This window comes from Hyla sarda, chromosome 4 (genome assembly GCF_029499605.1).
Source record: "Hyla sarda isolate aHylSar1 chromosome 4, aHylSar1.hap1, whole genome shotgun sequence".
In the NCBI taxonomy this organism is placed as follows: Eukaryota; Metazoa; Chordata; class Amphibia; order Anura; family Hylidae; genus Hyla; species Hyla sarda.
The window spans coordinates 99408529-99469476 of NC_079192.1; the positions used below are offsets into that span (position 1 = coordinate 99408529).

Genomic DNA, 60948 nt, shown 5'->3' on the forward strand with positions numbered 1-60948 from the left:
ATTTCCACATGGGTAACTGTCTGAACTATTAAAATAAAATGTTAATGATTTACTAACATTTACTTTTAATAGTTCAGATAGTTAGCCATGCGGCAGTATCAGATATGTAAAAAAAAAAATTTTTTTTTACTTTTTTTGTATAGCAATAGGAAAAGGGGGAGCTAATTTTTATTGGTGGAGAGGTTTATTTACACTTCATATAGCACTCCTACACACATGGGGGTATGTGCAGACTGCAGAGCATTGCACCGACCCATGTCTGTAGTACAGACTCTGTAGTACTACAAACACTAGGATGCAATGCTCTACACATACTACCGTGTGTATAGCAGTGTATATGTACTACATACACACCGCTTTACCCATGGGGGTTTGTGCAGAGCATTGCACCCTTGTGTCTGTACTACAGGCACAAGGGTGCAATGCACTGCACATACCCCCATGGGTAAAGTGGTGTGCACTGCACACACTTTATTAAGAAGGGCTATTATATTATCCCCCTCTGATGCCCCCTGTGCCATTATATTACCCCCCTCTGATGCCCCCTGTGCCATTATATGCCCCACCCCTCTGATACTCCCTGTGCCATTATACCCCTCTAATGACTACTATGTCATTATATTCACCCCCTCTGATGCCCCCTGTGTCATTTTACCCTCCCTCTGATGCCCCCTGTGTCATTATATTACCCCCTCTGATGCCCCCTCTTTCATTATATTCCCACCCCCCTTATTCTCCCTCTTTCATTATATTCCCCCCCTGATGCCCCCTGTGTCATTATACCCTCCCTCTGATGCCCCCTGTGTCATTATATCCCCCCCTCTGATGCCCCCTCTTTCATTATATCCCCCCCGATGCCCTGTGTCATTATACTCCTCCGATGATGTTATATTTCAGCCCAATCCCCTCCCCTCTCCTGTACCACATTATAAACAAACAAACCTCCCCTCTTCTTTGATCCCCTGCTACCTGTACTCTGCCCCATGTGTGCTCTGGCAGGCTCAGGGGCTCTACGTTCATTGTTGGTACTGGACCGTATCCTCAGTCCGGACGGAGGTGCGTGCGATGAGTGACGTCATTGCACGCGCATACGCCGGGATGCTGTCATCCTACACGGCTTGCTATAGGCTGCAGCGCACAGGTGCAGCCTATAGGAGTTTAATTACAGGGCAAAACCGATTGCCCTGTTATATGTGAATTCCTCAGGCATTTGGCCCTGCGTGCCCAAAGCAGGGCTAAATGCCTGAAGAATTCCCCTGCCCGGCACCTGTAACTGCATGTCCCGGGCATCGGGTGATACAATTTCCACAATGACTCACTGTCACTGAGGCTGCTGCGGAATTTTCAGGACTCGCGCCTGACCGCAGCAGCCTCCTGGCTGTGTACAACGAATCGAGCAATTATTCGATAACGGGATTCACCGACAATGAATCCCGTTATCAAATTTAATTGATTTTATCGATTAAATGTTGCAGCTCTAAATTAAATTATAAAAAATGTAATTACATTTAAAAAATAATTGAATAAAAAAATAAAAAATGTGATTAAATTTAAAAACTTAAATAAATAATTAAATAGAAAAACTTGAACTACTGCAAAAATGTCTCCTACAGAAACAATGACAAAGTTACAATGAGGCATTGTAAAATATATACATTACCAGTTTTGCAACCCCATATCTCAAACATCTGAAATCAAAAATTAGAGGCAAACAGCATATTACTTAGTTATGGTTAAATTGAATGCAGATTAATTCATAAATACTGAAACACAAGAGTTTTATTGCAACACCGGAGTAGCAATACAATAGCAGCAGGGCAAAGTTGCAATACACTAATTAATATTACCCATGTAGACAGTAAATCTATTATTTATCACATTGGCCAAAAAACAATTCGTTTTACCCTTTCTCCGGCTCCACAATGATTAATGATCAACTCAAAATGATTTGCTCATCACATCTTAACCTTTACTGAGTTCTAAAAGGAAAATCCACAAACTGCACAATCCCTAGCACAACTTATGCATACTAGCACTAGGTTTTGGGTGCCATCATAATTTTAATTTTAAAACATTAAGCAAAGCCCTGACATTTCCCCACATTAAAGAAAGCCCCGACCTTCCCCCCATCATGTTTTGCTGAGTATTTGGTGTATTCAGGGGTAACAGGATCAATGAAAAAGATGATGCCTATGCTGCCTTTAAATGATCTCCTTCTGATCACTATTGGATTTCCCTTGACTTCATATTCAGCAAATTAAATTCCAACACATATGAACAATCAGCAAATCAGACAATTCAGACCAAATTTGCTTCTGCAGTATTTTCTTTCCACAGTGCAGTGGCTCCAAACGGGTCAAAGACTAAGACTATGCATGATATGTTTCAATCCTTCACTATTGCTCCTGAACCTGACTCATGCAGGAATGTGTCTCTTAACCATATTCATTGAAAAGACCCTCTCACTGCTTTGGAATACGAGTAATACAGGGTAGACATTATTATAGTCTCATGTTTCAATGATAAGGCAAGTATTGTTCCCGCTAACAGGAGTATTTTGGTTAAATGCAAACTATATATACTGATCAATGTATCCATATATATACTGATCAAAGTATCCAACTTTTAACCCCTTCATGACCCAGCAATTTTTTTTCTGGCTCACGTTTTTTTTTCCTCCATACATTCTAAGACCCATAACTTTTTTTTTTTTTTACAAAGCTGTATTAGGGCTTATTTTCAGCGTGACGAGTTGTACTTTACATTTATGCACTTTTTTTTATCATTCAATGTATTACGAAGCCAGAAAAAAATTATATGTAGGGCAAAATTGAAAAATATGGAATTGCACAATGTGGTAGGGCAATAATATTGTCGGAGTTTAAAATAGGTAAATCTGACATGCTTACTTTATTCTATGGGTCAGTACAATTCCAATGATACCAAACTCGAACAATGTTTATTTTGTTTTATGGTTTAAAAAGAAATTGAAAACTTGAAAAAAAAAATGTTTTATTACCATGTTCTCACCCCTATAACTTTTCTATTTTTCCACCTATGGAGCCGTGTTAGGGTTTGTTTTTCAGGGTACCACGTTGTGTAGTTCTTTTTGATACATTTTTATTACATTTCTTTGGGATATAATGTAACCAAAACTCAGCAATTTTGGAGTTTGGATTTTTTTTTGTGTTTACGTCGTTCACTGTGCAAGATCAGAAACATAATAATTTAATAGTTCGGACAATTATGCATGCGGCGATACCAAAGATGTGTATTTTTTTTCTTGTTTGTACAGTGTTTTATTTAAAAAATTAGAAAGGGGGGCTGATTTGAATTTTTCTTAGGGGATGGATTTTTTAAATATTTTTAAAAACTTTTTTTTTTTTTTGTAACTTTTTTTTACATACTTTTAGGCCCCCCTAGGGGCCTTTCATAAGCCATCATTAGGTGTTAACATAGATGAATGTAATGCTATAGCATTACATTGATCCATGAAATCTGTGCTCAATTGCTAAGGGCTGCCAAAGTCAGCCTTAAAGGGGTACTCCGCCCCTATATATCTTATCCCCTATCCAAAGGATAGGTGATAAGATGTCTGATCGCTGGGGTCCCACTGCTGGGGAACACCACAATCTCTCCTGCAGCCCCCTGAGTCATCAGCTCTATGGAGCTAAGGTTGCTCCATGGCTGATGACTCACGATAAAAGGACTGGCGTTTCGTGACATCACAGCCCCACCCCCTTAATGCAAGTCTATGGGAGGGATCGTGGCACCCGTCGTGCCCCCTCCCATAGGCTTGCATAAAGGGGGTGGGGCCATGACATCACAAGGGGGCGGGCCATGATGTCACGAACCACCAGCCCCTGTATCGGGAGTCACCATGGAGAAAACTTAGCTCTGTATAGCTAATGACTCGGGGGGCTGCAGGAGAGATCGCGGGGTCCCCTTTGGATAGGGGATAAGATGTCTAGGGGCGGAGTACCCCTTTAAGCAATCACTAAGCCAGGGAAGATGCAGATGACAAGGTAAGGACTTGGGCTTTTTCTAGCAACGCACAGCGCCCCCCCCCCCTGATAGCAGCGGACATCTCCCAGTTATGGCATGATTTAATTGTTTCATTGCTGTTTTTGTCAATAGAAGAAAACCGAAGTTTATTTGTCATATATATAAACTTTTTATTTTACATTGGTCAGATTTCAGTGCTGATATCATTAGATATAACCAGGTGAAGCACACTGAAGCTCACTTCACTCCCCAGCTTGCCACTAAGTCTGAATAATTGCAGTAGATGAGCTCTATAGACTTACAATAGAGGTCCTCTTTGAAGAGAGAGTTGCACATAGCCACATGATTCACCCAGCTATATTTAATGGTTGGACAGAGTCTCAGGACTGAGACATGTCTATGAGCTAGGAAGAACAGGCAAGTCTATGAGCTAGGGACAAAACAATAGAGCTCCCAATTTAAGAGAAACTGGCATAGCTGGTCTCCTAACATGGATGATATTTGCCCACATTGTAATATAATAGGAATAAAAAGTTGTAAACATGTAAGTTAATGGGTTGGGAATGCTAAGCAGTGGACAATGAAGTAGACAGACATATCTTTAGAACATGTAGACTATTTTGATTCTATAGATTCAGTATGTGTGTCGACTTCATTTTGCACAGTTTACTTACATATAGAACACATGATGTTAGCTAATTTTTGCAATATAATTCAGAAGACCCAGTAAGAAGATCGTGTTGCACATAATCCTAGAAAGGTTGGTGATAAGCTTACTTTTTTACAGGGTGTGAGAAATACTGTGAACAACTCCATTGGTGGGTTATCCAACTTAATGGGACTTTAGTTATTAGGTGTCACACAGTAATAGACATGCTTACAAATGATCTGTGCTTGTGTAGGTGGTAAATGGCCATGTCTTGTGTCCCCCATTACACTGCTGGCTTGTTTTTGGGCACTGGCTACTTTGTGTTTCTGTGGCTTCCCTCACACTAAAATCCCCATGATCCTTTGTTTCAAGGTGGGAGGTGACTCTTTTCCCTCCAACACATCGGACGCCCCACCTATTGGAGCACAACACAATCTGACACACAAGCTGTGGATCTATGTGATGAAGAATGCACGCATCTGTGGGCCAGTAACATCACAAAACAGACAAACCAGCCAAGCTCCCTTTCATCACCTGACTTGATGTACTGTCTCGGGCTGTACAGTAAGCTGGGAAAGGTCCGAGACAACTCATTTTGTAGGCTGCAGAAAATGAACTTTCTGGGAAAAGAAAAACAAGGAATTTCATTACCAGCAAGCAAACACATGTAAGTGTTACACATATTAGTAACTAGACTAACTTTGCTGCCACTGTCTCAAATTCAGAAAAACAAAAATCCTGATATACCCCATTGCTAGCTTTGGGTTCTTCTCTGCGGCTGGAGAGAGGGGGCCCTGTCACTATTGGTGACAAACTGTGCATAAGTCTTCTCTCCAGTTATCTGCATCGTGAAGAAATTAATAGATGGAGGAATTGGCCAATGGGTCATGGAAAGCATAGGGGGCCCTTTTTAACCTTTGCTATGGGGCTCCCTCTCTTCTCTGTACCCCACGGTCTGTATGCAAACTACCTGAAACTAAACCGGACATAGGCAGAGCATATATGACAAAAAAAAAAAAAAAAAAAAAAAGAACCCTTAACAACTGCTATATGATAACATCATTCTACACTATTTAACACTCTACAAAATGTATGTAAAATAAAAAGTACAACATTTTCATTTTTTGAGGAATCAAAGGGTTGTGTGTCAGAAACTCAGCTTGATATTTACTTTTGCAATAAAAACAAGCAAAGGTACATTTAAAGGTTAAACTTGAACATCACCTGCAAAGTAAATATCCAATATGCTTCTCAATTCAGCAATGTTTGTCTAAGAACTTAAAAGCTTTTCTGAATCAACATGCATGTATGTGTATGCATATAATATCCTGAAAGTAGAAGATTCTGTATCTGTAAGTCCCATTCATTTAGATAGATAGAACTGTGAAGATGTCAGGCAGAATAGGGGTCAAGGAACTCCTTCTTCCGATAGGTGACATGCCATATATGTAGGATGAATAAAGGACATGCCCTTATGTAAATTTTAAATCTGCAAATTATGATTACATTTACAGTGTAGGCAGCCAAACAATATTTAAAGGGGTTGTCCAGCACAAGAAACAACCTTGGAAGAAAGAAGAGACAGAGGGGATATGATAGAGACTTGTAAATACATAAAGGGAATCAACACAGTAAAGGAGGAGAGCATATTTAAAAGAAGGAAAACTACCACAAGAGGACATAGTTTTAAATTAGAGGGGCAAAGGTTTAAAAGTAATATCAGGAAGTATTACTTTACTGAGAGAGTAGTGGATGCATGGAATAGCCTTCCTGCAGAAGTGGTCACTGCAAATACAGTGAAGGAGTTTAAACATGCATGGGATAAGCATAAGGCTATCCTTCATATAAGATAGGGCCAGGGACTATTCATAGTATTCAGATTATTGGGCAGACTAGATGGGCCAAATGGTTCTTATCTGCCGACACATTCTATGTTTCTATGTTTAACCTGTGTATGGTGCCAAAAAGTATAATAAAGCTACTTACTAATATATTGTTATTAGTCATAGTACAGATTCTCCATTATCAGGTATCAGGCTTTTAGCTATGACATCCCATCACACTTTCTGAAAGCAGAGCTGCCATCGCACTTCCCCCTCCCTCCTGTCTGCTCAGAAGTAAACCACTGATGTGAAGAGGGGAGCTTTTATTACTGCTCATTAAATTTTCGACCGCTCATATAAGTGAGCTTGTTCTGAGGGATACTACTATAACTGAAAAGGCGTCTTTAGTAAACATAGGCTTGGGATAACATTTCTTTAAAAGAATATTATCTTCTGATGTGTACATGTAGTGACATGATGTCTTGGTTCCTAGTCTTGTATAGTTTGTATATATTCCTTTGCTGTAAGAATCTCCCTTTTAGTTCATAAATTTTTGTGTATATAACTCATTTTTGGGGCCTACAGCAATAGGTGTGTTTAAAAGTCACATGTGCAGGGAAGACATGGGGGAACTACGAACCGTGGTTTCTGACCAACAGTAATAGCAGTGTATGTTTTGAGGTGTGTCACTGGCTCAGAAGGGAGTAGAGCATGCTCAAGGGAGCTGAGTGTAAACGTGCCAAATAAACAGCACAGTGATAGGATATTAAAGAGGTATCTTTTATCGTTTTAGGTTGTGTGCTATCGTTTTGCGAGCAAAAGATGCTGTACAAGACAGCTTCCTTCTGCCTTAAAATTTAATGATCACAACTATGATCTTCCCTCTTCAAATTACTAGTCTCCCTGAGCAGACAGAGGAGGGGAGAACAGACTGCAATCAGAGAGTGTGACAGGGCGTCACAGCTAGAGATGAGCGAACTTTAGAAAAAATCGATTTGCTGAATTAAAAATTTTTTTTATTCGGACCAAATTTATTTGCTGTGAATCGCTATTAAAATGGCTATTTCTGGCCTACAGAGAGCCTCAATAGGAGTGTAGAGCACTTTGCCTTGTCCTAACACGCATAGGAAGTGTGCTGTGTTAGTGAAATAATACTGTTATTTAGTATGACATGCAGATTACAGGCATTAATATTAGAATCACTGCTACAGAATGTCGATGTGGCAGCAGTGAGACCACATGGTGTAAAAATCAAAATTATAGAGAATAAAGAGATTTTTTATGTAATTTTAATTTATTTTAATTTTAATATATAAAACTTTTTGGAGTACCCAATCTTGTGAGCATCGAGCTGGTGGTCCTCCGCCAGGCGAGATACCCCCTGTTCTAGCCCCTGCCTCTCAACGCCCCCCTGAATATGAAAGTGCGAATGTTTCATTTAATCAGTTATGGTTAATTCTTATCGCTCCAAGCTGTTTCATTGGATTCTTGTGATAATTTCACAGGTAATATGATGTAGGGACCATAGGGCCTCAGTCTTGAAAAGATTACGAATCGATTTTTTAAATAAAAATTTAAGATTTATGTTAGATTCCCAAGTTTAATGTCCCGGTGTTTACTTTGAACTAATACTGAATAACCACAAAACCCAATCTAACAAGGAGTCACATAGTGGCACAATGACAGAGCCTAGAGGTGGCAGCAGCATGAGGATACCATATTCTGTCAGAATTACACAGCCTGGAATTGGCAGCAGCATGAGGAGACCATATTGTTGCAGAATGACCTAGTCTGGAGGTGGCAACAGCCTGACAAGACCATAGGGCCTCACAATAGAGCAGATTAAAGATATTTTTGAAAATTTTAATTGAAGATTTTAGATATATTAAAATTTTAAAAGTTTAACTTAAAGGACAACTGTAGTGGTCAAAAATCCCTGCCCAAATGTTCCCCAAACAAAAGTTATACAATTCAGTCAATTAGTCCTATTTACCTATATGCAGCCGTTTCTGAGATATTAGAGTTGCCAGCATAGCCCAGTAGTCCTGCGTCCGTCCCCTATTCATTACATTGCAGCCGCCATCTTGGGGACGGAGATCTCTTCCTCCCAGCAGTGTTTGTGCTCCCCCCCTAGCCTCTGTCAGGTCCTCCCTGCTTATGCATATGCATGAGCGGGTGCTTTCTGAGGCAGCCATAGGCTCATCCTCAGAAACGCCCCTATCTGTAAGATTGAAGCAGGGGGAGAATGAGGACGTCCACAGCTCCTCCCCCCTCCCCTGCTCTGTCTACATAGGACCTCACTTATCACGGGGAGGATTCAAGTTTTCATGGGGGAAACACAGAGCAAACCACAGAGCAGGGAGGGGGGAGGACGTGTGTGTGAAGGAGACATATTACACTGCACGGGCTGGTGGTGTATACAGGGAATAAATATCATACTGGGGGGGGGGACTACTGAATGACACATGCTGGGAGTTGTAGTCCCTGTTATGTGTGTGTGTGTATGCCAGTGTTTCCCAACCAGGGAATGCTGGGAGTAGTAGTTTTGCAACATCTGGAGGCACCCTGGTTGGGAAACACTGGTGTATGAACTACAACTCCCAGGAGATTACAGAGATACAATATAGGTGTTGGTGAACTACAACTCCCAGGAGATTACAGAGATACAATAGAGGTGTTGGTGAACTACAACCCCCAGGAAACTACAGAGATACAATATAGGTGTTGTGAACTACAACTCCCAGGAGATTACAGAGATACAATAGAGGTGTTGGTGAACTACAACTCCCAGGAGATTACAGAGATACAATATAGGTGTTGGTGAACTACAACCCCCAGGAAACTACAGAGATACAATATAGGTGTTGGTGAACTACAACTCCCAGCCAGGAGACTACAGAGATACAATATAGGTGTTGGTGAACTACAACTCCCAGGAGTCTCCTGATACAGTAGAGGTGTTGATGAACTACAACTCCTTTATACACTCAAACATAGTCTTACAACAGCTGGAGTCACTTCTGCAACTCCAAGCATGCACATACAGCAGAAAGCTGACAGGGCATGCTGGGATTTGTAGTCTTGCAACAGCTGGAGGCACCACTGGAATTCCCAGCATGCCCGAACAGCATATAAAATAACTGGGCATGCTTGGAGTTGTAGTTGTGAAAAAGATGGAGGGACCCCTATCAGGACAGATTTATAGACAAACAATTATGTTTTTTACCATTTTTACTTTCACTCTCCACTCTCCAGGTCCCACACTACAGTGAGCACGGAGGCAGCTGCTTCATCACTGGACAGGAGCAGCATGGGGAGGGGGAGATGAGCAGAAGGGGAGGGAGATGGGGGCGTTACAATATAATAATTTGCTCGGGGGGATAGAACAGGGGGAGGGCAGCAGCTTACAGGAAGTAAGCACAAGGCATGATGGGAGATGTAGTTTTATTTTCACTTCTCCTCCGTAATTCATGTGCTGATAACGGGAGAAAGACTGGGCCAATTTTGATGGGGGAGACATCGTTGGAAAGATCTTTCAAAGACCTATTAAATGAGGTAAAAAAAGTTTTTTTGCCCAGCACTGCAGATGTCCTTTAAGGTGCAAACAGCATAAGGAGACCATATGGTGGCACAATGACACAGCCTGGAGCTGGTGGCAGCATGAGTAGACAATAGGGCTTCACAATCCCTAATATTAAAAGTTGAATTTTAAAATTGAAATTGAAGATTTATGGTAGCTAGTGCTACCATAAAATATTTTTAGGTAATGTCCCAGGCCCAGTAGCATCAGTAAACCATATAGTGGCTAAATGGCACAGCCTGGAGCTGGAGGCAGCATGAGTAGATAATAGGGCTTCACAATCCCTAAGATTAAAAGATGAATTTTAAAATTGAAATGGAAGATTTTGAAATTGAAATTTAAGATTGCATTCCCAAGCTTTATTGTCCTGGGCCCTGGCGTGTGGTTACAAAGGATCGAATCTAACAAGGAGTCACATGTCATATGACAGGACAATGACAGAGCCTGGAGGTGGCATCAGAATGAGGAGACCATATAGTGGCTGAATGACCGCCTGGAGTTTGTGGCAGCATGAGGAGACCGTGTAGTGTCTGAATGACACAGCCTGGAGGTGGCTGAAGCATGAGGAGACCATATAGTGGCTGAATTGAACAGCCTGGAGGTGGCTAAAGCATGAGGAAACCATATAGTGGCTGAATTACAGAGTCTGGAGGTGGCTGAAGAATGAGGAGACCATAAGGTGGCTGAATGACAGCCTGGAGTTTGTGGCAGCATGAGGAGATCATATAGTGTCTGAATGACACAGCCTGGAGGTGGCTGAAGCATGAGGAGACCATATAGTGTCTGATGGAACAGCCTGGAGTTGGCTGAAGCATGAGGAGACCATACAGTGTCTTAATTGCACAGCCTGGAGGTGGCTGAAGCATGAGGAGACCATCTAGTGGCTGAATGGCACAGTCTGGAGTTGGCTGAAGCACGGGGAGACCATATAGTGGCTGAATGGGACAGCCTGAAGTTGATGGCAGCATGAGTAGAACATATAGTGTCTGAATGGCACAGCCTGGAGTTTGTGGCAGCATGAGCCGACCATAAAGTATCTGAATGGCACAGTCTGGAGGTGGCTGAAGCATGAGGAGATCATATAGATGCTGAATGGCACAGCCTGGAGTTGGATGAAGCACGAGGAGACCATATAGTGGCAGAATGGCAAAGCCTGGATTTGGAGGCAGCATGAGTAGAACATATAATGGCTGAATGGCACAGCCTGTGTCACGATGCCGGCTGGCAGGTAGTGGATCCTCTGTGCCAGAGAGGGATTGGCGTGGACCGTGCTAGTGGACCGGTTCTAAGCCACTACTGGTTTTCACCAGAGCCCGCCGCAAAGCGGGATGGTCTTGCTGCGGCGGTAGTGACCAGGTCGTATCCACTAGCAACGGCTCACCTCTCTGGCTGCTGAAGATAGGCGCGGTACAAGGGAGTAGGCAAAAGCAAGGTCGGACGTAGCAGAAGGTCGGGGCAGGCAGCAAGGATCGTAGTCAGGGGCAACGGCAGAAGGTCTGGAAACACAGGCAAGGAACACACAAGGAACGCTTTCACTGGCACTAAGGCAACAAGATCCGGCAAGGGAGTGCAGGGGAAGTGAGGTGATATAGGGAAGTGCACAGGTGAACACACTAATTGGAACCACTGCGCCAATCAGCGGCGCAGTGGCCCTTTAAATCGCAGAGACCCGGCGCGCGCGCCCTAGGGAGCGGGGCCGCGCGCGCCGGGACAGAACAGACGGAGAGCGAGTCAGGTAGGGGAGCCGGGGTGCGCATCGCGAGCGGGCGCTACCCGCATCGCGAATCGCATCCCGGCTGGCAGCGGAATCGCAGCGCCCCGGGTCAGAGGACGTGACCGGAGCGCTGCCGCGGGGAGAGTGAAGCGAGCGCTCCGGGGAGGAGCGGGGACCCGGAGCGCTCGGCGTAACAGTACCCCCCCCCCTTGGGTCTCCCCCTCTTCTTAGAGCCTGAGAACCTGAGGAGCAGACTTTTGTCTAGGATGTTGTCCTCAGGTTCCCAGGATCTCTCTTCAGGACCACAACCCTCCCAGTCCACTAAAAAAAAATTTTTCCCTCTGACCTTTTTGGCAGCTAAAATTTCTTTGACCGAGAAGATGTCCGAGGAGCCGGAAACAGGAGTGGGAGGAACAGATTTGGGAGAAAAACGGTTGAGGATGAGTGGTTTGAGAAGAGAGACGTGAAAGGCATTAGGGATACGAAGAGAGGGAGGAAGAAGAAGTTTATAAGAGACAGGATTAATTTGACACAAAATTTTGAAAGGACCAAGATAGCGTGGTCCCAACTTGTAGCTAGGGACACGGAAGCGGACATATTTAGCGGAGAGCCATACCTTGTCTCCAGGGGAAAAAACGGGGGGAGCTCTTCTTTTCTTATCCGCGAACTTCTTCATGCGTGATGAAGCCTGTAAGAGAGAATTTTGGGTCTCTCTCCATATGATGGAAAGGTCACGAGAAATTTCATCCACAGCGGGCAGACCAGAGGGCAAGGGAGTAGGGAGGGGGGGAAGAGGGTGACGGCCGTACACCACGAAAAATGGGGATTTGGAGGAAGACTCAGAGACCCTGAAGTTATACGAGAATTCGGCCCATGGGAGGAGATCTGCCCAGTCATCCTGGCGGGAGGAAACAAAATGTCGCAAATAATCACCCAAGATCTGGTTAATCCTTTCTACTTGTCCATTGGACTGGGGATGATATGCAGAAGAAAAATTTAATTTAATCTTGAGTTGTTTACAGAGAGCCCTCCAGAATTTAGACACGAATTGGACGCCTCTATCCGAGACAATCTGCGTAGGTAACCCGTGAAGACGAAAAATGTGTACAAAAAATTGTTTAGCCAACTGAGGCGCAGAAGGAAGACCAGGAAGAGGGATGAAATGTGCCATTTTGGAGAATCGATCAACGACCACCCAAATAACAGTGTTGCCACGGGAAGGGGGTAAATCAGTAATAAAATCCATACCAATCAGAGACCAAGGCTGTTCGGGGACAGGCAGAGGATGAAGAAAACCAGCGGGCTTCTGGCGAGGAGTCTTATCCCGGGCACAGATAGTGCAGGCTCGCACAAAGTCCACAACATCCGTCTCCAGAGTCGGCCACCAATAGAAGCGGGAGATGAGTTGCACAGATTTCTTGATACCCGCATGACCTGCGAGATGGGAGGAGTGACCCCATTTGAGGATTCCGAGGCGTTGGCGAGGAGAAACAAAGGTCTTTCCTGGAGGAGTCTGCCTGATGGAGGCAGGAGAAGTGGAGATCAGGCAGTCAGGTGGAATGATGTGTTGCGGAGAGAGTTCAACTTCTGAGGCATCCGAGGAACGAGAGAGAGCATCGGCCCTAATGTTCTTATCGGCAGGACGAAAGTGAATCTCAAAATTAAATCGGGCAAAGAACAGAGACCACCGGGCCTGGCGAGGATTCAGCCGTTGGGCAGACTGGAGGTAGGAGAGGTTCTTGTGGTCGGTGTAGATAATAACAGGAGAACTTGATCCCTCCAGCAGATGCCTCCATTCCTCAAGTGCTAATTTAATGGCTAGAAGCTCTCGATCCCCGATGGAGTAGTTCCTCTCCGCTGGAGAGAAGGTCCTAGAGAAAAAACCACAAGTGACAGCATGCCCGGAAGAATTTTTTTGTAGAAGAACAGCTCCAGCTCCCACTGAGGAGGCATCAACCTCCAATAGGAAGGGTTTGGAAGGGTCAGGTCTGGAGAGGACGGGAGCCGAAGAAAAGGCAGACTTGAGTCGTTTAAAGGCGTCTTCTGCTTGAGGAGGCCAGGACTTGGGATCAGCATTTTTTTTGGTTAAAGCCACGATAGGAGCCACAATGGTAGAAAAATGTGGAATAAATTGCCTGTAATAATTGGCGAACCCCAAAAAGCGTTGGATAGCACGGAGTCCGGAGGGGCGTGGCCAATCTAAGACGGCAGAGAGTTTGTCTGGATCCATCTGTAGTCCCTGGCCAGAGACCAAATATCCTAGAAAAGGAAGAGATTGGCATTCAAACAGACATTTCTCAATTTTGGCATAGAGTTGGTTGTCACGAAGTCTCTGAAGAACCATACGGACATGCTGGCGGTGTTCTTCTAGATTGGCAGAAAAAATTAGGATATCGTCCAGATATACAACAACACAGGAGTATAACAGATCACGAAAAATTTCATTGACAAAGTCTTGGAAGACGGCAGGGGCGTTGCACAGTCCAAAGGGCATGACCAGATACTCAAAGTGTCCATCTCTGGTGTTAAATGCCGTTTTCCACTCGTCCCCCTCTCTGATGCGGATGAGGTTATAGGCGCCTCTTAAGTCCAATTTAGTGAAGATGTGGGCACCTTGGAGGCGATCAAAGAGTTCAGAGATGAGGGGTAAGGGGTAGCGGTTCTTAACCGTGATTTTATTAAGACCGCGGTAGTCAATGCAAGGACGTAGGGAGCCATCTTTTTTGGACACAAAGAAAAATCCGGCTCCGGCAGGAGAGGAGGATTTACGGATAAAGCCCTTTTTTAGATTCTCCTGGACGTATTCGGACATGGCAAGAGTCTCTGGGGCAGAGAGAGGATAAATTCTGCCCCGGGGTGGAGTAGTGCCCGGGAGGAGGTCGATAGGGCAATCATAAGGCCTGTGAGGAGGAAGAGTCTCAGCTTGTTTTTTGCAGAAAACATCCGCGAAGTCCATATAGGCCTTAGGGAGACCGGTTACTGGAGGAACCACAGAGTTACGGCAAGGGTTACTGGGAACCGGTTTTAGACAGTTCTTGGAACAAGAGGACCCCCAACTCTTGATCTCCCCAGAGGACCAATCCAGGGTAGGGGAATGAAGTTGAAGCCAGGGAAGTCCAAGGAGAATTTCCGAGGTGCAATTGGGGAGGACCAAAAGTTCAATCCTCTCATGATGAGATCCGATGCTCATAAGAAGGGGCTCCGTGCGGAAACGTATGGTACAGTCCAATCTTTCATTATTTACACAATTGATGTAGAGGGGTCTGGCGAGACTGGTCACCGGGATGTTGAACCTGTTGACGAGAGAGGCCAAAATAAAATTTCCTGCAGATCCAGAGTCCAAGAAGGCCACTGTAGAGAAGGAGAAGGCAGAGGCAGACATCTGCACAGGCACAGTAAGACGTGGAGAAGCAGAGTAGACATCAAGGACTGTCTCACTTTTGTGCGGAGTCAGCGTACGTCTTTCCAGGCGGGGAGGACGGATAGGACAATCTCTCAGGAAGTGTTCGGTACTAGCACAGTACAGGCAGAGGTTCTCCATACGGCGTCGTGTCCTCTCTTGAGGTGTCAGGCGAGACCGGTCGACCTGCATAGCCTCCACGGCGGGAGGCACAGGAACAGATTGCAGGGGACCAGAGGAGAGAGGAGCCGAGGAGAAGAAACGCCTCGTGCGAACAGAGTCCATATCTTGGCGGAGTTCCTGACGCCTTTCGGAAAAACGCATGTCAATGCGAGTGGCTAGGTGAATAAGTTCACGTAGATTAGCAGGAATTTCTCGTGCGGCCAGAACATCTTTAATGTTGCTGGATAGGCCTTTTTTGAAGGTCGCGCAGAGGGCCTCATTATTCCAGGACAATTCTGAAGCAAGAGTACGGAATTGTACGGCATACTCGCCAACGGAAGAATTACCCTGGACCAGGTTCAACAGGGCAGTCTCAGCAGAAGAGGCTCGGGCAGGTTCCTCAAAGACACTTCGGATTTCCGAGAAGAAGGAGTGTACAGAGGCAGTGACGGGGTCATTGCGGTCCCAGAGCGGTGTGGCCCATGACAGGGCTTTTCCGGACAGAAGGCTGACTACGAAAGCCACCTTAGACCTTTCAGTGGGAAATAGGTCCGACATCATCTCCAGATGCAGGGAACATTGGGAAAGAAAGCCACGGCAAAACTTAGAGTCCCCATCAAATTTATCCGGCAAGGATAAGCGTATGCCAGGAGCGGCCACTCGCTGCGGAGGAGGTGCAGGAGCTGGCGGAGGAGATGACTGCTGAAGCTGTGGTAGTAACTGTTGTAGCATAACGGTCAGTTGAGACAGCTGTTGGCCTTGTTGCGCTATCTGTTGTGACTGCTGGGCGACCACCGTGGTGAGGTCAGCGACAACTGGCAGAGGAACTTCAGCGGGATCCATCGCCGGATCTACTGTCACGATGCCGGCTGGCAGGTAGTGGATCCTCTGTGCCAGAGAGGGATTGGCGTGGACCGTGCTAGTGGACCGGTTCTAAGCCACTACTGGTTTTCACCAGAGCCCGCCGCAAAGCGGGATGGTCTTGCTGCGGCGGTAGTGACCAGGTCGTATCCACTAGCAACGGCTCACCTCTCTGGCTGCTGAAGATAGGCGCGGTACAAGGGAGTAGGCAAAAGCAAGGTCGGACGTAGCAGAAGGTCGGGGCAGGCAGCAAGGATCGTAGTCAGGGGCAACGGCAGAAGGTCTGGAAACACAGGCAAGGAACACACAAGGAACGCTTTCACTGGCACTAAGGCAACAAGATCCGGCAAGGGAGTGCAGGGGAAGTGAGGTGATATAGGGAAGTGCACAGGTGAACACACTAATTGGAACCACTGCGCCAATCAGCGGCGCAGTGGCCCTTTAAATCGCAGAGACCCGGCGCGCGCGCGCCCTAGGGAGCGGGGCCGCGCGCGCCGGGACAGAACAGATGGAGAGCGAGTCAGGTAGGGGAGCCGGGGTGCGCATCGCGAGCGGGCGCTACCCGCATCGCGAATCGCATCCCGGCTGGCAGCGGAATCGCAGCGCCCCGGGTCAGAGGACGTGACCGGAGCGCTGCCGCGGGGAGAGTGAAGCGAGCGCTCCGGGGAGGAGCGGGGACCCGGAGCGCTCGGCGTAACAGCCTGGAGTTTGTGGCAGCATCAGGAGCTCATATAGTGGCTGAATGGCACAGCCTGGAGTTGGATGAAGCATGAGGAAGCCATATGGTGGCTGAATGGCACAGCCTGGAGGGGGTGAAGCATAAGGAGACCATATAGTGTCTGAATGGCACAGCCTGGATTTGGCTGAAGCATGAGGAGACCACATAGTCACTGAATGGCACAGGCTGGAGTTTGTGGCAGCATGAGGAGACCATATATTGTCTGAATGGCACAGCCTGGAGGTGGCTGAAGCATGAGTAGACCATATAGTGTCTGAATGGAACAGCCTGGAGGTGGCTAAAGCATGAGGAAACCATATAGTGGCTGAATTGCACAGTCTGGAGGTGGCTGAAGCAGGAGGACACCATATAGTGGCTGTATGGCACAGCCTGGAGTTGGATGAAGCATGAGGAGACCATATAGTGGCTGAATCGCACAGCCTGGAATTGGCTGAAGCATGAGGAGACCATATAGTCGCTGAATGGCACAGGCTGGAGTTTGTGGCAGCAAAAGGAGACCATATAGTGTCTGAATGGCACAGCCTGGAGGTGGCTGAAGCATGAGGAGACCATATAGTGTCTGAATAGAACAGCCTGGAGGTGACTCAAGCATGAGGAAACCATATAGTGGCTGAATTGCACAGTCTGGAGGTGGCTGAAGAATGAGGAGACCATCTAGTGGCTGAATGGCACAGCCTGGAGTTGGCTGAAGCATGAGGAGACCATGTAATGGCTGAATGGCACAGCCTGGAGTTGGCGACTGACTGATAATGTGGCTACCTCAAAGGGCCTGAGCAAATGGCAGGTGTCACCTATGAGTTGCCACTTGTTGACATTAATGTTACACAGGGGAGTACCCCTATCTGCTTGGATCATCAAGAAATCGGTGATGGCTTTTCTCTGTTCGGTCCAACATATGGAGGGTAGAATTCCAACGTGTGTCAATGTCGCAAATCAGACTATGTTGGGGATACCGTTCTGATGCTGCAGCTCAAGGAGGATGTGCTTTGCGGTGTACGAGTGGCTGAAGTGCATGCAAAGTTTCCTTCCCATTGTTAGGATATCTTGCAAATGGGTGGATCACTTCAGGAACCGCTTGACAACCAGATTGAACACATGTGCCATGCAGGGCACATGGCTCAGCCTTCCCAGTCGCAGCGCAGACAAGATGTTCTTCCAGTTGTCAGTCCCCCTGGTTCCTATTTCCAGTTTTTATGGAGTAAGCCATGCTCCGATTTCTTTACGAATGACTTTTAACAGTTCCTCCCCTGTGTAACTCCGTTCGTCAATGCAAACCATGTGAAGAACAGCTTGATACCAACGTGCCCCGCACACATGGTATGCTGAAGGAGCACTGAGACTTGTCTGGGCAGTGGAGGCTGAGGACATGGTGATGAGGAGTCGCACACTGTCACAGGACCAACGGCCTAAGAGCGTGGAGGAGGAAGCGGCGTGACCTGTCCAAGTTGGTGTTATGGCTGTGCAGAAACCACATTCACCCAGTGAGCCGTAAAGGACATGTATTGTCCCTGACCATAGTTGCAGCTCCAGACGTCAGCACTTTGGTACACACCGACAGGCTCAAGGACTGGCCCAAAATTGTGCAGGGCTGGTACTGCCTTCTTTGCAAAGAAATGACGGCTTGGCACTCTCCACCTCGGCTCGGTACAAGCCATCAGTTCTCTGAAAGGTGCAGAGTTCACCACTTGAAAAGGGAAGGACTGCAGAACAAGCAACTTGGACAGGAGCACATTCAGCTTCTGTGCTGTTAGATGAGTGAACGCATACTGTTGTCTCTTGGACAGGGTTTCGCCGATGGCTTGTTGGCGGACTGACTGACTAAAAGTAGGAGGAGCAGGAGCATCTAGAACGACAGAAGTAGGGCATGACACACAGCTCCCTTTGGCTGAGGTGGTGGAGCCTTGGCTGGCTGAAAGAGGGAGTGGCGTGCCACTGGGTGATGCAGCACGCTGGACCACTACACAGTTCTCCCAGGCTGCTTTATGGTGGTGCAACATATGTTGACGCAGGGCCCTGGTGCCAACTTTGGGACCCTGACCACACTTCACCTTCTGATGACACATCTTGCATGTGGCTATGTTAACCTCCTCATGATGCTTGATGAAAAACTGCCACACCGCTGAGTAGCTGATTTTCCCACCAACAGTCCACACTAATTGACTGCTAGTGCCACCGTCACCAGGAACCCCTGTTCCACTACCTCCCGGGAAGGTAGGCTGCCGCGAAGCAGGTGGTCTTCCCCGGGCACGTTTGGCTCCAGAATTTCCACTTCTGCCACCATGCTGATGGCCAACCATGCTACCACCTTGCTGGCTCAGCTGCTGCCTCACGGGCAACCTGCAACCCTCTTCTTCTGATGATGATGAAGCCCGTTCTGTACACGGCTCCCAATTGTGATCGGCTTCATCATTATCAACAAGTGTCTGCACATCACTGATGTCCTTCTCAGGTTCCACAACAGTGTCTGCTTCAAGACCCTGAATGCTGGCAACACCACCTCCCACGTCACCCTCCTTATCACTACTTGCCCGCCTAGTGGAGGAAGTGGCGGATGTCTCCTCCACTTCTTGGCTGGGCAGTAGCTGCTGACTGTCCTCTATTAGATTGTCCCCAGTGAATAGTGGAGCTGAACTCACAGGATAAGATACTTCTGTAGGGCAGGGAACAGCATAGGACAGATGCAATGGGAGGAGAGGGACTGATCCCGGGCCATGCCAACTGTGGGTTGTGTCTGAGGAACCCACTGACTGTTGACTCGGGGTGTCAGATGTCACTTGTGATGAAGTGGATGACCGAATTAACCAATCGATGACAGCAGATGAGTTGCTGGTTGAGACACGACTGCTAGCTGATACTGGGAGCTCAGACCTCTCGCTGTGACTCCTGCTGCCACTCACCCCTAGTATGTTGCGACCTCTGCCTGAGCCTGATGAATTTAGGCCTCTGCCACTCCTCCTGTGCAAGTCCTGGCACTTCTCTGCCTGACACACTTAGTGCGTATATGAGGGGAGTACAATCCACTTCACTACGCTTAAAATAGAATTTGTCTAGAACAGCAGCAGGTGTGTACTTTTGGCTGTCCTTTCACAGTATCTAGGCCATTGACAGACAAACAGGTACAAAATAGTACACAACTTAGATGTAGGTATGTGGTATGCACTTATGAGGGCAGAAAAATGCGCTACAGTATGCTTAAAAAAGTATTGCAGTAAAACACCAGCCAGTGATTACTTTTGCTGGACTTTCACAGTATCTAGGCCCCTGACAGATTAACAGGTACAAAATAGTACACTACTTAGATGTATGTATGTGGTATGCACTTATAAGGGCAGAAAAATGTGCTACAGTATGCTTAAAAAAGTATTTGAGTATAACACCAGCCGGTGAGTACTTTTGCCTGGCCTTTCACGGTATCTAGGCCCTTGACAGATTAACAGGTACAAAATAGTACACTATTTAGATGTAGGTATGTGGTATGCACTTATGAGGGCAGAAAAATGCACTACAGTACGTTTAAAGTAACATATTGGAGTAAAACACCAGCCTGTGATTACTTTTGCCCAGACTTTTACAGTATCTAGGCCCTTGACAGATTAACAGGTACAAAATAGTACACTACTTAGATGTACGTATGTGGTATGCACTTATGAGGGCAGAAACATGTGCTACAGTACACTTAAAAAAACGTATTGGAGTAAAACACCAGCCAGTGATTACTTTTGCCTGGACTTTCACAGTATCTAGGTCCTTGACAGATTAACAGGTACAAAATAGTAGACTATTTATATGAATGTATGTGGTATGCACTTATGAGGGCAGAAAATGTGCTACAGTATGTTTAAAAAAGTATTTGAGTATAACACCAGCCAGAGAGTACTTTTTCCTGGCCTTTCACAGTATCTAGGCCCTTGACAGATTAACAGGAACAAAATAGTACACTATTTAGATGTAGGTATGTGGTATGCACTTATGAGGGCAGAAAAATGCACTACAGTACGCTTAAAGTAATGTATTGGAATAAAACACCAGCCTGTGATTACTTTTGCCTGGACTTTTACAGTATCTAGGCCCTTTACAGATTAACAGGTACAAAATAGTACACTACTTAGATGTACGTATGTGGTATGCATTTATGAGGGCAGAAAAATGTGCTACAGTACACTTAAAAAACGTATTGGAGTAAAACACCAGCCAGTGATTACTTTTGCCTCGACTTTCACAGTATCTAGGCCCTTGACAGGGTAACAGGTACAAAATAGTAGACTATTTAGATGTATGTATGTGGTATGCACTTATGAGGGCAGAAAAATGCGCTACAGTATGCTTAAAAAAACTTATTGGAGAAAAGCACTAGCCGGTGATTACTTTTGCCTGGACTTTCACAGTATCTAGGCCCTTGACATATTAACAGGTGCAAAATAGTACACTACTTAGATGTACGCATGTGGAATGCACTTATGAGGGCAGAAAAATGCGCTACAGTACGCTTAAAAAATCGTATAGGAGTAAAACACCAGCCTATGATTACTTTTGCCTGTCCTTTTACAGTATCTAGGCCCTTTACAGATTAACAGGTACAAAATAGTACACTACTTAGATGTAGGTATGTGATATGCCATTATGAGGGTAGAAAAATTTGCTACAGTACGTTTACAAAAACTTATTTTTGCACAACACCAGCAGTACACATCAGTGCTGGAGCACACAAAAGCTGTGTACTAAACCTAAAATTGCACTCTGTCAAAGAATATTAGGAATGGATTGCTGGGTATTATACCATCTACTTATACCATCTACCATCTAGACTAGTATAACCAGCAGATGATTTTTTGTGGAATAAAGACACAGAATTATTCCTGCCCTCGAGCCTGGACCTGGACCGCACTAAATGGAGTTTAATGAAGCGATTCACATGATAGAATCGTGGCGATATTCGCATTCGTTGCAAATCAAATTTTTCATGAAATTTGTAATGAATTCGGATTCGTCAGCTTTGATTCGCTCATCTCTATTCACAGCTACAAGGGAGAGAGCTGATATGGAGATGCGGTGTCCCAGCACCAGTGGCTGTCCCGTGGTTTTGGACTGTCTCGGACAGCCTGGCAGCACAAATTGTTGGGTCCACTAAGGTTCTGCTAATGAAATAATTATGTATTTATTGTAATATAAGAATATATTTTCCTAAATTAATTTCCTTATTGTTATGTGTATATATGTTTAACATGTTATTGTGCCTTTAAGGGTGTTACCCATAAGACCCTGCAGTGAACCCAATGTAACGCTGCCTGCCAATTAGGCCCCAAAAGTCTCATGTGTATAGTGAGGAGCAGGGGAGGAGTTAGTTAGTTCACTGCTGGTAATAGTCCAGTGCTAGTCTCTAGTTTTAGTGGCTCGTGAGCAACAACTTGGCTCAGGTGTGCTGAGTGTAGTGTGCTCTAAGGAGAGGCCTACCTCTATTCTCTAATCCCTATCATGGTCATCCTGCAAGAAAATTCTCGCATGTGGGAAATTCATGCCTCTGCGGAGAAAGCTACAGTATATTGGCAGGACCCTTGCTACCAGAATTCATTCATTCAACTACTACAAGTCTCAGAACGGCAACAGGGCTTGCAAGGGGTTACGCTGCACTCTCGCACCAAAGGCCAGTTGTCTGTGCGCATCTGCTCAGTAAAGACAGTTATCTGTAACCTGAGGACTGTGTGTTTATTTGCTCATTGTGTCTGGCCCAGGAGAAGCTGCCTTGGACCGTGTATAGGATAACGGTGCCCTGGCATCATGAAGTGAACAGGTACATTTACTAACACCCCAAGATTTGGAGTTACAAAGGGAACAAGTACATTTACTAACACCCCGTGGCCTCCACAGAGAGATCAGTGCACTATGGCTAATAACATTACATTAGTAAGTTGCTTTATTATACTTTTTGTCACAATACACAGGTTTACTCTTTTTCCAGACAAGTCCTTTAACCGATAACGACCATGGACGTCTATGCTCGTCCAATGGCCGTTAACGGGGTATGGCGCGGGTTCCCGACTCGAGCCCGTGTCATACCAGCCAGCCCCCAGCTAATTCTTGTAGCTGGGGGCCGGAGATAATAGCCGACATGTGGCGATCGCCTCGGCCGGCTATTAACCCTTTCGATCGCTGCTGTCAAATTTAACAGCGGTGTCTAAAGGTGCCTGTATCCCGTCCCTGGTAGTCTAGTGGCAGGGCCAGGCTTTATCAATTGAGCGCAGAGCACACAGATCAATGGGATTGTATGTAACCCCACTGATCTGTATGAGGAATCAAATGATTCCTCCTAAAAGTCCCCTAAGAGGACTAAAAGTGTAAAAAAAAAAAGTTTAAAAACACACACACTAACCCCTTCCTTATTAAAAGTTTAAATCACCCCCCTTTTCCCAAATTCCATATAAAAATATATAACCATAATAAAAATAAATATATATGGTATCGCCATGTGTGTGTAAATGTCCAAACTATAAAAATATATCATAACTTAAACCGCACGGTCAATGGTGTATGCCCAAAAAAATTCCAAAGTCCAAAATAGCGTACTTTTGGTCACTTTGGTCACGATCAAAACAGAAATGGTACTGATTAAAACTTCAGATCACGTTGCAAAAATTAGCCTTCATACCAACCCATACGCGGAAAAATTAAAAAGTTATAGGGGTCAGAAGAGGACAATTTTAAATGTATAAATTTTCGCGCATGTAGTTATGATTTTTTCCAAAAGTACAATCAAAATCATCGACCTACAGAATAAAGATAAAGTTTCATTTTTACTGAAAAATGTACGGCATAGAAAAGGAAGCCCCCAAAATTTACAAAATGGTGTTTTTTCTTCAATTTTTGTTGCACAATGATTTTTTTTCCGTTGCACCGTACTTTTTTGGGTAAAATGACTAATGTCATTACAAAGTAGAATTGGTGGTTCAAATAATAAGCCCTCATATGGATTTTTAGGTGCAAAATTGAAAGGGTTATGATTTTTAAAAGGTAAGGAGGAAAAAAGGAAAGTGCATTAACAGAAAAATGCTTGGTCCTTAAGGGGTTAAAACAGTATTCAGAGTAATTACATTTATGAGGATAAAGACACACCTGAGCCAAATCCCCACATACTATAATAGAGAGGTCCAAGCAAGGCTTAAGTCCTGCAGGAATGCATGGGAAAAGAGTTACATCACTTTTTCCACAGCAGGAACACTGTTCCCATTAGCAGGAGACCTGCAGGACCATCCCTTAAAGGGGTACTCCCGTGAAAACCTTTTTTTTTATTTTTTTAATGCATTTCCTCTGATGTCAAGACCACAGTGCTCTCTGCTGACCTCTGCTGTCCATTTTAGGAAATGTCCAGAGCAGCATATGTTTGCTATTGGGATTTTCTCCTGCTCTGGACAGTTCCTAAAATGAACAGCAGAGGTCAGCAGAGAGCACTGTGGTCATAACATCCGAGGAAATGCATTTCTTTTTTGGACTTCTCTTTAGTATACAGCCCCTAAAAAGTACTGGAAGGATTAAGATTTTTTTAATAGAAGTGATTTACAAATCTGTTTAACTTTCTGGCACCAGTTGATTTAAAAAAAAAAAAAGTTTTCCACGGGAGTACCCCTTTAATGGAAATCTTGGGGAAGTTCCCACAATTTTTTTTCCAGGACTTGACCTCTCAGTCAAAGTGTATGAGCAACAAACCTTTTTATGTTTTTTATCCCTTTTTAATTGTCTGTAAGAAACAGTAAGAAACACAGGACCCCCACCTACCAGCGTCTGTACTTCCTGGTTCCTCCTGACATAAACATGTGCCTCTGCACGTGATCCCTGGCTGTTGGAGGCATTGTCATGACCATTGATTGGCTGCAGTGGTCACATTTCTGTACCAGTAGGACTAGGAAATACAGAGACAAGGAGGGGTCCCAGGAAGCATTGGAACTGGGGCTGTGAGGTTATTTTCACACTGCATCTCTTAGTGCCTATCCAAGGTATATGTAAGGGGGATCCCCCATTCTATACCTTATGACAGATGGCACTTGCTGGCATCAATCATACGTATGGTCATCTGTTAAAAAAATAAAAATAAAACCCTATAGCGCCAAGTATAAAGTACACTATTTCAAACTGCAACATAACTCTACTGGCCACTGCCAGGTAGTGGTATTACTATATACTCCGGCAAGGCATTTTACAACAGGCTAAGGGGAGTAAGACTACATTTTATTACAATTTATCCACCATTTTGAGCCATTGAAAACATATATATATATATATATATATATATATATATATTTGTAAATCACAGAAATTGATGTGATCCAAGGTTGATATAAGGTGCCCAACCCCAAGTGCAGTTGTGCACCTATGTTGGAGTGGAGGACCTGCACCTATGGATCACAATATGGTTTCACAGCTGTGGTTAATGTAAACAATGACATTAGCTAACCCTCAAAACTGATGTAAAATTGAGACATTAGCCAGTATATCCTTATATGAAGGACACACTTGAGCCCGCACACCACGCCAAGGTTTCTCAAATGATGCGGGTCCTATCAACTAACCTACCTGGCCAGATAAATAAAACCAGGAACCGATATACGGCAGCCATAGGCCCGACTTGCAGATTGCTCCTCAGTCACCTCCAGTGTGAATCTAAGCACACATACAATGGGAGGGAGTAGACAAACTACAAGGCCCACCCTGGTTGGTTCATTTATAGCAGGCCACACAGGTGAAACCCTAATGCTACCCATATATTTGCTCTGAAATAAAAACTGTCCAATTTCCTCCGGGTTTACAGTTCTGACTAACAGATCACTGAGACGTCGGTTACATGCTGACAATACAAGTCAGTGAAGAGGGGAAGGGTGAAGAGTCAGGTGGGAGGGGGCAGAGAACAGAGGCATAGAGAAAGACACACAAAGAGACTGCAAAGAGAAACAGATGTCCTGTCTGTTCAACAATAACAACAAAGATTATGATGTCATTTATTGTGTATGTGTCCTTTCTAGATAAGAATTAACCATATTTCCGCCGCTGAGCCCAACGAACTTAACTCCACCACTGAAATCATACTCTATACTCACCATTAAAAAGATAACGTTTTTTTTCCTATACAAATAGTTTGTGGAAACTATTTAGACCTGATCTTAGCTGCACAGATTGGGAAAAATAATGCTATGTAGGTGCTTTCATTCTCCAATCAATTCTGTAAAGTAAATGCACAGTCTTGAGAGCTGTCTGTAGACTTTGCAGTCTGGGAATAACTAACAATGAACTCAGTTGAATGGATGATGTCATCTGCAGTTAGATTAATAGTTTGTTTGCCTAAATGTTAAGTTATGTATTCAGGTCCATGCTCCCTGGTTTCTGGAGAATTACAAATATTTGACTATTTATGTGAAACTTCCTAGTGTTAGTGCTGGCAGTCGCTCCCTGTGTATTATTCTTATGCTATTTCTTTATCATATTTCTGCTGGAGACGTAGGTATTCCAACATGTAACGTACTGTTTCCATCAATAATTCTACATCAGAGTGATTGCTACTTCCCTGGTAGAGTATTTGTCTGTTCACACTCCACTTATTCTCAATTAGTTTACAGAAAGATGAAAGGAATGACAGTCAAGATGAATGAGTTCATTGCAGATAATTAAAGGGAAGCTTATATTGGTACGCATAGATAAATACACAGTCATATGTAGAATAGGAAGGATGTGAAATTGCTCCTTGATTCATAATGCTCTATATGGCAAGCATAGCTCAATTTCATATTCTGCTTTCTGTTAAAGGGGTACTCCACTTGAAAAAAATTTGGTGCCAGAAAGTTAAACTGATTTGTAAATTGCTTCTATTTTAAAATCTTAACCCTTCCAGTACTTGTCAGCTGCTGTATGGTCCAAAGGAAGTTATTTCTTTTTGAATTTCCTTTCTGTCTGACCACAGTGCTCTCTGCTGACACCTCTGTCCATTTTCCTAAAATGGACAGAGGTGTCAGCAGAGAGCACTGCGGTCAGACAGAAAATTAATTCAAAAAGAAAAGAACTTACTCTGGAGTATACTGCAGCTGATAAGTATTGGAATGATTAAGATTTTTAAATAGAAGTAATTTACAAATCTGTTTAACTTTCTGGCACCAGTTGATAAAAAAAAAAAAATGTTTTCCAAGGGAGTACCCCTTTAAGCTTAAATGCTGCAGCTTGGTTACTAACCAGACTACCTCGACAAGCTTCCATACAATAGAGAATGGAGAATGCCTTTTAATATTTGCTTGTTCATCTTTAACTCCTTCTTGACATTTGACTATGTTGAGACAGCTCTTTTGCCCTCTGCTATCTGTGGCTGACATCAGTGACCTGCATGCCGATGCCACTTATTTAAAGGGGTACTCCACTGCTCAGCATTTGGAACAAACTGTTACAAACACTGGAGCCGGCGCCGGGAACTTGTGATGTCATAACCATGCCCCCTCATGACGGCACACCCGCCCCCTCAATGCAAGTCTACAGGAGGGGGCGTGACGTGATGTCATGAGGGGGCGGCGCTATCACATGAGCTCCCTGCGCCGGCTCCAGCGTTCTGTACCCCGGGCTCAGGGGTAATTGTGTTCTATAGTGTATCAGATCCCGGATTTCCCTTAGGGGACATTGGTGTGTATTATATTTCCCTCTACAGACCCATATAAGGGCTTGTTTTTTGTGTGACCATTTGTACTTTGTAACGAAACCTCTCATTTTACCATAAAATGTACGGCAAACCCCCCCCCCCCCCCCCCCAAAATTTGGGAAATTTAAATGAAAACCACAATTTTGCACCTTTTGGAGGGTTTCGTTTTCACACTGTAAACTTTACGGTAAAAATGATATGTGTTCTTTATTCTGTGGGTCAATACGATTAAAATGATACCCATGGCTAGATACTTTTATGTTTTTGTACCGCTTAAAAAAACTAAAATTTTTTGTACAAAATCAGTATTCTAAAATCGCCCTATTTTGACCACCTATAACTTTTTCATTTTTCCATATATAGAATGGTATGGGACTAATTTTTGGCGCCGTCATCTGTTCTTTTTATCGATACCACATTTGCATATATAAAACTTTTAGATAATTTTTTATAAATTTTATTTGGAATTAAATGTGACTAAAAAGCAGCATTTTTTTTTTTTTTTACGTTTACGCCGTTCACCGTACGGGATCATTAACATTATATTTTGATAGTTCGGACATTTACGCATGCGGCAATACCAAATATGTTTATTAAAAAAAACGCTTTTTGGTTGTAAAATGGGAAAAAACTGACAATTTTCATTTCATTCAAGGAGGGGATTTTCACTTTTTTTTTACACTTTTTATGTCCCCATAGGGGATTATCTATAGCAATACTGTTCAGCGCTATGCATAGGGCATAGCACTGATCATTGTTATCGGCGATCTTCTGCTCTGGTCTGCTTGATCTCAGACCAGAGTAGGAGAGGCCGGGAGATGGATGGAGGCAGGTGAGGGGACCTCCATCCGCCATTACAGATGATCGAATCCCGGGGGGGGGGGGGTTATCCAGGAATAGAGAAAGAGTGTTAATTTCTTTCAAAGATAGCTCCACGTCTGTCCCCAGGTTGTGTGTGGCATTACAACTTGGCTTCTTTCACTTCAATAGAACTGATCTGCAGAACCCAGCCTGGAGACAGACAGGGAGCAGTTTTGAAAGAAATTAGCTCTGTTTTTCTCTTCCTTGATAACCACTTTAATGGTCTATTCACACAGGCAGTATTCTGTGCAGATTTGATGCGCAGATTTGATGCGCAGGATTTTCTGGTGCAGATTTCAATATAAACTGAATGACTGAACACAGCTTGAAATCCTGCACATCAAATCTGCGCAGAATACTGTATGTGTTGATAGACCATAAAGGAGTAATACAGTATCAAAAAATGTATTCCCTATCCGATAAGTGTCTGATCGCGGGGGGTTCGATCGCTGAGACCTCCTGCCCGGCACCGTGGCTCTCATGTCTCGTATCCATGCATTGTGTCGACCACGGCATGGAACTCTGGCCAACACGCCCCCTCTATGCATATATGTGAGAGCCAGAGATACCCGAACGCTATATCTCCGACTCTACGATAGAGATGCATTAAGGGTTATGTGTCGCCACAGCTTCGTACCGTGGTCAACACACTGCATTAATGCAGAGAGCAACAGCGCCATGCGGGAGATCGCGGATAGGGGATACGTTTTTTGATACTGGACTTCCTCTTTAAATCCTGTGCGCATGTATACTTGTGCTTCCAAACTTCTTTCCTATTTAACATCTGAGAAAGGTTGATTATTTTTAAGAGTTTTTGGCTATTGGAAATTGGGGCGCATTCTTTGCAACCCAAGTAAACATCCTTACAAATTTGCCTGATGTGCTTTTCTTTTCCAACTAACTTGGCAATAACAGTGATCAAAATAGTTATTGATATTTATGGTTTAAACAATTTGTTTTTCCATGTTATATTTATATTATTATATTTTATTTATAATATATATATATTTATTTTTTTAAACATCATGGCTAATTTCTTTTATTTTAGCGATGTAGCTCTCCTACAGGAGGTAAAAGTTCTCCACTGCCACCCTTGGAAGTAGCACTTTGGACAGACCAGGTATGTCTATGTATTACATAGTCAGCCGCTCCTATTCACTAGCATTGTACCAAACAATTGGGCATATTTCTCTAACGAAATACAAGGGCATAGCAAAACAGGATGCAGTTATACACATGTCCAGAGCTTGAAGATTACAGATTTTGCATTGGGCCCAAGAAGGTCTTCAAGTTACACCTCAAAAATGTGTCCAAAACTGATGTTATATGCAGCAAATTGAATGTACTGCATCAAAATGAATAATTCCACTTGTGTCATCTCTAAGATTATTCTGCAAAAACTATGGGGGGAGATTTATCATTGCTTTTAGAGCATTTTTTTGTCTATGTTTAGGCGCAGTTCAGGCGCAAGCAGCATATTTAATGACTTTTAATGCACCCTTTGATATAGACAGTTTCACTCTTTTTGCCTACCCGTAGAACTTTTTCTTTTTGACCATGCAGTGGTCACCTATTTATCATTTGCCACTTTTGTCAAAAGTCCCTATTTTGTGCACAAAGGTACTTTTTTAGGCGCAAAGCTACACCACCTAGCAGTAGGCGTGAAAATAATTTCTACCTTCTGCAATTCAACCTTTAACCCCTTAAGGACCGGGGGGGTTTTCCGTTTTTGCATTTTCGTTTTTTGCTCCTTGCCTTTAAAAAATCATAAATCTTTCAATTTTGCACCTAAAAATCCATATGATGGCTTATTTTTTGCGCCACCAATTCTACTTTGTAATGACGTCAGTCATTTTGCCCAAAAATCTACGGTGAAACGGAAAAAAAATCATTGTGCGACAAAATTGAAAAAAAAAACGCAGTTTTGTAACTTTTGGGGGCTTCCGTTTCTACGTAGTACATTTTTCGGTAAAAATGACACCTTATCTTTATTCTGTAGGTCCATATGATTAAAATGATACCCTACTTATTTAGGTTTAATTTTTTCGGACTTCTGGAAAAAATCATAACTACATGCAGGAAAATTTATACGTTTAAAATTGTCATTTTCTGACCCCTATAACTTTTTTATTTTTCCGCGTATGAGGCGGTATGAGAGCTCATTTTTTGCACCGTGATCTGAAGTTTTTAACGGTACCATTTTTTCATTGATAGGACTTATTGATCGCTTTTTATTCATTTTGAAATGATGTAAAAAGTGACCAAAAATGCACTATTTTGGACTTTGGAATTTTTTTGTGCGCACGCCATTGACCGAGCGGTTTAATTAATGATATATTTTTATAATTCGGACATTTCCGCACGCGGTGATACCATATATGTTTATTTTTATTTACACTGGTTTTTTTTTTTTATTGGAAAAGGGGGTGATTCAAACTTTTAATAGGGGAGGAGTTAAATGATCTTTATTCACTTTTTTTGTTCACTTTTTTTTTGCAGTGTTATAGGTCCCATAGGGACCTATAACACTGCACACACTGATCTTTTACATTGATCACTGGTTTCTCATAAGAAACCAGTGATCAATGATTCTGCCGCATGACTGCTCATGCCTGGATCTCAGGCACTGAGCAGTCATTCGGCGATCGGACAGCGAGGAGGCAGGTAGGGGCCCTCCTGCTGTCCTGTCAGCTGTTCGGGATGCCGCGATTAGCCGCGGCTATCCCGAACAGCCCGACTGAGCTAGCCGGCCACTTTCGGTTTTACTTTTAGCCGTGCAGCTCAGCTCTGAGCGTGATCGGCGCTGCGCGCTATTAGAGGCGGGTCCCGGCTTTACTATGACGCCGGGCCTGCCGTGATATGATGCTGGGTTACTGTGTAACCCCGCGTTATATCAGAAGAGCAGGACCAAGGGCGTACCTGTACGCCCTTGGTCCTTAAGGGGTTAAAGGGGTACTCCGGTGAAAAACTTTTTTTTTTAAATCAACTGGTGCCAGAAAGTTAAACAGATTTGTAAATTACTTCTATTAAAAAATCTTAATCCTTCCTGTACTTATTAGCTGCTGAATACTACAGCGGAAATTCTTTTCTTTTTGAAATACAGAGCTGTCTGCTGACATCATGAGCACAGTGCTCTCTGCTGACATCTCTGTCCATTTTAGGAACTGCATATGTTTGCTATGGGGATTTTCTTTTATGCTGGCAGTTCCTGAAATGGACAGAGATGTCAGCAGAGAGCACCCTGCTCATGATGTCAGCAGACAGCTCTGTGTTTCGAACAGAAAAGAATTTCCACTGTAGTATTCAGCAGCTAATAAGTACAGGAAGGATTAAGATTTTTTTAATAGGAGTAATTTACAAACCTGTTTAACTTTCTGGCCCCAGTTGATTTAAAAAAAAAAGTTTTTCACCGGAGTACCCCTTTAACCTCTTGTGGACGACAGCGTCCCACTCCCCTTCTATGACACGCGTTCAGGAGCTGAGTGCAGGTCATAGCTGGGTGGTCCTGGTTGCTATCTGCCACCAGAACCCATCTCTAATGCCGGACATCACCGATCATGATGATTCCCGGCTATAACCCCTTAGACACCGCAATCAAATTAGATTGTAGCGTCTAAAATGCAAGTAAAAATGTCCCGGCAGCTCTGTGAAAGTAAATAAAAACACCTAATCTTCCAAATTCAGGACCCGGGTAGGTTTCTACTTCCCTCCCTCACAAGCGTCTAGAAAAAGTGTATGTGGTAGAGCTTTTCCCACCACAGCAGAGCTGCGCAAAATTCATCATCCTGCTGCCCCTTCTTGATAAATAAGATGCACGCTAGTCAAACCCACCACCCAAATAAACGCGAGAAAATAGCTCTACCGTAGATATTCTTTGATAAATCTGGGCCTATGACATGTTTGCAAAATGGTGCATAAAATTAGCATGTAACAAAAAAAAAATTAGGCACAAATTTGATACATTTTTCAGCATTTGTGCTGCTTCTGACTACTTACAAATGCACGGAAAAATGTAATTCTTACTAAACTATTGCTCAGCATTCCCTAATGTTCATAATGCAGAGTGGTGATAAAGTAAACTATTACCAAACTTCTATAAAATGTGTAACCACTACATTTTATTGGTCCAGAAAGAAACAGATAAGTCAACACTGAATCCACCTTAGCCTTAACAGCACACCTGCACAGTCCTCAACAGATCCTAAACTGCAACCACCCTGGTGCTCAATCTTCAGAATACGAGCAATGCATTTCAATAGAAAATAGAAGTCAGATTGCACTCACGCTTGGTGAACAGATTCTTCTTTATTCGGTACGGTGTGTAAAACATAAAGAGGGGCGCTTGGATAAGCAGTGTATCAGACGACAGCTATTTCACACCGCTCCCGGTGCTTCTTCAGGTCACACCTCCTCTGACGCGAGAGGTCAGGTAAATACCTTCTACCACCTGTCACTGTGATAGCCTGGAGGAGTAGGGTATGGGGAATGTAGCTGTGCGGTGATTAACCCCTTAAGGACCAAGGGCGTACAGGTACGCCTTTGCTAGACGCGACCACCAATAGCAGATCGGGGGCGGAGGGGTTTACTTTCGGTTTCCCCGTCCTGCCCACCCACAATAGGCGGGGCAGAACGGGGAAACCGACAGGGACCGGCGCCGAAGATCCACTTACCCATCGGCGACGGCAGCGGCGACGATCGGCGGAAGAAGAGGACGGCGACGCAGCTCCCTGGATCCAACGGAAGCCGGTGAGTTACTTAGCAACATCTGGAGGGCTACAGTCTGAGACCACTATAGTGGTCTCTAAACTGTAACCATCCAGATGTGGCAAAACTACAACTCCCAGCATGCCCAGAGAGCTGTTTAGGCTTGCTGGGAGTTGCAGTTTTGCAACAGCTGGAGGTCTACAGTTTGAGACCACTGCAAAGTGATCTCTATACTGTGCACCTCCAGATCTTGCAAAACTACAACTCCCAGCATGCCCAGACAGCAGTTTGCTGTCTGGGCATGCTGGGAGTTGTAGTTTTGCAACATCTGGAGGTCCACAGTTTGGAGACCACTATGCAGTGGTCTCTAAACTATAGCTCTACAGATGTTGCAAAACTGCAACTCCCAGCAAGCCTAAACAGCAAACAGCTGTCTCTGCATGCTGGGAGTTGTAGTTGCGATCCCTCCAGATGTTGCATAACTACATCTCCCAGCATGCCTTTCGGCGATCAGTACATGCTGGGAGTTGAAGTTTTGCAACAGCTGGAGGAACACTGGTTGGAAAATACTGAGTTAGGTAACAGAACCTAACTGAAGGTTTTCCAACCAGTGTGCCTCCAGCTGTTGCAAAAGTACAACTCCCAGCATGCACGGTCTGTCAGTACATGCTAGGAGTTGTAGTTTTGAAACAGCTGGAGGTTTGCCCCCCCATGTGAACGTACAGGGTACATTCACACTGGCGGGTTTACAGTAAGTTTTCTGCTTCAAGTTTGGGCTGTGGCAAATTTTTCACCGCATCGCAAACTCCTAGCGGTAAATTCACTGTAAACCCGCCAGTGTGACTGTACCCTAAAAACACTACACTTACACATAATAAAGAGTAAAACACTACATATACACCCCCTTACACTGTCCCCCTAATAAAAAATAAAAAACGTATTGTACGGCAGTGTTTCCAAAACAGAGCCTCCAGCTGTTGCAAAACAACAACTCCCAGCATTTCCGGACAGCCACTGACTGTCCAGGCATGCTGGGAGTTTAGCAACAGCTGGAGGCACCCTGTTTGGGAATCACTGGCGTAGAATACCCCTATGTCCACCCCTGTGCAATCCCTAACTTAGTCCTCAAATGCGCATGGCGCTCTCTCACTTCGGAGCCCTGTCGTATTTCAAGGAAACAGTTTAGTGCCACATATGGGGTATCTCCGTACTCAGGAGAAATTGCGTTACTAATTTTGGGGGCTTTTTTTCCTTTTACCCCTTATGAAAAAGAAAAGTTGGGGTCTGCACCAGCCTGTTAGTGTAAAAAAAATTTTTTTTTTACACTAACATGCTGGTGTTGTCCTTTACTTTTTATTTTCACGGGAGGTAAAAGGAAAAAAAGACCCCCAAAATTTGTAACGCAATTTCTCCTGAGTACGGAGATACCCCATATGTGGACGTAAAATGCTCTGCGGACGCACAACAAGGCTCAGGAGTGAGAGCGCACTATGTACATTTGAGGCCTAAATTGGTGATTTGCACAGGGGTGGCTGATTTTACAGTGGTTCTGACATAAACACAAAACAATAAATACAGACATGTTAGCCCATTTTGGAAACGACACCCCTCACGGAACGTAACAAGGGGTATAGTGAGCCTGAACACCCCACAGGTGTTTGACAAATTTTCATTAAAGTTGGATGGGAAAGTGAAAAAAAAAAAATTTTTTTCGCTAAAATGCTGGTGTCACCCTAAATTTTTCATTTTCACAAGGGAAAATAAAAAAAAGCCCCCCAAAATTTGTAACCCAATTTCTTCTGAGTAAGAGCATACCCCATATGTGGATGTAAAGTGCTCTATGGGTGCACTACAATGCTCAGAAGAGAAGGAGCGCCATTGGGATTTTGAAGAGAAAATTTTTCCGGAATTGAAGGCCACTTGTGTTTACAAAGCCCCCAAGGTACCAGAACAATGGACCCCCCCATATGTGACCCCATTTTGGAAACTACACCCCTCATGTAATGTAATAAGGGGCGCAGTGAGCATTTACGCCCCACAGGTGTCTGACAGATTTTTGGAACAGTGATCCGTGAAAATGAAAAATTTAATTTTCCATTTGCACAGCCCACTGTCCCAAAGATCTGTCAAACGCCAGTGGGGTGTAAATGCTCACTGCACCACTTATTAAATTCTGTGAGGGGTGTAGTTTCCAAAATGGGGTCACATGTGGGGGGGGTCCACTGTTCTGGCACCACGAGGGGCTTTGTAAATGCACATGGCCCCTGACTACCATTCCAAACGAATTCTCTTTCCAAAAGCTCAATGGTGCGCCTCCTCTTCTGAGCATTGTAGTTCGCACGTAGTGCACTTCAGGTCCACTTATGGGGTACCTCCATACTCAGAAGAGATGGGGTTACAAATTTTGGGGGGTATTTTCTGCTATTAACCCTTGCAAAAATGTGAAATTTGGGGGGAAACACATTTTAGTGAAAAAAATATATATATTTTTTTACATATGCAAAAGTCGTGAAACCCGTGTGGGGTATTAAGGCTCACTTTATTCCTTGTTACGTTCCTCAAGGGGTCTAGTTTCCAAAATGGTATGCCATGTGTTTTTTTTTTTTGCTGTTCTGGCACCATAGGGGCTTCCTAAATGCGACATGCCCCCCAAAAAACATTTCTGAAAAACGTACTCTCCAAAATCCCCTTGTCGCTCCTTCGCTTCTGAGCCCTCTACTGCGCCCGCCGAACACTTTACATAGACATATGAGGTATGTGCTTACTCGAGAGAAATTGGGCTACAAATATAAGTATACATTTTCTCCTTTTACCCCTTGTAAAAATTCAAAAATTGGGTTTACAAGAACATGCGAGTGTAAAAAGTAAAGATTGTGAATTTTCTCCTTCACATTGCTGCTATTCCTGTGAAACACCTAAAGGGTTAAAACGCTGATTGAATGTCATTTTGAATACTTTGGGGGGTGTAGTTTTTATAATGGGGTCATTTGTGGGGTATTTCTAATGGGAAGACCCTTCAAATCCACTTCAAACCTGAACTGGTCTCTGAAAAAAAGCGAGGTTCAAAATTTTGTGAAAAATTGGAAAATTGCTGCTGAACTTTGAAGCCCTCTGGTGTCTTCCAAAAGTAAAAACACGTCAATTTTATGATGCAAACATAAAGTAGATATATTGTATATGTGAATAAAAAAAAAAATTATTTTGAATATCCATTTTCCTTACAAGCAGAGAGCTTCAAAGTTAGAAAAATGCAAAATTTTCAAATTTTTCATAAAATTTTGTGATTTTTCACCAAGAAAGGATGCAAGTTACCACAAAATTTTGCCACTATGTTAAAGTAGAATATGTCACGAAAAAACAATCTCGGAATCAGATTGATAACTAAAAGCATTCCAGAGTTATTAATGTTTAAAGTGACAGTGGTCAGATGTGCAAAAAACGCTCTGGTCCTAAGGTGTAAAATGGCCTGGTCCTTAAGGGGTTAAAGGGTGCTTGTTAACCCTTGTTATTCGTAATGCCAGGGTGAGGGCTCCTCAGTAATGCTTGTCCTACCGCCACCCTTCCCAAGAGCGATAGGGAGGTAGATAATAATGGAATGTCCACAACCGGAGAGTTTTCTGAAACAGTTGTAACTTTTACTGAAGATTTTATGCAAGCTTCATAACTGGAACAGTTGCTATACATGCAAGCTTTCTTTGGAGATTGATAAAGGTTGGGACTTTAGCAATTTAGAGTCTTTAGGATGATATGCGCTGTTCCACTGGATTTAGGGGATTTAGTTGCGGTCCAGTAGTCACGCTAGCTTTAGCGGGGGTAATTTAGAACTCACGGTTTAAGTTTCGCTGAGGCCGGTAGGTTTTCAGGCCTAGCGTGTCTTTGCAAGTTGCGCAAATCCATCCTGCTAGTCCGGCATCCACGAGAGCAGCAACCCCAGAGAGCAATAATTGGCTACAGCTCCCTTATATGGGCAGGGGCTGGACTAGTTCTAAGTGGTCCAATACTTGTATCAATCACCATAACAAAGGATTATGGGTAACACGTGACCAAAGGACCTCCAAAGGTCCTCCAACATACCATAGAGGATATTAACATGGTCACAAGACCGAAGGTCCTGCGACGCTAACCAAGGTAAGTACTATACATTATATTAAATATACATTACTATTAAATATATACACATATTAAGACTGTAGAATTAGAGTAGAAAAGAGGCGACTAGGGTCTGTCCCACCTGGGGGACCCTACCTGAGCGTAGTTACTCTGACTTTGGGGACCACCTCACTAGGTACGGTATGCAATACGGTACCGGGACACCACATCACGTCAGAGGGGCAGGTACATCAACACTGCAATACTAATGAGACAGCATAGTGATCATTACTACATCTCAAATATATTTTCTCTCAGGTCTGTACAAAATATACAAAAATGAAAAACAATGTTTCCTTTCTTTTCATACTACAAAACGTCTTATTCAAAGATTGGCTGTGCGGAAAAAGAAAGGGTTTAAAATCAGAAGGTAGAAAAGCTGAGCATGGGTTTACACAAACGCATTCATGTCAAGGCGGTCATTCAGACCTAGGTTTCCCCGAGCAATGGTCTGAATGATCCACCTTGCTTCGCACTGAAGAAGTGCTTTGCGTCTGTTCACACCTTCTTTTGCAGAATTCCTAGAAATTTTATGTTTTTTATGTCTCCTGCATGGTCTTCTAAGACATGAGTAATTTATCTTGGTGACCTTTTTTTCCGCTTTTATAGGATGGATATGTTTTCGAAATCTAATGTTTATGAGCGAATGGTACACCCTATATAAAATCTTTTACAAGGGCAAATAATTACATAAACCATATATTTTGTTCTACAGCAGATTGTATCGTGCCAAACAATTGGGATGCCTCCCAATAATACATTTTTTTCCAGATATGCAAAAGCGCACCAATTACAGGAACCGCACCTGTGCATTCCTGGAGCGATAGTTCTTTTTAACCAATTCTTGTCAGGATTGGTCTTCAGACCACTTTTAACTAGAATGTTTTTGATGTTTTTAAATTTTTTTTATAGGCTATCAACACATTTATTGGGATTATTGCATTTAGATAGGATATCATTCTGTCCTTCTTCTGCCTTGAACCAGTAAATACCTGTCACAATAATAGCAAGCTACGTCTATCAATATAGATCAAAGGAGGAATCTTCAGCGAACAAATCTTTCATATCTTGGGAATGAAAAACAGTATTATTACTCATCATCATCATAATGAATTACTGCCATCATGTTGAGATGAAATTACTCAGTTTCTATTACAGAAAATTGTGGTGTTAGATATTCCAGCCACGGATTTTCCCTGTCTTCTATAGTGAATTTTGTGTGATCTCAGGTTATTCAGTGTAAATTACACAGAAATTAGTCAGATGGACTTTTTACCTACAGTTAACAATTTAATAGTAAGATATTTACAGAACGATGTGGAGGGGGCCCACACCTGACTAAAACCCAAATGTTATTATGTTTATAACAATATATATATATATATATATATATATATATATAAACAAAGGATAAGTTCGCCAGCACTATTGATTCCAAGCTATTATAAGGATCTGGCTTACAGGTGCGGGCTGCTGGGCTAAATATACAGCAACAGAAGAATACAGCAGCACACTGCTAGCACAAAGATATAGATAAAACTTGAGTATATAGATACAACATGAGAAGCTATTCAGTTATGGTGCAGTAAATGAAAGTATATGTCAGGATCCGGGTACTGTGAGGATACTGGAGGTGGATCCTCTGTGTCAGTGGGGTGATGACGTGGGCCGTACCAGGGGAACGGAGTCTAAGGGGTTACTGGTATTCACCAGAGCCCGCCGCAAAGCGGGATGGACTTGCTGCGGCAGGTAACCCCTAGGTCGTTCCACCCGATAGCGACTCAACCCCGACTGACTGCTGAGATAGGCGCGGTACAAGGGATTACGCAAGAGCAAGGTCGGACGTAGCAGAAGGTCAGGGCAGGCAGCAAGGATCGTAGTCAGGGGAAACGGCAGGAGGTCTGGAACACTGGCTTGGGACATACAAGGAACGCTTTCACTGGCACAATGGCAACAAGATCCGGCAATACAGGGAAGGGGAAGTGAGGTGATATAGAGCAGTGCACAGGTGAAAACACTAATTTGGGCCAGGCGCCAATCAGAGGCGCACTGGCCCTTTAAATCGCAGAGAGCCGGCGTGCGCGTGCCGGGACTGTACAGATGGGGAACGGGTCTGGTAAGCAGGCTGGGATGCGAACCGCGAGCGGGCGCGTCCTGCATCGCGGATCGCATCCCTGCTAAGGACACTATTGCAGCGCTCCCGGTCAGCGGGAGGAGCGGGGACCCGGAGCGCTTGGCGTAACAGTATAAAATTGTGAAGTAATGAAATAGTTAGGTACTTAGCTTGCAATTTGGCGGCCAAATAGCTTGGACCGTCCCACCATGGTAAGGTGACCTCACCATAGCTGAATAGCTTCTCATGTTGTATCTATATACTCATGTTTTATCTATATCTTTGTGCTAGTAGTGTGCTGCTTTATTCTTCTGTTTCTATATATATATATATATATATATATATATATATCCCCCACAGACATCTATCACAGTCCGTAGAATGGGCTAACATGGAAGCCAATGCTGAAGGGGACAAATATCTAACAAGACCACAAAACAAATGTAGCCATGCAGAAACAGGATAGTGCAAGATAAAAGATTAGTCAGTGCTTAAACTGAAATAATCTCAAATTCTGTCCTGGTGTATGAATATGGTCAGGGGTGTCCAGTAGATTAGTCCTAGCAGGTAGTCAGGTCCAGTGACACAAAACAAGGAAAAGAGAAAGAAAATAGGGCAGGTGGATGACAAGCAATACCCTGGAAATCGCTAGGTGTACGTGGTTTAGGCTATACCTGCTCACACAGGAAGCCAGCGGGGCACTCCTACCTACTCAAGCTTTCCCCTGAACTACCCCTTTGTTATCAACTTAGAATGCCCTATTGTGCCAGTTCCTTTGCGTTTATGCATTTCAATTGCATAAGCAAAATCTTCAGTGGAGTAAAAAGTAGGAAGGATTTTGTCATATGTTTCCTGTGCTTTGGGGACATATTGCGTGTGCAGCCGCTTCAGCTGCACAGGGGCCCAGCGTGTGAGGGGGCCCACCACCCTTTGAAAGGGCGGCCAGCCCCCTCACACGACACACACGTGTGCAGCGGTCACTTTAGACCAATATTTTAAATTTCCTCTTTCCATCATGCGCTGAACGCTTCTGCCAGAGAGGATCCTGCGTCCGGACGGGGAAGAGCCCACGTTTTAATGCAAACAGGCAGGGGCAGAAGCGGGGAGGAGGGTTGAATAGAAGCAGGGGAAGGGGGAATTTGAATGGAAGCAGTGGCAGGGGTGTGTTGAATGTATGCAGGGGCAGAAGCGGGGGAGGGGGGGAATTTGAATAGATGCAGGGGGAGGATGAATGGAAGCAGGGGCAGGTGGGTTAAGGTTAATGGAAGCAAGGGGGGTAAATGAAAGAAGGAGCAGGGGGGGTTAATGGAAGCAGTGGGGGTTTAATGGAAGTGGGGGGGATTAATGGAAGCAAGGGGGGGTTAATGGAAGCAGAGGCAGGAGGGGTGAATGGAAAAAGGAGCAGGGGGTTAATGGAAGCAGGGGGGTTAATGAAAGCAAGGGTGGTGAATGGAAGCAGGGGCAAGAGGTAGTAATGGAAGAAGAAGCGGGGGGGGGAGGTTAATGGAAGCAGGGGGTTAATGGAAGCAAGGGGGTGAATGGAAAAATGAACAGGGGGTTAATGGAAGCAGGGGGGGTTAATGGAAGCAAGGGGGTGAATGGAAGCAGGCGGATATTCCTGAACAATTGATGTATGAGGGGGGGGGCAGCACATTTTTTGCACGGGGCCCTCTGCTGTTTGTGTCCGCCCCTGGCTTTAAAGGATATCGAAAATGTGTGGCATAATGTGAAGGCAGCTGTTCAGTCAAATAGAGGGTGGGTTGTTTCCAGTTACTTCCCCCAAGCAGACACAAAAAGGTGGATTTTCCATAAGACTAGCTATGAATCCATGAGGATCCCATACACCTGCGAGACTGCTTCTTAGGGGAAGAAGAACAGCAAAGTTTTCCAAGAGAGAGAAGAGACTTTCTAAAGTTAGACTGGATCCGCACCTTTCCACAAAATGCTTTAATTGAAGAGACCAATGTATCATATGATTTAAGCCAGGTACCATCAAGTAATTTACAAATAGGGAGGGATGGGTGGGGTCATAACAGGAAATGAGGAGATGTGCATACCTGGCAGGATGAGGGGGTTACCACCTAACACCAGGGCCATCAGAAAGCATAAGGGACTATTTTTTAATTGTGCATGTGGCTGAATAATCCCAGGAAAGGTTATCCCAATAGAGACAATGAAAGGATCATGTACTTTGTTTGTATTTAGTGCAGAGATTAGTTTGTGGACAGCAATATTATTTATTTTTTAAATTCAAAACAAATAAAAAGAAATGTTGATCATGGATTAATATCATGCTGTCAAATATGTTGTACATCTCTAATCTTCCATTAAAAACTGCTGCTCTGTCTGGAACACACTAAATCCCATCACAAGCAGGAAAATATCTGCTACAGGTCTGGAAATTTGTCCTTTTAAACTTTCCTGAATGAAGTAAAGTCGTCTTTACTGATTGTAGAGCTATAAATAAGCAAAAAGTCTATTCAAATGCCTGACGAATTACAACATTATGGTGACATTCTGCACAGAATGACTGTTAAAGGGAATCTATTACAGGGAAATAACCACAGCACAAGGTAACACTCAGCGTCTGAATAGAGTAAATCTATTGATATGTAATGTACTACCGTAATAGTCAGAAGTACACAACAGTCAGATGTCATCGCATCAAGCGCCCACTATTTTCTCTTTTAAAGCCTTGTGCCTCCTCTTTCATTGACAGTTCTTTGTGTACCTAATCTTATGCCCTTATATATACCTTTTATTTTTTTATATTCTGTTATGTTGCGGCCTTGTGCTCTAATGAAAATAAAATAAAAGTTTATCCCTATAATTCTGCACTAAATACCCCATAATGAGGGTAATTTATTAAAAAGGAAAAACTAAAATATTGCAGTGACATAAGTATTCAGACCCTTTACTTAGGACTAAGCTGAAGCCCCTTTAGCAGTGATTACAGTCTCTTCTTTGCACAGGGATTGCACACCTGGATTTGGAGATTTTCTGTTATTCTTCATTGCAGATCCTAATCAATCACTGTCAGGTTAATGGGGACAGTCAGTGGAAGCCATTTTCAGGTCTCTCCAAAAGATGTTCAATTGAGTTGAGGGGTCAGGGCTCTCTCTAGCTGGGCTACTCCAGGACATTCACTCACTGAGCCACTCCTGCGTTGTCTTGGCTGTGTACTTAGGATCACATTGTCTTGTTGGACAATGAACATTCAGCCTAGTCTGAGGTCCAGAGCACTCTGGATCAGGTTTTCATCAAGAATATCTTTGTACTTTACCCCATTCAGCTTTCCCTCAACCCCCACCTGTCTCCCTGTCCCAACCACTAAAACACCTTTATAGAATGATGCAGCCACCACCATGCTTCACTGTAGGGATGGTATTGGGCAGGTGATGAGCAGTGCCTGGTTTTCCCCAGACACCACACGTAAACTTGAGGCCAAAAAGTTCAATCTTCATCAAACTGCAAACTCCAGTTGGGCTTTCACGAGTCTAGAAAGGAAAAGCTTCTTTCTGGACACTCTTCCATCAAGCTCAGATTGTGTAGTGCTGCAAGCTTGACCTTCCAAAACGTGTCGGCTTTTTCCTGTGTTGCATTTTTACAAAGATTTCTAATAAGGCATTACAATTTCAATCTATTGGAGATGGAAGCCTTTATTTGTTATGTTTTTGTATGCCCTTGAGTCCAGGGAATTCATCACGTAGTCTATCTATACAGAAGATTACAGTGGAGGAAAAGAAGAACTGGACTTTGCACTTTTCAATGATTTTTAGGCCTGAATACGGTCAATTGAAGAAAACTCATTTATTAGTTTGTTGGCTAATGTCTGGGCCATTATAATTTCTGCCAATATTCTCCTCATGTAATAAGCCCATTAGAAGGACTGTTTCCCAGCTCCAAGGAAAACTACAAAACTACAAATATACAATGTATTAAATATCTACTTTGGACTTGGAGGTCTGGGAGGGAGAAGACAGGCCTCACTGTTGCACCAAAGTGTGCTTACAAGAAAGGTAGAAGGAGCTATGCTAACTCTGCCGCCTGCAGCCTCACCACCCCTAACAGCAAGCAGAACACGCTACAGGGGCAGCATTGTTATACAGAGGAAAATTAAGGGTACCATGGGCCCTGGTCCTGTGCCGCCTCTCTCCCTGCCCACAAATGATGCTAATGCATTTGAATGGATAATCCTGCTATGAGTAAAAGTAGTTACCTGCTTAAAGGGGTACTCCATTGGAAACATCTTATCCCCTATCTAAAGAATAGGGGATAAGATGTTAGATCGCGGGGGTCCCGCCTTTGGGGACCCTCGCCATCTCTGAGCAGGCAGTGGCGGCATTCGGAACACAGAAGCTTGCAGCTTCTATGTTCATAGCTGTCACGCCTCTTCCCATAGACGTGAATGGAGGAGGCATAGCGGCTTGAATCGACAGTCATCGGGTACGGAGCAGTGTTCCGTTCACAAATGACGGGTGCCGCATGGACATCCCAAGGGTCCCCAGCAGCAGGACCTCCATGTCTAACATCTTAACCCCTATCCTTTGGATAGGGGATAAGATGTTTCCAGCGGAGTACCCCTTTAAAACACATTAGTGCCATGTTGTAGGCTAAATCTGTGGTCTGTATGCTTCAGTGTTAACGGAGTTAAATATAACATTTTATTGACGTAGTGTCAAGGAAATGTTATGTTGGCTACATTATCGTGGCTTATGATTATTACAACTGGATCACTTAACTGCATTTAGACAAGAAAAATCTCCCTTCAGAACACAGTTATTTATACTTTGCAGACATCTGGCATACCTTGTATTGACTGCACTGTGTTCCTTTTTATCTGCTTTGTTCCTATGTCAAAAAGGAATACTTGGAACATTGCTATTTGTTCATCATTGTGTACAGAAGCCTGAATAGCAGGTGAAGGGTTCCAATAGGAAAAGGGCAAATAGAGAATTTTGCCATAATGGATCCTTGTTTTAAATTATCTATCATTTTTACATTCTTTAAAGAACACTGTGATATCTTTCATATCGGAATGGAAAAATAACAAAAATATTTTTGTTAGTGAAACAACATTCTAACTAAATATTTTACTAGTATGATTGCAGTGTCCCACTGGGATCCCTGGAGGGCCTGTGGTTGGGTGTAATATGTAATATGCCCTAAATCAGATGCACCTGTGATATTTATGATGTTTTATGCTAATTTGTAAAAATTTTTATAATGTTTTATATTGTTATGCCATTGTAACTGTAATGTACCAGGCAAGGCTGAGTGCTCTGTAATGTTTAACCTAAACACAGTTAACTACCTTCCAGAATGGAGGAGATTGCTCTGGTCCAGCCTTTTTAGTGAGTGGAAGATGAAGTTAAGTTAGCTGACCATAGCCTATCCACTTGGGAGGGTGTGTTTAAGAAAGTCCAGTCTTTCTGCTGAGGAATTCTGTCCATGACAGTATTATAACCCTGGCCTAATCTGAGTGCAGGAGAGGAAAACAAAGGAGAAATCCAGACTTTTGGGGATCGCTGAATAATAGCTACATACAGGAGCGTAGCTAGAAACCACAGGGCCCCGGTGCAAAAATTTGCCCAGGGCCCCCCTATCACCTGACAACCCACTTCCCCAATCCCGGGCGACCCCTTACTCAAAGATATCAGTGACTACAGCACTGATGAGACACAGTCAGAAGAATACACAACTATATATGTGACTAACAGGCAGGGCCGGACAGACAAAACATATGCCCAGGCATTTAAGAATAAGCAGCCAATTCTTCTACTGGGGGTCCAACTGCTGGGACCCCCACCTATCACCTTGGTTCTAGTTGTTCTCCAGCTGTTACAAAGCTATAACTCCCATCATGTCTGGAGAGCCTCAGGCATTAAAGGAGTTGTAGCTTTGCAACAGCTGGAGAGCCACAGATTAGGCTACATCGTCACCCATCATCACTGCAGAACTAACAAGTGACTACAGCTCTGATGGGACAGTCAGGAGAATACACAGTGATATCAGTGACCTGAGTAGTGATGAGCGGCATATGCCATATTCGAATTCGCGATATTTCGCGAATATGAGAACGAATATTCGTCCTATATTTGTGAAATCCCCATATTCGTTATATTCGTGCCGTTTTTTTAACATTGAGAATTTTCGCCATGCGTAAACAATCGCAAAAATAATTGCCACTCGCGGACATGCTGGGAGTTGTAGTTCTCTTATACCTCCTCCTGTAATATCCTCTGATATCACATAATAACAGTCTGGACATGCTGGGAGTTGTAGTTCTCTTATACCTCCTCCTGTAATATCCTCTGATATCACATAATAACAGTCCGGACATGCTGGGAGTTGTAGTTCTCTTATACCTCCTCCTGTAATATCCTCTGATATCACATAATAACAGTCTGGACATGCTGGAAGTTGTAGTTCTCTTATGCCTCCTCCTGTAATATCCTCTGATATCACATAATAACAGTCTGGACATGCTGGGAGTTGTAGTTCTCTTATACCTCCTCCTGTAATGTTCTCTGATATCACATAATAAAAGTCCGTACATGCTGGGAGTTGTAGTTCTCTTATACCTCCTTCTGTAATGTTCTCTGATATCACATAATAACAGTCTGGACATGCTGGGAGTTGTAGTTCTCTTATACCTCCTCCTGTAACGTCATCTGATATCAGATAATAACAGTCAGGCCATGCTGGGAGTTGTAGTTCTCTTATACCTCCTCCTGTAATGTTCTCTGATATCACATAATAACAGTCCGGACATGCTGGGAGTTGTAGTTCTCTCATACCTCCTCCTTTAATGTTCTCTGATATCACATAATAAAAGTCTGGTCATGCTGGGAGTTGTAGTTCTCTCCTCTTATACCTCCTCCTGTATGCAAATTATTTCCTGGAGCCAGCAGCAATATGGTTGGAAGTAATTCAGCAAAAGTGAGGATAAACTGGGTTCACACTGCGTTTTACAAGTACGGTTCCCGCATACGGCGGGGGGAGGAGGGGGCTGGGGTAGGAGCAGCAACCGCACGCAGCCGTATGCGGGAACCGTACTTAATGTATTTCGATGAGCCAGCCAGAGTGAAACGCAGCCTCTGGTTGGCGGTTCCCTGACCGATCCTAAAACCGGGGTTGAACATGGTTTTAGGTCCGGTCGTCAAACTGCATGCGGGAGCAAAATGAGCCAACCGGAGGCATCGTTTCACTCCGGACGGCTCTTTGAGTACGGTTCCCGCATACGGCTGGGTGCGGTTGCCGCTCCTCCACTTTTTTCTTTTAAATTAACTGGCGCCAGAAAGTTAAACAGACACACATCATACATACACCATACATACAGTACATACACACACATCATTCATTCACCATACACACATCATACATATACCATACATACAGTACATACACACACATCATACATACACCATACATACAGTACATACACACACATCATACATACACCATACATACAGTACATACACACATCATACATACACCATACATACAGTACATACACACACATCATACATACACCATACATACAGTACATACACACACAGCATACATACACCATACATACAATACATACACACACATCATGCATACACCATATATACAGTACATACACACACATCATACATACACCATACCTAAAGTACATACACACACTTCATACATACACCATACATACAGTACATACACACACATCATACATACAGTACATACACACACATAATACATACACCATACATACAGTACATACACACACATCATACATACACCATACATACAGTACATACACACACATCATACATATATAATATATACAGTACATACACACACATCATATATACACCATACATACAGTACATACACACACATCATACATACACCATACACACATCATACATACACCATACATACAGTACATACACACACATCATTCATACACCATACACACATCATACATACACCATACATACAGTACATACACACATCATACATACACCATACATACAGTACATACACACACATCATACATACACCATACATACAGTACATACACACACATCATACATACACCATACATACAGTACATACACACACATCATTCATACACCATACACACATCATACATACACCATACATACAGTACATACACACACATCATACATACACCATACATGCAGTACATACATACACATCATACATACACCATACATACAGTACATACACACACATCATATATACACCATACATACAGTACATACACACACATCATACATACACCATACATATAGTACATACACACATCATACATACACCATACATACAGTACATACACACACATCATACATACACCATACATACAGTACATACACACACACCATACATACACCATACATACAGTACATACACACACATCATACATACACACTCTGCCTCTGGACCTCAAATATAACCTCCCCCTCCGGACCCGAAATCAACACGTACCCCCCCCCCCCCACCAGTCCCCCCTCCCCTCCGGACCCAAAATTAACCCCTCCTCACTCACCTGCGGCCGCCATGAAGTTCAGTGAGGAGACCAGCTGGTTATCCGGTCCCTCATCTGCGCTCACTCCTAGGCCGTTGCTGCAGGCATTGGGAGTGTGTCTGCAGTGCCTGTGCTGCATACGGTGAGGGGAGGAGGGGGGTGTACGTCTCTGCAACATTATGGTGTGTGCTTAGTGGTTGTGGTAGAAGGGGAAAGGGGGGTGGTTTGAGGCTAGCGCTGGGCCTGGAACTGGGAGCGCCGCTGCTACAAGCCTCCCCTTCAGGCCCGGGACCTCGGAAGGGGGAGAGGCAGGGGGTTTGAGGCTGGCGCCGGGCCTGCGGTGACAAGCCTCCCCTTCAGGCCCAGGATCTCGGGCTGTGCCTGGGGGCCCAAAGTGCGGCAATAGTATAGTATAGTGGCAGGGGGGCCCTGCGGGCCCCCTGTGGTAAGGGGCCCGGTCGCAATGGCGACCTTTGCGACCTCTATAGTTATGCCACTGGCTACATACTAGGACCAAATGGGCTTCCAGTCAGGCCTAGTGCACTTCCAAATAAATCTTGTTCATCTAACGCCAGCAGGTTTTTCCTAAGACTGGAATGAGAAATCCACCCCCTCCAAAAAAATGATAATAATAATTGTTCTTTTTTTTTTTTCATAGTAAATAAAACTTTAGTGGGGAGGGGGAAAGAAAAAAGTTTGATAGGAGGAGAAACGAGACTTACAATGATGGTGAAAAGTTGTTTTCCAGATTCCCAATTTTGCCTAACCTGTTTATGACCATGCACCATACATGTGTGTGCGGGGCTGCCATCAGGTAAAAAGAATGAGCCCCTTGATCAATGAGCGCTATGTAGTGAATGGAGACAGCAATGCCCTATACAGATCGTAGAAAAAATTGTATTTACATCATTAGGAAGGTGTTACTTAAAGGGGTACTCTGCCCACAAGACATCTTATCCCCCATCCCAAGGATAGGGGATAAGATGTCTGATCGCAGGGGTCCCGCCAGTGGCCAGTGGCGAGACCCCCTTGATCAGACATCTTAACCCCTATGCCTTGGATAAGGGATAAGATATATGTGGGTGAAATACACCTTTAAAGCATTTTATTGAGGAAACACTGCAGTTTTACACTCAATTTTTTCGAGGCTGTAGCCAGAAGTGGATTAAAAAAGAATAGGGAACATATAGGAAAATACTTTACTTCTATTTTCTTTTATGCTGGATCAAATTCTGGCTTTAACTCAAAAGCTACAGCAGTATTCTTCAAATAGAATGGTCTATGCGGCATGTAGTGTATTGTATGTCCACTTGACAGGCAGCATAAACAGCAAAAATTTACCCTGAATACTCTACTTAGATGAGAAACAGACAAAAAATGAAAATAAAACATTTTTAGTATTGCTTTCCTTATCAAGGCGAAGTTTAAAGAGTTTTAAGAAGCACAATTTCTTGCTTACCATTTTTTTTTTAGCACTGCACTTGTTATAGAGTAGCTGCCACCATCCTTTTTCCCCCCCTCTCTGTCCCTGCCTATTTCCCATCTATCCCTAACCCCCTCCCTGCCTTTAAATTTTTTTTTTACTTGGCTTGGCTTGGCTTTTTGTCTGCGTGGTAGTGTGCTCACTACCAGGAAGACTAAGGGCGGAAGTTAGCCCCAGCAGGCATCAGTGACGTCGCGCCTGCTGGGGCTAACTTCTGCCCTTAGTTCATCTATACAGTGTGCCTCCAGTTGTTTCACCACTACAACTCCCAGCTTGCCCTGGGAGTTGTAGTGGGGAAAAAACTGGAAGCACCCTGTGTTAAAAACAATACCTTTCCTCAGCGCAACCCGAAACCCCGCCGCCGTGGCGCAATGCAAAACCCGCCCGGCCGACCATGAACCCCGCTACCCGAACCCCGCCACGCAACCCGCTCCCCCCAAAGACAACATACCATAGTGCAGGACAGCAGCGACGGAATGCCAGGAGGCGGGGGGCCGGCGTGCAAGGCCAGGGAGCAGGGGAGACAATGCGCGCTTCTTCTGTTCTCAGCGCTCGCTCCCGCCTGTCTGATTGACAGGCAGGGAGCGAGCGCAGCCTAAATGAATTTGGACCGATTGCCCGGCCGGCATGGGTCCGAATTCAGGAGACCCCTAGTGGACAGTTTTCAAACGTAAATTTCACCTTTATAATAAAATATATATATATATATATATATATATATATATAATGAAAATATATTAAAGATATGTTGTATTACATAAGTACTACAACATATCAAAAATAAAAGTTGGTGACAGTGCCCATTTAAGGGGACAGGAATGCTTTTCTTTTAAAAGTGGTACTCCAGTACCTAAAACGTACCCCCTATATACAGGATAGGAGATAAGTGTCTGATCGCGGGGGACAAAACCACCAGGACCCCATACATCACACCCCCAGCCCCCCGTGCGATCCTCCCTCTGGCCCCAAAGCACTGAGCAAGTACCACTTAGTGCACAAAGCTGTGTCTACCTTGTGCTATAATCAACAAAATTCAAGTTTTCTCTCATGAATCTGCACTCAATACCCAATAACATAATTGTTGCTAATTTATTAAAAAAGAAAAACTAAAATGGCCAGATTGGTGGAAAGTGCATTGATGGTTGACCTTTTGGAAGTTGGACCTTTCGAGTCCAGCCATAGTGACTAGAGATGGGGGAATCGAAGCTGACGAAGTTAAATTCATTCTGAATTTCATGAAAAATCTGATTCTGAACATATCTGAATTTCCTTGCGCTTCGTGGTAACGAATGGTTTAATTCACTACATTTTGTGTGGACCGGGGGGCTAAAATGGCAAAAATGGTACTGTTAAAAGCTACAGACCACTGCACAAAAAATGAGCCATCATATAGCCTCATATGTGGAAAAATTAAATGTTATAGGGGTCAGAAGATGAAAATTTTAAACATACAAATTTTGGTGCATGCAGTTATAATTTTTTTAAAGTAGTATAATAAAATAAAACCTAACAACAACCTACAGGTGTGGAAGACCACACAATAAAATAGTGAATATACCCCAGTTAAAAATAATTTATGACAAGTATAATCATGTATAAAAGTAATTTTATTGAAATATATAGTTTAAAAAATACATATATGTATATCTGAAGTCACAGAATCAATTCATAAACGGTAGTATAAAAATAGAGGATATAGAAAAGTATAAGTATAAAAGTATAAGGTGGATGCTGGGGTGAGAGAGCCTGTATGCCAATAAAATAAATAAAGAAATAAAATAGTTCTTTGAGAAGTCACAATGCTAGTAGTGAGCTGCAATTAATGGTTTATAAATAATAAATAAATTATAAATTAATATCTGCAGGGGTTGCATGCACAGGTGAGGGGAAGGAGGGGGGAAGGGCGTCGTGCAAAATATGTGCAAGAAAAATGTGCAATACTTGTGGAATTAAATTACCACGCAATGGCCGGTGAGGGCAAACAAATATATGTGATGAAATTATTAATTAATAACCAAGGCAGAAAGCAAATGAATAAAACATAACACTCAAGTGAGTTGCAACAAGTGCAAAGAATTAAAAATTAAAAAATTAATTAACCGTGCAAATGAAGTGGACAAGGACTTGAACATGCAGTCTAAAGAAGGGGGAATAATATCACCTGGGTCACACAGTATAGTGCTGATAATAAGCAATAACAACCAACAGGCAATGGGCAGCAATAATACAGATAGCAGCAGATAGATAGCAGCAAGTTTGGGTGGTGACTAGCAGCAAAGAGTAGTATGCAGGGAAGAAACGGTTTGGTATAAGCTGGCACAGGACTCACCCCAATCCACCTCCACAACTCCGACGCGTTTCGCCGGAAGCGGCTTTGTCAAAGCCGCTTCCGGCGAAACGCGTTGGAGTTGTGGAGGTGGATTGGGGTGAGTCCTGTGCCAGCTTATACCAAACCGTTTCTTCCCTGCATACTACTCTTTGCTGCTAGTCACCACCCAAACTTGCTGCTATCTATCTGCTGCTATCTGTATTATTGCTGCCCATTGCCTGTTGGTTGTTATTGCTTATTATCAGCACTATACTGTGTGACCCAGGTGATATTATTCCCCCTTCTTTAGACTGCATGTTCAAGTCCTTGTCCACTTCATTTGCACGGTTAATTAATTTTTTAATTTTTAATTCTTTGCACTTGTTGCAACTCACTTGAGTGTTATGTTTTATTCATTTGCTTTCTGCCTTGGTTATTAATTAATAATTTCATCACATATATTTGTTTGCCCTCACCGGCCATTGCGTGGTAATTTAATTCCACAAGTATTGCACATTTTTCTTGCACATATTTTGCACGACGCCCTTCCCCCCTCCTTCCCCTCACCTTGTGCATGCAACCCCTGCAGATATTAATTTATAATTTATTTATTATTTATAAACCATTAATTGCAGCTCACTACTAGCATTGTGACTTCTCAAAGAACTATTTTATTTCTTTATTTACTTTATTGGCATACAGGCTCTCTCACCCCAGCATCCACCTTATACTTTTATACTTATACTTTTCTATATCCTCTATTTTTATACTACCGTTTATGAATTGATTCTGTGACTTCAGATATACATATATGTATTTTTTAAACTATATATTTCAATAAAATTACTTTTATACATGATTATACTTGTCATAAATTATTTTTAACTGGGGTATATTCACTATTTTATTGTGTGGTCTTCCACACCTGTAGGTTGTTGTTTTAGTTGCTCTTTCAGTGAATAATAAATCCCCTACCCTACCTATACAATATTTCTAATTTTGAGCCCTTGAGGAAAGTTTCTTTCGGTCACATAAAATAAAACCTATATAAATTAGGTATCCTTGTAATCATATGGACCTACAGAGTAAATTTAAGGTGTCAGTTTTACTGAAAAGTGCACTGCGTAGAAACGGAAGTTGCGAAAAATTACCAAATGGCGTTTTTATTTATTTATTTATTTTTTGTCCCACAAATAATTTTTTTTTTTTTGTTTCACCATAGATGTTGTGGTGAAATGACTGATGTCATTACAAAGTAAAATTGGTAGTTCATAAAACAAGCCCTCATATAGGTCTGTAGGTGGAAAACTGAAAGCGTTATGATTTTTAGAAAGTGAGGAGGAAAAAACCAAAGTGCAAAAAACGGAAAAACCCTTAAGTGAGTCCTTGAGGGGGTTAATAAATTTGCAAACATGTCTAAACTTATTTTTACTTTGTCATTATGGGGCACTGAATGCAGAATGATCGGGGAAACTTTTTTTTTTTTTTTTTTTTTTTTGTTATTTAGCACAAGGCTGCAACATAACAAAATGTAAAAAAAAAAAAAAAAGTTAAAGGATATAAAATCTTTCCAAATGCATTGTATGTATAATAATAATAATAATTTAAATAGCAGCTGTAGTTTACACTGTAATGTCTGAGCCTCTCATTACTTCTATTGAGTGGGTAGTTATCCATAGTTATACCTCTGCCAAAAAGTCTTACTGTAGCCATTAAACAGTAGAGGAAATCTCCATCTCTTGAGAACAATTGGCTTCTGCTCCCTTTGATGTTAGTCATGGGACCTTTACATCATTTTCTTGTTTGTTGCTACCAAGAATGTAGATCTGACATTCTTGCTGTATGGGACTCCAGCACTATCGTTACTTGTTGAACACTTTCTCCTAAGATGGTATCTCATTCTCATAATTGCTGTTTTACTTGGTCTTTGATTGAATCAGCACATCTGGTTCCTATCTGTGACAGACCGATATGATTAACATAGGGACATTATATTGTAATACATTCTCAAGGTTTTATCAGTTTTAGTATAGTATACCATATTTGAGCGAGAAGCATTAGATTGGGCTACTTTCTATCCTAAAGGACTTAAAATCTAATAGCAACTCCAGAAGATTAAAACCTAACATTTATTATGTGTTTCTTAAAAGGTATGCTTAGAAAAAAAAGGGTGCCACAACCTATTCAAAGATATATGTATAATCAATTTAGATGTATTATAATTAATTGATGGGCACAGTTTATTATAATTGAGGGGCACAGTGTATCATAATTAGTTGGGGGACAAAGTGTATATTATATCTAATTGATGGGGCATAGTGTATTATACTTAATTAAGGAGCACAGTGTATTATAATTAATTGAGGGGGCACAGTGTATTATCACTAATGGGGCACAGTGTATTATAATTAATTGAGGGGGCACAGTGTATTTTAATTATTTGAGGGGCATAGTGTATTATAAATAATTGATAAGTGATAGAGTGTTATTATTATTATTATTATTATTATTATTATTAATTGAGAGGGCACAGTGTATTATAATCAATTGAGGGGGCACAGTGTATTATAATTAATTGAGGGGGCATAGGGTATTATAATTAAATGAGGGGGCACAGGGTATTATAATTAATTGAGGGGGCATAGGGTATTATAATTAAATGAGGGGGCACAGGGTATTATAATTAATTGAGGGGGCACAGGGTATTATAATTAAATGAGGGGCACAGTGTATTATAACTAATATTGATGGGGCATAGTGTATTATTACCGTAATTGAGGGGGCATAGTGTATTATAACTAATTGATGGGGCATAGTGTATTATAAATAATTGATGGGGCACAGTATAGTATAATTAATTGAGGGGGCACAGTGTATTATAATTAATTGAGGGGGCACAGTGTATTATAATTAATTGACGGGGCATAGTGTATTATTATTATTAATTGGATGGGGCACAGTGTATTATAATTAATTGATGGGGCATAGTGTATTATTATTTTTACTAATTGGATGGAGCACAGTATATTATAATTTATTGAGGGGGCACAGTGTATTATAACCAATTGAAGGGGCACAGTGTATTATAATTAATTGAAGGGGCACAGTGTATTATAATTAATTGAGGGCACAGTTTATAATAATTTATAACTAGTATTTTTTGCACACTCTTGCTTTCTTTCATTCATACTAGTAAAAAAATCCTAACATCCTTGAAACGCATGTTATTTCTTTTCTTACATGGGAAAGATACATAAATAAAGCTGTATATGTCATGCTCAGTGTTTATCAACAGAGGGCTGCTCTAAGTCTTTACACTATGTCTTGAGAATTCTGAACAGGAAGGAAATAGCATATAATGTACAGTAAGCCCAGATTTACACGTCTGTCTGGCCTTTTAACCTTTGAAATGTAAAACGCAGATTGAAGAACGGTAAAACGATCATCACAGATGGGGATCACAGAGGGGCCTCCGCTGGGAGTGTTAATCATAGCACTTGGCTATGCGAAAGCATCATTGGCAAAATGTACAGCATTGCTTACAGCCTGCTGTGTTCTGAAGAACTTCATCTCATTTATATATCTAACTCCAATATATATATATATATATATATATATATATATATATATATATATATAATTTGTTACAGATGTATATAGCATTATATTAAATGTATCATCATCATCAACAACATCAAAAAATATTTGATGACAATGCAACAGACTGTATATGTAGGCACATGGATATACAGTATAGACAATGGGAAGTATGGGTGCAATCTCAAATTTTACAAACTTCTATTTAGTATTTGTACAGATCTGTAATACGACCAAATACATGTGCCCTTATAGACACAGAATGTTCTAATATCTGCCCCCTCACTGTTGCACTTGAAGCCTCATAAAATTGCCCTGTGGAACAAGTGGCAAAAAATAGTCCTTGAATTTATGATAATATCTTTATTTTATTTATAACTGTGTATATAGTTCCAGCCATGGCTTCCGCTAGAAGGAGGGGGGGGGGGGGGGGGGGCTTCCACCTGTTTCCTGGGGAAATGTTTTAGGTGCTGCACATTCTGAAGAGAAGATCCTGGTGTCGGTCTTTACATGCTGGACCTCCCCTCCTGTGCTCAGTACAGGGAAAATGTCTGTTCCTTTTCATCTGTAAAAGGTAGGAGACTGTCTATCTGTTTTATCTCCATCTCTCCATCAAGAAGTGGAGCAGCACACTTGAATAATTCTTGAATAGGGTACCTACTGCGGTCAGGTATTGGTCTCAGAACCCACTTGTGATATATCAGACAAAAGCGTAGCAGCACTCCAGAAATGTGGTTGAACATGAAATAAAGCCACAACATTTCACCACAATTCTGGAGTGCCGCTATGCTTTTGTCTGATCCGTCTATTTATCTACTACCTATAAGAGCGCTCGTGTATCACTGGCTCTCCCCTATAAAATGCATGGAGTGCGTGCCAACATGTTGCTCCTTGCATTGGAAGAGACAGGGCCCTATTCTGGAGATTGCATGAGGTCTCCCATCCTAGATGATAAGTTTTACAGTTATGAAGTACCCTATAAAAATAAAGCCCCTCACCTCCAGAAAAATTTCTGGGGATGCCAATGATACCAACAAATTTCACAGCCTTGTACAAAGATTGTAAGTTTTCTTTTTCAGCTCTCTGATGAGAGCCCCCAAACCCACGGTACCTGTCTTTTTCGATTTTAAAATGCATTGATCACGGCATCTAAAGGGGTTAATGGCAAACGTGTCCTGATTGCCGATGTTGGTCAATGACTGACAAGTGTCGCCTGTTAATAGTAGCCCTCACTCATGTTCTTTGAAGCAAATTCAGCTCCTGCCATGGACAGATAACATTGCATTGTGTAAATATACTGTACATCATGCTGCGTTAACGTGTTACTGCCAATGACATAACTCTACATCATAGGGTGAAAAGGGGTTAAGGGATCCCGCTACTTGTCACAGCTATGTATGCCCTCCATGTATGCCCTCTCAAGCTGATTTTTTCTTGGGGCTGTGGGAAAGGGGTCTATTCCTGTCAAACAATGGGGCGTCAATGGACTATGTCCTTCATTAGGCATTTCTGGCGGGCAATGGACTGGCCAATTTCAAGATTTTGTAAAGATGTTAAATATGAATATATTAGACTTTTAAGTTCTGGGTTACCTGTAGATCTTTTGAAGATCATAATCAAAAAGGATCTACATGTTTTTTTTATAGATGTGTATAGGAAAATAGTGTTTTATTACATGCCATTTTATCTTATCCTAGGTCCATGATCCGAGCAGTAACAGTTGCCTGATTTTTACAAATGTGACATACCTGTTCTACAGAAGAATCGTCTAAAAAATAAGAGATTTTTTTTGTAATTTTTTTAATAGAGGCTACAGTAAGTGATCAAATAAGAGAGCATATAGAAGAGCCAAGAAGACTAACCATCAGCAATTGGTCTATACAAAGATGACAAAAGATAAGGGAACATATATATATTTGATAGTTTTTTGTGTGTGAAAGTCTCTAGGTGCTAGGTGCACATATTTACAATGTAAATATGCTGACCTACATTATTTTTATACATGTGTGTATATATATATATATATATATATATATATATATATATATATCATAATTTTGAGCATCTGCAGTTGCTATTGATCCTCCCAAATACCTCTTTGGATTTATCTGTATATTTTTGGTGCTTGTAATTGATATAATTCACCTCTGTTTTTAACGGGTGGTCAGTTTTTAATGATATAACAAAGTAATATTTTGCGCATAAACTCGACATGTTTTTTTTGATGGTATATTGTCTACAATTAACTACATTTGCTTTTGAGTCCCACAAAATAAAAATATACGTACCTTCCTGTCAGTATAGACTAATAAAGATACATAAGGGATTTTTCTTTTCTTTTTTTTGCAGTTGAGACTTGAAGGCAGCTCGGTTACCAGGGTAAAGGTTTAGGACATGCACTGTAATCCTTCATATTATTCCCTCTCACTGTATGGGCTAACAATCAAATTTCCCTCTCTTAAACACACAAAATATGGGAGGAAGCCCACATAAACACAGGGAGAACATGCAAACTTCATGCAGATGTTATCTTTGAACCCCGCACACTATCCACAACCGTCATGGTGCCTGTAACATACAGCTGATATTAGCTAATTGCTGATTACATACATCCAGCTCCATACATCAGTTCTAAATAATATGTTTGCTGTAGATCAATATGCATTTTGAGCAGGGTTCACAACACATAGTGACATTGATGAGGGGAGTATGAAGTCTGGCCCACCAGTGTGAGACATTACTGAGACTGTCTGCAGGTTTTGGCAGGCTCCCAAGCAGTGCAATGGATTTGCTCATCTGACCTCCTAAGTAGTCTGATTCCACCATTCCATATCTAAGCTGTAAAGTGATTCTAATCCACTTCAAATTACTCAACAGTCAACTAATTATATAGCAAGATGAATTCTTCAACTTACATGAACCATACGTCCAGCTCCATACATCCAGCTCCATACATCCAGCTCCATACATCTAGCTCCATACATCCAGCTCTATGCATCTAGCTCCATACATCCAGCTTCATACATCCAGCTCTACGCATCTAGCTCCATACATCCAGCTCCATACATCCAGCTCCATACATCCAGCTCTACGCATCTAGCTCCATACATCTAGCTCCATACATCCAGCTCTACGCATCTAGCTCCATACATCCAGCTCCATACATCCAGCTCTACGCATCTAGCTCCATACATCCAGCTCCATACATCCAGCTCCATACATCCAGCTCTACGCATCTAGCTCCATACATCCAGCTCCATACATCCAGCTCCATACATCTAGCTCCATACATCCAGCTCCATACATCCAGCTCTACGCATCTAGCTCCATACATCCAGCTCCATACATCCAGCTCCATACATCTAGCTCCATACATCCAGCTCCATACATCCAGCTCTACGCATCTAGCTCCATACATCCAGCTCTATACATCCAGCTCCATACATCCAGCTCCATACATCCAGCTCCACACATCCAGCTCCATACATCCAGCTCCATACATCCAGCTCCATACATCCAGCTCCATACATCCAGCTCTACGCATCTAGCTCCACACATCCAGCTCCACACATCCAGCTCTATACATCTAGCTCCATACATCCAGCTCCATACATCCAGCTCTACGCATCTAGCTCCACACATCCAGCTCCACACATCCAGCTCCATACATCTAGCTCCATACATCCAGCTCCATACATCCAGCTCCATACATCCAGCTCCATACATCCAGCTCCATACATCCAGCTCCACACATCCAGCTCCATACATCCAGCTCCACACATCCAGCTCCATACATCCAGCTCCATACATCCAGCTCTACGCATCTAGCTCCACACATCCAGCTCCACACATCCAGCTCCATACATCTAGCTCCATACATCCAGCTCCATACATCCAGCTCCATACATCCAGCTCTACGCATCTAGCTCCATATATCCAGCTCCATACATCCAGCTCCATACATCCAGCTCCATACATCCAGCTCCACACATCCAGCTCCACGCATCAAGCTCCATACATCCAGCTCCATAAATCCAGCTCCATACATCTAGCTCCATACATCCAGCTCTGCACATCTAGTTCCATACATCCAGCTCCACACATCCAGCTCTATACATCTAGCTCCATACATCCAGCTCCACACATCCAGCTCTATGCATCTAGCTCCATACATCTAGCTCCATACATCCAGCTCCATGCATCCAGCTCCATACATCCAGCTCTATGCATCTAGCTCCATACATCCAGCTCCATACATCCAGATCTACGCATCCAGCTCTACGCATCCAGCTCTATGCATCTAGCTCCATACATCCAGCTCCATACATCCAGCTATACGCATCCAGCTCTATGCATCTAGCTCCATACATCCAGCTCTATGCATCTAGTTCCATACATCCAGCTCCATACATCCAGCTCCATACATCCAGCTCTACGCATCTAGCTCCATACATCCAGCTCCATACATCCAGCTCTACGCATCTAGCTCCATACATCCAGCTCTACGCATCCAGCTCTATGCATCTAGCTCCATACATCTAGCTCCTTACATCCAGCTCCATACATCCAGCTCTACGCATCTAGCTCCATACATCCAGCTCCATACATCCAGCTCTACGCATCTAGCTCCATACATCTAGCTCCATACATCCAGCTCCATACATCCAGCTCTACGCATCTAGCTCCATACATCTAGCTCCATACATCCAGCTCCATACATCCAGCTCTACGCATCTAGCTCCATACATCCAGCTCCATACATAATATATGTATTATAAGCCTTTTGTTAAAAACATAAAATTGTAAACCTACATTTTTATGGGATGTAACCCGACTTTGGCTTATTTTCCTCCTAGATACCACCAATTTCTAGTTACTTTAAACTTATCAGTCCTAATTTACTAAGTGTGTTGGGTTTTTACTAGTGGGAAATGTTGTTTCTACCTTGCAGGATACCTCTCTATTTACCTTGAGGATTCACAGATTTACAAGTTAGGAAAGTTTTTTTGGACCAGCTTTTACTTCTAGCCATTTACTCAAAGGACTTTCTGTGAATTCAATAGTAAATAGGTTGAGTTGTGAAATAAAGCCCCTTTCTGGCTGGCCACGTCCCTTTTTGGGTTTGTTGGGAATGTAGGTTTATTTTGGTGCAATGTGCCAAAAAATCTTGCGCAGACACAATTTGTGGAGCAGTGCACCAAATTGTTGCGATCTGTGCCACATTTTGGCGCACAACCCGTGAAAAACAGTTGGGTTTACAATAGTAAATCAGGGCCAGAGAGAATGACAGCTGCTTCTGCACAACTAAGTTTAAAGATACATTAACACAAGATGTATATGCTGTAATTGTGCCGCTCAGGAGCACAAAAGGCCTCAGACTCAGAACAGTGTAAAAAACCCTATAGCAGCAGGTAATAGGACAGGGATCCAGATAATGTTTTTTGCCGCTGGCCCTGTAAGAAGCAGAAGTGGTTAGCAGCAGAGAACACACTAGCAGTAGAGCAGCAGCGGCTGAAAGATAGTTGCCAGACAGAAGAGGAGTTTAACAGGCAACAGGAGTTGGCCCAATGTGCTACTTAACCAGTTTGACTTTGGGCAAAACTC

The 60948-nt window shown here is 43.0% G+C and overlaps 1 protein-coding gene across 1 annotated transcript; it reads left to right on the plus strand.

Moving 5' to 3' along the window:
- The first annotated feature begins 22405 nt into the window (after positions 1 to 22405).
- LOC130367387 (putative proline-rich protein 21) lies at positions 22406 to 59578 on the plus strand. The gene is made up of 4 exons (XM_056569803.1): positions 22406 to 22468; positions 29503 to 29574; positions 57694 to 57723; positions 58529 to 59578. The coding sequence occupies exons 1-4, from the start codon at positions 22406 to 22408 to the stop codon at positions 59576 to 59578; spliced, it is 1215 nt and encodes a 404-aa protein (XP_056425778.1).
- Positions 59579 to 60948: the final 1370 nt, after the last annotated feature.

Coding starts and splice junctions, on each gene's coding strand:
- LOC130367387 (XM_056569803.1), top strand. CDS start 22,406: ATGGTCATCCTGCAAGAAAATTCTCGCATGTGGGAAATTCATGCCTCT. Junction 29,575..57,693: donor TAGCACTTTGGACAGACCAG/GTATGTCTATGT, acceptor TTTTTTTTGCAG/TTGAGACTTGAAGGCAGCTC. Junction 57,724..58,528: donor AAGGCAGCTCGGTTACCAGG/GTAAAGGTTTAG, acceptor CTACGCATCTAG/CTCCATACATCCAGCTCCAT.